This window comes from Mustela nivalis (genome assembly GCF_964662115.1).
Source record: "Mustela nivalis genome assembly, chromosome: 7".
Lineage (NCBI taxonomy): Eukaryota > Metazoa > Chordata > Mammalia > Carnivora > Mustelidae > Mustela > Mustela nivalis.
This window is the reverse complement of record NC_139026.1, coordinates 634,771-702,241: the sequence shown is the minus strand read 5'-3', so window position 1 is coordinate 702,241 and position 67,471 is coordinate 634,771. Positions and strand designations below refer to the sequence as shown.

Below are 67,471 nucleotides of genomic sequence, written 5' to 3'. Positions count from 1 at the left end.
CGGCTGGCTTCCGCCCACCTTCTTCAGGTTGGTGGGTTCTCCTGCCCCATCCCAAACCCTCTAGTGAGCGTGTCCCTTGTCCTTCCGCGGTGCACGTCATTATTCTGCTGTAATTGTTCTATGTTGAGATTTGTTTGGTGAGATGTTATTTATTGTTTTATATGTTGTCTTTGTACACTGTTTTCTTTAATTCAGTCAACACTTTTTTTTTTTGAAGATTTTATTTATCTGACAGTCAGGGATCACAAGCAGGCAGAGAGGCAGGCAGAGAGAGAGGAGGCAGCAGGCTCACCGCTGAGCAGAGCCCGATGCGGGGCTCGATCCCAGGACCCTGAGATCACGACCCGAGCCAAAGGCAGAGGCCCAGCCCACTGAGCCACCCAGGCGGGCCCCAGTCAACACATTTTTAATGCCTGATTTGAAGTCTTTGTATATTAAGTGCAACATCTGGGCCCTCTCGGACGGTTTCTTTGGCCTGTTCCCCGTGTACGGGTCATGCTTCCTGCTCTGCGCGCTGTAATGCGCTGGTTTTGTGGGAAGCGGACGTCACTCCTCACTCATGCTCATTGTTGCTGCTGGAGTTTGTTTTGTTTTTAGTCCGTCTTTTTCGGGGCTTCCTGAGCGAACTCTAGAAAACCTGTGTTCCTCGTTGTGTTTGGCCCCTGAGGTCTCTGCTTGGGTCGCTCAGTGGTCAGTTAGGACGGGTCAGAGGTTCCCTGAAGTGCCTCGACGAGTGCCTGCGGGCTCCGCGGGGCTCCGTGTGCACGGGGGGCTCCGGCCTGCAGCGCCCGCCCGCCTTCACCCCAGGGGGCCGCCAGAGGGGGGCGGTCGGGGCGTCGGTCCGAGTCTTGCCCGGGCGTGTGCACGGTTCTGCACACGCAGGCCGCTGCCTCCCAGGAATCTGACTGAGCTTTCCAGAGCTCCCTGGAGACCGCGTGTTCCCAGGTCGTCCTCGTGAGCCTCCGGCCCGGCCCTCTGCGGCCCGACGGGAGCCGCGTCCCAGCAGCCGCGGCAGCAGCCGCGATGTTCCAGCCACGTCCCCAGGGTGAGGTTTTCCTCACCAGGAATCTCCCTGGCAGGTTCCATCCCCGCCAGCCCTGCGGATGGAGCTTTTCCCGGGACCTGCGGCAAAGGTGCGGTCGAGGCAGGCCGGCGTGTGGGACTTTGTGCGGGGCTGCCGGCCTCGCGGCTCCCGTGGCGAGACAGCGGCCGCTGCAGTGTCACACGCTGCTGCTCCTGCGGCCGAGGTTTCTGAGTCGGGGCCGCTCGGGGTGCCGGGAGCCCTTCCGTCACCCCTGCGCCCCGACCAGCCTGACACCGATGACTCAGCAGCGCCTCCGGCTCGCTCGGGGCTCGGGATCTGGACGCCCCGGTCCTGGCGTCCCGGGGTCCCCGCTCAACCCGGCCCTCTCCTGGCTGCTTTGGGTCCCTGAGCGGCTCAGTTCCGTTCCCACAGTCCCTCTCATGCAGGTCTGTGTCCTGGAAGCTGTTCGGGGCTGGCGGTCCCGCTGCAGCTGCCTCGGACCCCGACTCGCGTCTGCTCCCACCCGCGGGAAACCCCCAGCCTGAGCGGCGCCGCAGCACTCGGCCGCTGTGGGCTTTCCGTGGATCGCGTGCCCAGGGCTGCCTTTTCTCCCTACAGGTTGCTTTGCTTTCTTGCTTTCTTGCTTTCTTTCTTTCTGTTTTTTAGATTTTATTTATTTGAGATAGAGCAGGGGTAAGGGTAGAGGGAGAAGCAGGCTCGCGGCTGAGCAGGGAGCCCACTTGGGGGCCTGAGTTGAAGGCAGACGCCCAGCCGACGGAGCCGGCCCCAGCCCCCCGCCCAGACCGAATACCGCACGGGCCTTGTATGTACTTTTGGTTTGTTCTCTGTGCGTATGTTTTGGAGTTAAGGAAATTCCTTGTTGGTTTTGCCTTCATGTTGGTGTCCTCCTTGAGACTGTGGTTTGGCCATTCTGGGTCTGTGGTGTGTTACATCAGAAGCAAGTGACCCTTGATTGTATTGGGGTCATGAAAAAATAGCTACATTTAAGAGGGAAGATTGACCCCAGAAACTCTTGGACACAGTGCTAAACCCAAAAGCCCAAAGACTAGCTTTTATAAACTATTGTCTCTACCCTGAAAGCTTGTTTTCCCTTCTGATGTGGGTTAGTATTCTGAAACTACTTTCTGGAAACTAGGGTTGAGCAGATGGCTTTACCTGTTAAGGATAAGGGGAGCCCGATTTCTCGCTGTGGGAGAGAGAAGTTACAGGTACCCACAGAGGGAGGCTGGAGCGACGCTGGGGTGTTGGGTCGAGGGTGGACGGGTCCGTGTACTCTGTGGTTCTTCCGCACCTGCACGTGGGTGTGCCGGTCGGTGAGGCTTTCATGACCCTGCTGACGGGGCCGGGGAGCCCAGGCCCCGGGTGCGATGGGCAGACCCAGCACCTCGGGCCGCCCCCAGCCATTGCTGTTCTGCTGTGCTCATCCTCTGCGTGACCGAACTGCCCCGGGGGGCTCGTGCGGGTGCTGTCGGCTGGACCCCTCGTTAATGCCCGCCCGGTGACACGTTCTGTGTTTGATTGATTGGTCCAACGGGGTTTTTGTTTTCCTTAGTTTCTGCGGGAGTATTTCCACTGAGTACTGAATTCTGATTTGGCTCTTTCTCCCCCAGAACTTGGAAGGTATTGTTCTTTTGTCTCTGGTTCACATCGCTCCTCTTGAAAAGTCGGCCGTCCGTCTGATCTTTCTTCGAAGAGTAACTCTCCGGAAGTGTTCTCACAGAGATTAGGGAGTGCGCCCCTCACACAGCCTCGGTGGCCACCAGTCCTGGCCATTCGCTCGTCAGGATCCCCCACTCGGTGACCTTGAAGCAGACACCCAAAATCACACTCCACCTGGATGTATTTCGATAAGTATCTTGCAAAGATGAGATTCTTTTAAAAATTGTATCCACGATACCTTTGTCACAGCTTTGAACTGACAGTAACTGTTGGTGTGGAGCAGTCTGCATCCAGGTTTCCCACACCTGGAGTCTGCTAGCTAAGGTCAGGATTCAAGTATAAATGTTTGTTAAGGGAACTGGGTTGGTTTGACCTGAGAATTTCCCATAATCTGGATTTTGCTGATTTCATCATTCTGGTAGTATTTAAACATGTTTCTCTGTTCCTTGTAATTTTTATGTTCTTTTTTTTTTTTTTTTTAAAGATTTTATTTATTTATTTGACAGACAGAGATCACAAGTAGGCAGAGAGGCAGGCAGAGAGAGAGGAAGAAGCAGGCTCCTGCCGAGCAGAGAGCTTGATGCGGGACTCGATCCCAGGACCCTGGGATCATGACCTGAGTCGAAGGCAGCGGCCCAACCCACTGACCCACCCAGGCGCCCTAATTTTTATGTTCTGTGCCTTGTTTTCAGCACTTCCGAAACAGAAGTCTTGGGCCTGGTAGGGTTCTGGAGCCTGTGGTCTGCAGGCATCTGCGCTGGGAACCGCTGGGCCTTCAGGTTGCCTCTTCCCCACGTCTTGTTGTGGCCCCCCCTCCCCAATGCCTGTGTGCTCGGGGTGGCTTTCTCCTTCCCCACGGGGAAAAGAAATCGTAAACTGTCCTCAAAAGATTGTCACGTGGTTTATTGATTTAAAAGACTTGTATGTTTATTTGACAGAAAGAGAGCCAGCGTGGGAGGGGCAGAGGGAACCGAGCAGACTCCCTGCCGAGCACAGAGCCTGCCGTGGGGCCTGAGACCACGGCCAGAAACCAGGACTCCGCTCAGTCAGCTGAGCCACCCCAGGCCCTGTCTTGTGCTTTCAGTGATACGATGCCGGTCTGCTCTACAAGGGTGGCCCAGGGCAAACAGTCGGTTTTCGCTCTTACCATCTCCATCGTCCCTCGGCGTTGCCCCACATGAGTCTTGAGAGAGGGTCAGGGTCCACCTAGAACCAGGTGTTGGCCTGGAAGGGAGAGGAGGGGGTTCCTCCATCCGTGCAGGGGCAGGGCCCACCTTGCCACCTGCAGAGGATGGAGGACAGCAGGGTCCAGGAGCGGGGAAGTGAGCTCTGTGGGGTGAGGCGGCCAGCACGGGAGGACTGCGGGCAGGTCGGTGTCTTTCTGTAGCGGCCTCAAGGCCTTTCTCACACAGATGACGGTGACCACGGCTGTGTCCCCTCCTCTCTGTCTGCCTGTCACCTGGGCTCTAGCACCGTGTTGGCGGGAGTGTGGCTGAGGTCTGCGGGGCGCACACTCTGTCTGTCCCTGTGCCCTGTGCTGGCGGCCGTCACTCTTCCCAGGCACGCTCGGAAGGGTGGGGAGTGGTCTTCTCTGCTTCGTCGAGCACTTCTGTCTCAAGTGGGGGCAGAAGTGGCGCTCCGTGCCTTCGTGGGATGGGACCGTGGATGGCTCCGCTGTCCTCTTCATGTTTTACTCTTGGGGATCACCCCACTTCCTCGTGGTATGTTATCAGTGATTTGTTTTTTTTAATAGTTTGGGGGTGCCGGGGTGGCTCAGTGGGTTAAAGCCTCTGCCTTCGGCTCAGGTCATGATCCCAGAGTCCTGAGATTGAGCCCCACATTGGGGGACTGCAGGGAGCCTGCTTCCTCCTCTCTCTCTGCCTGCCTCTCTGCCTACTTGTGATCTCTGTCTGCCAAATAAATAAAATCTTAAAAAAAAAAAAGTTTGATTTATTTGAGAGCGAGGGAGATGTGGGGGTGGGGAGGAAGGGGCAGAAGGTGAGGGAGACAGGGTCGCGGGCAGATTCCCTGCGGAGTGCGGAGCCCGCCTGAGCCCACATCTGACTCAGGTGCTCAAGACTGAGCCACCCAGGGGCCTCTTGATTTGCTAAATTTTTAAGAACTTGCCAAGTTTGTTGAAGCTTTTTTGTGATCATAGGGTAGGACTCTTCTCGTAGTGTCTTTCTAGTTCTGGTATCAAGATAACACTACCGGGAAAGAGCTGGAAAGTGTTTCTTTGTTTTACGGAACAGTTTGTGTTTCACTGGCTCTTTTTCTCCAACATTGGGTAGAATTCGCTGGTGCAGCCAGGTGGACCCGGAAGCTTCTTTTTGGGGAAGGTTTTTTTTAATTGCAAGTTCAGTTTTTTAAATAGATATTTGACTTGTCTCTTTGAGTTTCTATAATGTGTGTCTTTCCAGGAACTTGTATCTAACTAAGTTGCTGAATTTACTGTCGGGAAGCGCTTCATGTACTTCCTTATTAGCCTCCTTTGCCGTGAGGTCCGGGTCGCTCCCGTCTTGCGGTGCTGGTGGTGATTTCTTTCATCCTGTTGCTCCTTCCAAGAAGCAGGGTTCGAGTTCACAGACTTCACATCTTTTTTCTCTTGTCTTCTCTGTTTACTTGGGGATTAAGTTGGCTTTACTGTTCCTGGCGACTTTTTTCCTTTGACCTTTAGCGTAGTACAGAAGGCTTTATTTGAATACATTTTGGGTTTTTCCAGAGTTTCTGTTGTTGGTTGCTTGTTCACCTCCCATGTCAGAGACCTTTGATTGATTTCGGTTCTTTCACACCCACGGAAGTTTGCTTCATTGTCCTGCGAACGCGGGACATGACGCGTGTTTTCTGTGCACCTGGAAACAACACGCATTCTGTTTCTGTTGGCTGGACCGTAGGACAGATGTCGGTCGGGCCGCTGGACGGTGTTCCACGTTTCTGTCGGCTGCGCTGCTGTGCTGTCCGCCTGCTGGGCGACGCGTGCTGACTGGCCTGCGACCGTGGCCCCATCTCGTCTCCCTTCCGTCGGTGTGTGCGCGTCCGGTGACTTGGCCCCTTGGTCCTTTACGCAGTGTGCCTGTCGCCCCTGGTATGCCGTCCTCAGTCCGTTCAGTGTGGCTGTGGCCGCCGCACCTTTCTGTGGTGAGTTACCAGCATGGCTCACCGTTTCTGTCCTTTGGCTTCTGACCTGTTTGTGTCTTTATGTTTTCAGTTTGTTTCTTGTCGGGGATAGAGTTAGTTTCACTCTTTTATCCAATCTGACAATCCTGCCTTTTATTTTTTTTAAGATTTTATTTTTATTTACTTGAGAGAGAGAGCATGAGGGGGGAAGGTCAGAGGGAGAAGCAGACTCCCCACTGAGCCGGGAGCCCAGTGCAGGGCTCGATCCCAGGACTCCGGGACCATGACCTGGGCTGAAGACGGGAAGATGGTCATTGAACTAACTGAGCCACCCAGGCGCCCCAATCCCAGCCTCTTAACAAAGCAGGTTTCAGCGTGTCTAGGGGAAGTCGTGCGCTTCTCCTTAACTCTTACTCTCCCGTTGCAGAACACTTCACTTCTGGTTACCAAACGTGTGGGTGCTTTTCCCCACTGTGACCAGTTCTCCAGGCCCCGTGGGGTGTCTGTCCTCAGCTGAACACACTTCTCACCCCACCTGCCCGGAGCGTCCCAGCCCACAGGGAGGGGCTCCGTCCCACAGACTGCCCCCCACTCGAGAGGCAGCCCCCTAGTGGGGCCCGTCGCCGGGTTATCCACAGGCTCTGTCCGACATGGGTCCAGGTTTGATTCCCAGGAGCCCCTTCTGGAACCTTCTCACCTGCTAGAACAGCTCGCAGAACTCGGGGGAGCGCTGACTCCCGTTCCTCCGCTTATCGCTTAGCGGAGGATGTGATGAAGGCCACGGATGCAGCTGGGCCCACAGCTTCTCTCCTGTCTCTGTCCACGGCTGGGTGGGTGCAGGGTGGGTGCTGGGGGGGCCCCGAGCACAAGAGCTTCTGTCCCCCGGAGCCGTGGTGCGTCACCTCCTGGCCCCTGGATGTGCTCCCCAACCTACAGGTTCTCGGAACCCCACGCATTTGGGGTTTTTATGGAGGCTTAATCACGAGGGCGTGACCAGGTGTCCACTGACTCCCCAGCCCCCCCCCCGGAGAATGGGGAGCAGGGTGAGAACCCCAGCTTGGGATCACAGCTCCGTCTCTCTGGTGACCCGTGCCCACCCAGGAGCCCACCCAGAGTCGCCTCATCAGAACAGTAGACACTCCAGGCTCCCAGAAGGTTAGTGGGGTTTCAGGAGCCCGTGCCAGGACCCTGGGCGGTGGGGGGGGCAGAGACCCAACACATGTGTTTCTCATATTATCCACACTGGGATTAATTGACATTCAGTAAATCACACATGTTTAAAGTACACAGTTTGGTAGATAAATATCTACACCCACATGTTCCATCCCATTGAGGTAGGTGAACAGCTGCTGTCTGTGGGTATTACCCAGATGTGTGGGTCTGCACACAGCTGGCGTCCGACTGAGTTACAGAGGCATTTCTCCCAAATGCTGTTAGAGCAGTTAGCTGTTCATATACAAAACAATTTAAGTATCTCAAAGATCTAAATTTAAAACAAGGTGGTAAAACTAGAGGAGAAAACACGGGAGAAGATCTCTGTGACTTGGGTAGACAAAGATTTCTGAACGTAACCACAAAAGTACAATCCATAAAAAACCAAATTGGTACATTGGGCTTTGCTTTTCAAAATACACTGCTGGGAGAAAGACAAGCTTGAGACTGGGGGAAAATACTTAAAAATCACACACGTGATAAAGGGCTCGCTCCCAGATGCGGGAAAAGCTCTCAGAACTCAGTTCAGGAGCTCTGTTCTCAGGATCCGCCCGGGCTGGTGAGAGCCCAGGCGGATGGCTCACAGGGAGCCTGGACCCGCACATAAGATGCTCGGCCTCGTCGGGCTGTCAGGGACACTCCGGCCATGTTTGCACATCTTCACACGCTTTCCCGGTCTTGCTGTTACTTTTGGAGCGTCACATCCCAGGATTTGGACACGAGCCGTCCTGGTGGGTATGAAGTGATCTCTCTTCGTGCTTCCGATTGTCTTTGCGTGTCCCTGTGGGTCTAGCCCAGGCCTTTGTCCATTTGTAAGCCGGCTTGTTGGTCAGTTGCCACAGCTCTTTGTTTATCCTGGATGTCAGCCCCTCATCAGATGTGAGATTTGCAGACGTCTTCTCTCTTTCTGCGTCTCGTCTTTTTACCCCGTGCACGAGTTTTAGATTTTTCAGTTTTTCCTTGCTATTTGCTCTTTTTCTTTTCCTCTGTTCTATTTCTGTTGCTGTGTCTTCGCAATTACTGATCTTCTCTTTTGTCACGTCTAAACTGCTGTTGGCCCCGTCCAGGATATTTCAAGTACTACATTTTCATTGCTAGAGATTTCATCCAGGGCTTTTTTTTTTTTTAAGATTTTATTTTTTTATTTCACAGAGAAAGAGCAAGAGTGCAAGCAGGGGCAATGGCAGAGGCAGAGGGAGAAGCAGACTTCCCACCGAGCAGGGAGCCCGACTCGGGGCTCGATCCCAGCACCCTGAGATCATGACCTGAGCCAAAGGCAGAGGATTAACCACGGAGCCACCCCGGCGCCCCCATCTTCAGCTTCTTTTAATCACGGTTCCCTTATTTTGATTTTAATTCTAAAATTATATAATTTTTTTTTTTAAGATGTCATTCACACACCATAAAATAAGCCTTTTTGAAGTATCTTCGTAAGGTTGCAGCTACCTGATAGCAGAGTTTTAATCACTCTGAAGGAAGCCTCCGGCTGGCCAGCAGTCATTCCCATGGTGCTCCCCCAGCCCCCAGTTCCTGCACCTCCTCTGTCTCTGGGGATCCGCCTTGCCGGGAATGGACGGTCACACTGTGCGGGTCACACTGTGCGATCTTCTGGGTCTGGCTTCTGTCTCAGCCTGGTGGTGTCAAGGTCCGTGTCATGGCAAGCACGGTCTTGCTGTAGTGGAGATGTGTCCCAGTTTTTATTTTATTTTTTTATTTTTTATTTTTTTAGATTTTTAAAAATTTATTTATTTGACAGAGATCACAAGCAGGCAGAGAAGCAAGCAGAGAGAGGGGGAGGCAGGCTCCCCGCTGAGCAGAGAGCCCTACACGGGGCTTGATCCCAGGACCCTGAGATCATGACCTGAGCCAAAGGCAGAGGCTTTAACCCGCTGAGCCACCCACGCGGCCCTGTGTCCCAGTTTTTAATCCATTTGTGGATCACATTTCGGTTGTTTCCACTTTTTGTCTGATGCCGTTCACATGCAGGCTCTGGGTGTGCACACGGTTTCGTTTCTCCTCAATGTCTACACAGAAGTGGGATTGCTGGGTCGTGGGGTGACTTGGCATATGTTTGGGACGCTGCCAGCGTGGTTTTCAAGAGGCCCCGCCGTCCCGCCCCCGCCAGCGAGCACAAGGCGCCGTTCTTCCACGTTCTTGTCCCCACTTGCTGTTGTCTGTCTGTCTGAGTCTAGCCATCCTGGTGGGTGTCGCATTGTGGTTCAGCTTTATATACGCTTAAAGTTCTGCTTTTTAAGAAGTCTTTTCCAAATGTGGCTACTCATTTTTATAGTGTTTTTTTTTCTTGTTTCTCTTTGTTTTCTGGATTTTATTTAAAAAAAAAAAGACCTTATACATGTAATTGTACGTAGGAACTCTGTAATTACACCTTCTGTTTTAGAAACACAGTCTCATGGGACTGCTCTGTGCCTGCGGCACTGCCGGCGAGCCTCGCTGCTCTGGGTCTGGAGCCCGCGCCACACTTACGCCTGCCGCCCCGCTCCCTTGGTGCCTGCTGATATTTCATTTAGAAGCTCTTTTTTTATTCTGAGTATTAGGCTGAACTTTGTGGAGTTCAGGATTTGGGACGCTTTCTGGGAACCCTGCGTGTGTCCGTGGCAGAGCTAGCTGCCGAGCGCACCCGGTTTCTCAGGCTGAGCGCTCGCCCTGCTGTGCCCCGGAGGCTCCAGGCCAGCCTGCCGTCTCCGCATCCCAGGCGTCCCGCCGCCCCGGGCTCGCAGAGGCCTGTGGCTTTGGGACACAGAGGGGCCGGCCTTGCCGCTCTGGCTGCTGGCGCTGGCCGCCCGCACCTGGCTGGGGCGCCACCGGCTCCGCCCCGGCTCCTCCCCACCACGCTGTGTGACACACCCCTCACCTCCCCCGGAGTCTTTGCTTCTCGCTTCCTTCTCTCCACCTTGTGGGTTTCTGCTGGGGGCTGGCTGAACCCCAGGGTCAGGAACCCGCCTGGTGTCCTCCCACTGGCATTCCGGTTTTCGTTGATGAGGAGTTTTAAGGTTTTCTGTGCTGATTGTATGTATAGGAAACCCTGGTTGCTGTGGGGAAAACCTTGTGAGCCTGCTGCGGGTTTTCTAGAATCTGCTGTCACACAGAAGCGCCTCTTCTCCCGTCTCTGCTGCCGGCCACGGGGACAGCCTCCTGTTGCTGCCGTACTGGCTTTTTCGTGGGCGGCTTCCTCCCCCCGGCAGGCTCCTGTCGCCCGCCCCGTGTTGCACTCTGTCCCCGTGTGCCCCGCGCCTCCTGCTTGCGCACCTGGCTTCGCGGCGCTGTGGGCCAGCTCTGTGCATTTGCTGCCGGGCCCCGGGCTGGAGCGCCCACCCCGCGCCGCAGACAGACTCGCGCCCCCTTAGCACTGGGTGTTGCTCTTTTCTTTGTGATGTTCAGTGTCCCGTCCGAAATGAAAAACCCAGGCCGGCTGGGTTTTGTCTCCACTTGGTGTGTTTGTTCTTAGGGCAAAGCACGAGGAGCGCTGCTCCCGGGGGCTCTGAGCCCCCAGCCCTTAATGACTGGGCCCTTGAAATTTAAACTCCTGCCCTTATTTTTTTGCTTATTTTGTTGTTTTAGGGTATTTTTCTTATATAAGTGGATTGTGAAACGTCAAGGAACCCATGTTTTCGATTTTAGCTTACCGTGACGGGACTTTTCCTGTGCCTGTCAAGGCTGAGGGACCCGTGACGGAACAGATTTGAAATGGACGATTCGGGTCCGTGCTGACCTTGACTCTGTCTTCTCTTACAGGCGATGCAAGAGGGTCGTCGTGCTGCCGAGATGACAGCCGTCCGGTCTCCAGGAGAAGATGCAGGTCTGCGCTGCGTCGGTGCGTGTCTGCGTCGAGAAGGGGGTCGCGGCGGGGCTCCCGGCAGATGGTGGCCCGCGCCCTGAGTCGAGCTGGTGTGCTCCCCGCGTGCCTGCCCCTTCGGTGGGGTTCATGGTCTGCTGCGCTCCTTCGCATTCAAAAGATGGAGCTCATATTCCACGGCTGAAGATGGTGGACGTTTGGCGGCACAGATGAGCCTTCGGATCAGGTTTTTACTCATCTCCGATGACGCGGCCCGAGTAGTTATGGTCGATTATGGAGAATAACCAGGAAACTCATCCCAAAAGGGATGGAGAATTGGTTTCTGATAAAATAAATTTTAAAATAGAAGAGGAAGATGATGTTCGCATCCCGAATCACAGTCTGGAAGGAGTGGCGATTAAGAGGGAGCAGGACAGGCCCGGGGCGGAGCGAGGTGGGGAGCAGACAGAGGCGAGGGAGGCGGGCGGGGGCCGCGAGCCCCCCGGGCAGTGCCTCCCCGCCGACCAGGAGGAGGAGTACGGGGCTCTGTTCTCCCAGTACAGCAGCACACTGTACGACGTGGCCATGGAGGCCGTGACGCAGAGCCTCCTCTCGGGCCGGGGCGCCGGCTCCAGGAAGAAGTCGCCGGCCTGGAAGCATTTCTTCATCTCCCCGCGGGACAGCACGAAAGCCATCTGCACGTACTGCATGAAGGAGTTCAGCCGAGGGAAGAACGAGAAGGACCTGAGCACCAGCTGCCTCATGCGGCACGTGAGGAGGGCGCACCCCACCGTGCTGGGCCAGGAGACCGGCGGTGGCGGGCCGGCCCTGCCCTCCCTGTCGCCCCCGCCCCTGCGGCTGCCGCCCCTGCCCGCCGACGCCGGAGACCTGGGCGCCGCGCGCTCACACCTCAAGCTCGCCCCAAAGCTGGCGTCCAAGGTGCCGTCCCCCGACGACGTGACGGAGGAGCCTGTGGTCCCCTCCGAAGACGTCCCCCCAGACACGTCTGCCCCTGACAGGTACGGGCGGGAGGAGGCCCTGGGGGGGCCGCCGCACCTGCCCCCGCTGCCGGGCGAGGAGAGCGCGGAGAACGGGCTGGAGAGAAACCCGCCGCTCCCCAAGGGCACGTCCGGGTCCCGCAGGCGGTCGGCTGTGTGGAAGCACTTCTACCTGTCGCCGCTAGACAACTCCAAGGCCGTGTGCGTCCACTGCATGAACGAGTTCAGCCGGGGCAAGAACGGGAAGGACCTGGGCACCAGCTGCCTCATCAGGCACATGTGGCGGGCGCACCGCTCCATCGTGCTGCAGGAGAACGGCGGGGGCTCGGGCATCCCGCCGCCCTACGCCGCGCCCCCCACGCTGCTGCCCGCCCTGCCGCCTCCCGACGGAGACCCGAGCTCCGTGGCGTCCTCGCCCGGGCAGCCGGCCCGGGCGTCCCCCTCGGCGTCCTCCTCCCCGGACCGGCTGCCCGAGGAGCTGCAGGTGCGTCTGAGCGTCGGCGACGCGCTGGCGGAGGACACTGCGCCGGCCTCGGACGACGTGGGCGCGGCCTCGCTGGAGTCCTCCCCCGAGAAGCTGCAGGCTGGCGGCCTGAGCCCCGGCCCGCTGGACTGTGGCGCTGGGTCCCAGCAGAGCAAGAAGGTGATAAAGAGGCTGAAGTCGGAGGTGTGGCAGCACTTCTCGCTGGCGCCCACCGACAGCCTCAAGGCCGTGTGCCGACACTGCGCCTGCGTCATCAGCCGGGGCCGCAGGGGCGACGTGGGCACCAGCTGTCTGATGCGGCACCTGTACCGCCGGCACGCGGACGTCGTGGGCGCCCCGAAGGGTGCGCTGGGCGCCAGCCTGGCCAACTCCCCCTACGCCACGCTGGCCTCCGCGGAAGGCGCCGCTTCCAGATCGACTGACCTGCCCTCCCTGGTCCCGAGAAACAGTCAGGTCCTCTTTCCTGTGAGCAGCAAGAAGACCTCCAAGCTGTGGAACCACTTCTCCATCTGCTCCGCCGACCCCACGAAGGTCGTGTGCCTGCACTGCGGCCGCACCATCAGCCGGGGCAAGAAGCCCACCAACCTGGGCACCAGCTGCCTCCTGCGCCACCTGCAGCGGTTCCACAGCGGCGTGCTCAAGGCCGATGCACCCCGGGCTGCGCGGTCTTCCTCGCCAGGCCCGCGGGGGCCCCTGAGCGCCCAGCTGCCCGGAGCCGCCTCCTTCGAAGACCCCAACGAGAAGTTCTACGATTCTCATCCCGTTGCCAAAAAAATCACGAGTCTCATAGCTGAGATGATTGCACTTGACCTCCAGCCATACTCCTTCGTAGACAACGTTGGCTTTAACAGGCTGCTCGAATACTTGAAACCTCAGTACTCTGTGCCCTCCCCGTCCTACTTCTCGAGGACGGCCATCCCAGGGATGTACAATAATGTGAAGCAGGTAGTCCTGTCGCACCTGAAGGAGGCGGAGAGCGGCGTGGTCCACTTCACGTCCGGGATCTGGATGAGCACGCAGACCCGCGAGTACCTGACGCTCACCGCCCACTGGGTCACCTTCGCGTCGTCGGCCCGGCCGTACCGCGAGGACCACCACGGCTCAGCCCTGCTGGACGTGTCGCAGGTGGACTGCGACTACAGCGGCAGCAGCATCCGGAAGCAGCTGGAGGGCTGGTGGGAGGCCTGGGTGACGTCCAGCGGCCTGCAAGTGGGCATCACGGTCACCGACAACCCGAGCATCGGGAAGACGCTGAGCGAGGGCGAGCGGGCCGGCGTGCAGTGCTTCAGCCACACGGTCAACCTGGTGGTCAGCGAGGCCCTCAAGAGCCAGCGCATGGTCCAGAGCCTGCTGAGCACCGCGCGGAAGCTGTGCGAGCGGGTGCAGCGCTCGCCCCGGGCCAAGGAGAAGCTGGCGGAGCTGCAGAGGGCCTACGGGCTGCCGCTGCACCACCTCCTGCAGGACGTCCCGTCCAGGTGGAGCACGTCCTTGCACATGCTGGAGCGGCTCGTCGAGCAGAAGCGGGCTGTCAACGAGGTGTCGGTCGAGTGCGGCTTCCGGGAGCTCATCAGTTGCGACCAGTGGGAGGTAATGCGGTCCGTGTGCCTCGCGCTGAAGCCCTTCGACGCGGCGGGCCGGGAGATGAGCGCGCACGCGTCCACGCTCAGCCAGGTCATCCCCATGATTCACATCCTGAACCGCAAGATCGAGATGCTCTTCGAGGAGACCATGGGCATCGACACCATGCTCAAGTCCCTGAAGGAGGCCATGGTGAGCCGGCTGGCCGCCACCCTGCGCGACCCGAGGTACATCTTGGCCACGCTGCTGGACCCGCGCTACAAGGCCTCCCTGTTCTCGGAGGAGGAGGCGGAGCAGTACACGCGGGACCTGATCCGGGAGCTGGAGGCGCTGAACCCTACCTCAGACAACACGCCCATCCCCAACGGCTGCGACGCGGGCGCCCCCTCGCAGGGCACGGTCGGGGAGGAGAACCTGTGGTCCCTCATGGCCAAGATGACGAAGAAGGGCCCCCGGGAGAAGACGAAGGTGCCCGAGGACATGGTGCTGGCCTACCTGGAGGAGGAGGTGCTGGAGCATGGCTGCGACCCCCTCACCTACTGGAACCTGAAGAAGGCGGCCTGGCCGGGCCTGGCCGCGCTGGCCGTGCGGTTCCTGGGCTGCCCGCCCAGCATCGTCCCTTCTGAAAGGCTCTTCAACACACCCACAGAGAACGGCAGCTTCGGCCAGTCCAGGCTCATGACGGAACATTTTGAAAAACTCATCTTTTTGAAAGTGAATCTTCCCTTGATATACTTCCAGTATTGAAGCGCGCAGCGGAGCCGCCGTCGCCGGCCACCGTCGCTGCCCGGGCGCCCACGGTCTGTCCCGGGGAGGCGGCGTGCCCCGGCGGGCCCCCCGCCCCGTCCAGCGTCACTGTAATGCCTACGTGTGCCTTACTGCCGGTGTCGCAGCCGGGCGTCGCCGCGGGCCTCCCACGGCCTGCGAGGGAGAGCCTGTCTTGCCGCCGCCGATGAAATACGATGATTCGGGTTTCACTCCCAACTGTAACGTGTTTTTTAAAAGTGGGGGCTTAGTAATGTGTTTTACTAGAACGGCAGAGGAGATGTGAACAGTTTTATTCTGTAGGCTTTTTATTCAATTATGTAAAAACCACAAATCAGGTACTGTATTTTAGTTTAAGAATTGCTTTAATTCAACACAGCAGCTTTTGTGGCTGTTTAATGAAATCTGTAAATAAGAGGTGGAGTTCAAGCCATCCTGGCTGAGCAGGTTCTAACTGCAGGCTCTAAAGCGTGTCGAGTACAGAACATTCTGGAACATAGTGTTGGCTGCCACGGAGGTGCGGCGTCAGAAGAGGAAAGTAAACTCAGACGCGTCCCGCCGTGCCAGTTCTGTAGTGACTTGGCAGAGAGAGCGTCCCGGTCTGTGCTTGTGCTGCATTCAGGTTTTACATGGTCGACCTCGGCCAGAGCCCCGGACACCTGCTGTCGAGCCCACGCGCCAGGGGCCCGCGCGCAGCAGTCCTGCCGAGGGCGCCCGACCCTCGGACCTGCTGTCTCGACACCAGGGAGCTATCTTTTGAAATTTGTGCACTGACCCCACTGACCCCAATTTGATCAAATTATGTATAAAACTGTTTCTAGAAGAGACGGCTCATTAACAGGGAGGAGGTTGTTCCATTGCAGTTGTAAGAGTAGCCTTAGGCGTCTAGATTTTTTATATAATAGGGAAGATTCAGCCATCGCTGGCGTGTTTCAGAATCCCAAGGACAGCAGAATGAAGCGTCAGTTGTCATTCTTTGAACGATGATCTGTCTTCAGAATTTTTGCTTCAACATCTAGAAAAAAGGGTTCATTTTCTTATTTCAAACCAATTAAATACTCCGGATGAAACAAGTCACTCATTTGCCTGTGACCTTTTAGAAAAGTTGTTTTGTTAAAAAAGGACCTATTATTAATCTGGATTTGCATTGACTATGTTTTAGTGTATTTATAAATGGTGAACACAGTTTCTGAAATTAAACTTTTTATTTGCAATTTTCTACTGCTGGAGGACACTGGCTTTTTATTCTGAGGATGACAGGAGGGTCGTCCCCACCCCCACCCTGGGAGCCACTCACGCAGCCTGAGTTGGGAGTTTCGGCCCGGCCTCCACCGGGGGTGGGGTGGGGGTAGGGGAGGAGGTGGGATTCTCGCAGCAGTGACCGTGTTTCTGCTAACGGGAGCGACGCGGCGAGACCCCCTGGGTCTCGGGTTCACAGTGAGTGCTGATGCGCGTTGGGAGCCAGAGGGGAAGAGTCCACAGGCAGTGCCCGGCGCCTCCGCCGTGGGCCCCACGCACGCCCTGCCCGGGCCCCCACAAGCACGGCCTCTGTCCAGACGCCCACAGAGCCCCGGGCAGGGACAGGCTAGGGAGCCGCGCGGCCGTGGTGCTTCCCCCGGGGGTCGCCGTGAGTGCGCGCTGTGATGCTCCGGGCTGGGGCTCAGCCCGCCGTCGGGCTTCCCCGGCCAGGATCTCCCAAGCCGCAGGAGGTGCGTGCCCGAGTCCACAGCGGATGGTGCGAAGTTCGGGTGCTGGAGCCCACGACTTTCCCAGAAGGAGCTCGTGTCTGTTTTGCACATGGAGCCGTGGGGTCCTCCCGTGGGCCGAGGTCAGGACCAGGGCTGCAGCACCAGGCGCTCACGTGTGTGTGTGTTTGCGGGAGGCGGGTCTCCCGGCTCCCAGGGGTGTGGCTGGGACTCTGGGGGGAGCCTGGGTGCACTCGTTCAGGCCTCCAGGGTCGACGCAGGTCTCCACCTGGGGGAGGGTCTGACCACACAAGGACCGCAGGCTGCGGGCGGGCAGGACTCCCAGCCTGGTGGTGTTGGGGAGGTGCCCCCGCCAGAGCAGGGCTCCGGCCCTGGACCCGCTTGGGCAACCCTGGCTGCCGGCTGTGGGGTGAGGACAGAGCTGGACTCCGCGTCCCAGCCGTCATGGCCGCGGGGCTGCATGTGGGCAGCAGGGGCGACCTGCTGGGCGTCCTGGGTTGTGCCCTGAGAGGAGGGAGCACAGGGTGACTGCAGCACGCAAGCTGTTGTTCGCTCGGTGTCCGAGGGACCATCCGCCCTCCAGGCCCAGGCCAGCTCCTGGCACAGAGCCGTGGGGAATGTGGACGTGGTCCCTGCTCCTGAGAGCCCATGGTCTAGACTCTGTCTCTGTGAAGCTTTCCTGGGGTGCGGCCCTGGCCGTCCACGCTTGTCCCACCCCCACCCCGCCTGCCTGCTGCCGCGGAGCCGTGTGGGCAGACGTCCGGGCCCTCGGAGCACAAGCCTGTGCAGCTCGCTGCTTCTTCGCTCCCGAGCTGGTCTACTCCTCTGCCCAGCTTTAAAAACCTGTGGCCTTGGGCTGCCGCTGTCCGGTGAGGCGTGCGGCCGACAGGTTGTGTGGGAGGCCCCTGAGCCCCACGCATCTGTCCCTGTGTGGCCGGTGGGTGGTTCTGGAACCGTGGCCCCGTCCGACACCGTGGGAATGGCAAACCGTCCCGCGGGAAGGAGTGGCCGACGTCGGCAGCGGTGTGTGAGGGGGACGGTGGCCGGCCTGTTGAGGACAGCGGGTCCGCTGTGCGATGTCCGCCTGCGCTCCGCTCAAACCTGACTCGGAGCGGCCTGGTTCACGTGCGGGGCAACACTGCGGGTCAGCGGGCCAACTTCCGTGTTCACTCGTAGGAGAGAGCCTTTTGTATAAGCTCGGGTCTCACCCCGGTGAGTAAATGGATGTGAAACACTGGACTTTAACATTAAAATTCCCTTCCCTTCCCCTTCTGACTCTGTGGCGGCAGCCGGTAGTAGACTGGGCCTCCTTGAGAGCCATCAAGGCCAGAGAAAACAGGAGCAGGCACCCCCGGATCCAAGGAAGGAGCCCCAGCGAGCGGAGACACCTGAGGGACATTGGCTGGCGTGCTGAAGGTGGTGACCTGAGCTGGACGCGGTGGCCCCGGGCAGGGAGACACAGCAGTGACACAGCCAGGAGCCCAGGTGCTGGACAATGGGGGAGCCTCAGGAAGGGCCTCGTGCCAGGCCGCTGCCCCGAGGCAGGTCCCCGCTCCCCGAGGTGCGTGTGCCCGGGATGGCAGCTCCGAGGGGGAGACGCGACTGCGGGGCCTGCCGCTGTGGGGGCCCCGGGCTCCAGAGCCAGCGGGAGACCAGCTTCCACACAGCGAGCTCAGTGGCGTCCGGGCAAGTAAATGTCTTCCAGTGAAAAGATCCAGAGCGTCTGTAGCTTCAAGTAGTTCAGTCTGACGCTCAGCGAAAACACGAGACACACCAAAAAACCAGCTATGACCAAGGACTGCGGGACAGACGGGAGCAGACCGGAGACGACTCGGGGGCATCCGAGGCAGAGCCGAGACGTGGGCTGTGACGGATCCGCTCAGGAAGGCTGGTGGGGATTGTGGCCGGAGAGTGAAATCCTGTGAACAGAGAACATTCGGCCCGTCGGGGACTCAGTGGGCAGGTCTCGTGTCCGAGGGTGGGTCGCCCGTGGCTCTGCCCGGCCAACCCCGCCGTCCACGGCCACATGCGCCAGCCCCAAGCGGGCCCCGTCCACCAGCTGTGCTGCCAGCCAAGGACACGGAATTGGAGACAGAGACACCTTCACGTCCGGAGGGACTCCCGCCGGCGCTGGCATCCGAACAGGAGCGCGGGGGCGTCAGTAGGGCTCTAAGTGCCGGGGCCCCGTCATGTTCCTGGAAAAGCCATGTGCTCAACGAAACATGACTGAAAGTCACCACCAGGCCTTCCCTGTGACCCCCAGAGGGAGCTCTCCGGGCAGAAGGAAGGACAGCATTTCTGGTAAAAGTGGGGAAATCAAAATGAGGACTTTCGAACAGTCCCGTCCAGGGCATGAAATACAGCGTCTCAAAGTGCTGGTCCCGCAGGTTTGCCCGCGGTGAGCCTTGCCTGTCCCGTTTCCACGGCGCTGCGACTTGCGTCCCGGAGGGAGGCGTGTGCTTCGTGGGGACTTCCGGGTCAGGAAGCGTTCTGCGTGTTGATGTCGCGAACTCCACTGCGTTTTCCTTAAACATCGAAGGGGTTTCCCGTGTTTATCAAGCTCCTGACCGTCAGCGACGCCGCGGCCGAGAGGAGGCCAGCAGTGTGAGGGGTGCGCCCGGTGGCCTGTGCCCGCCGCGGCCTCGTCCACAATCCGGGCGCTGCTGGTCCCGCTGCCCGGCTCCGGCGGCGCCCGTCTGGGGTCCGGGCTTCCGGGGCTGGAGCGGGCCTGTGCTCCCTCGTCCCCGCCCGGCCACTGCAGACGCAGGCGTCCTGTCCCCAGTCGCGGCGCCCCTGCAGGGCTAATGGGCCCCTTGGCCGCTCGCCACCTGCGCGGCACCCTGATTCCCAGGGTGGCTGAGGAGTTCGAACATGCCCGTCCCTTCGTTTTCCTACTTCCCTTGGTACTTGGTCCTCCGTCGCCAAGTGCCATGGGAGATCCAGACAGTATTTTGATGGACACGGGATTGAATTTATATGTCATTTTGGGGCATATGATGTATTACATGTATATTCCAACAACGTATTGTTTATTTTTTTATTTTTAATTTGAGATTTTATGTATTTGACAGAGATCACAAGCAGGCAGAGAGGCAGAGAGAGAGGAGGAAGCAGGCTCCCCGCCGAGCAGAGAGCCCGATGCGGGACTCGATCCCAGGACCCTGGGATCATGACCTGAGCCGAAGGCAGAGGCTTTAACCCACTGAGCCATCCAGGCCCTCATATTGTTTGTTTTAACACTGACCTGGGGCTTCTGCTCCCAGGCAGCCAGCGGGTCCCCAGCACCAACCCCAGAGTGACCCGCCCAGCCCCCAGTGCTGGGCCCCCTGTGGCCTCCAGGCCACCTCCCCTCAGCCTCAGAGGTTTGCATAAAGCACCTTGCTCAAGCTATTTTTTTTTTTTTTTAAGGATTTTATTTATTTGACAGAGAAAGCGAAAGAGGGAACACAGTAGAGGAGCGAGACGGAGAAGCAGGCTCCCCACAGAGCAGGGAACCCAATGCGGGGCTTGATCCCAGGACCCTAGGATCATGACCTGAGCTGAAGGCAGACGCTTAGGCCTGAGCCCACCGGCCACCCCGTATGCAGTTGTTTGGAAGCTCCGATGTATAAGCTGTTTCATAAAACGCAAACTGGTTTTAAAAATTATTTTATCTTGGGGCGCCTGGGTGGCTCAGTGGGTTAAAGCCTCTGCCTTCAGCTCAGGTCATGATCTCAGGGTCCTGGGATCGAGCCCCACATCGGGCTCTCTGCTCAGCGGGGAGCCTGATACCTCCTCTCTCTCTGTCTGCCTCTCTGCCTGCTTGTGATCTCTGTCTGCCAAATAAATAAATAAAATATTAAAAAAAAATTATTGCATCTTCAAATGATCCCTGTCTTGCAGGGTCACTGCAAGTCCAACACAATGACCCTCCTCCCTGCGCCCCTGAGCGGGTCGTGCCGGCCGCGGGAGGCTCACCTCGAGAGGGTCAGCCTCCCAGGAAGGTCCCGCGGACAGAGTGGGGTCTGCGGAGAGCCTTGGACCACGGTGCTGACCCAAGGTCCCAGCCACTTCCACGGAGGGCCGACCATGCTGACCACGACCCAGCCCTGCGGCGCATGTCCTGTGGAGCTGATCTGTTACCCGCCTCCCCGAGTCTGGAACATGACTCCGTGTCTCTAGCCTCCACATTCCTGCCGGCTGGGGTCATTTTGTGGCGCCAGCACGAGCTGGCTTGGGTGGTGGCTTCACAAGACCGCGCACCTGGTTGGGTGCAGGAGTCGACCAGGCCCCTCGCTGCGAGCCGTCTTCCCTTGTAATTAAAAAGTGTGTCGTGTGGAGGCCTTTGAGACAATGTAAACACCCCAGTCCCCATACCAAGTGGGATCTGCTCATGTTTAAGGCACATTTAAGATCTCACTTATGAGCTGTTACTCTCGCTCGTGTGCACAAATTCTGCCCCATCTGGCCAGCGGGAGCCCTGGTCCGGCCTGTGTGTCCTCGCAGCCCCACTGCTCTGCGAGCGTCCTGCTGCCGCGGCTATGGCTATGCCTTTAGGCTCATCTTCCTTGCCTGCCCCCTGGCGGAGCTGGGTGCTTCCCCCAGGCGTCCTGGCCCCTTTTTGGGGGCTGCATGGAGAGCCCAGGACCAGGCGCGGGCCGTGCTTGTCCCTGCTGGGGTACGGCTCCTCGTGGGGACTCGCGGGGCGCAGGTACATTTGCATTTCTATTTCTGTGCCGAGTACGCTGTCACCAGGCCTCTCTGTCACACGTTTGGAACCAACACGCAGGGCTCACTCCACTTTTCTTTCTGTATTCACGGCCCCTTCTCAGGCCATCTCTGAGCGCCCTCAGCAGTCCCTTCCTGACAGGTGCCTCTGTCCCCGCTCCCTGACGCCTCCTACCCGGCTCGGGCTCTGACACCGCACATCGGGCTGCTGTGCCCTGCTCCCCGACCCTACGGAAACCCTCCTTACTCCGTGTGGCTGCCACGCCAGGCCACACCCCCCGGAGCGTCCCCTTCTCAGGCACCTTGCCTCGCACGCCCGCTGGACTGGCAGCTCCCTCACCCCTCGGGGGCAGATGCTCTTGCTGGGCTGTCCCTAATGGCCTCTGGATCTTTCCGGAAGGGAAGTGGAAGAGGTACAGGTTACCGTCCCCATGGTGACATTGGCCAAGAATCACTGTAATCGTGGGGTCGGTGATGGGCTTGGCCCGGGCAGCACGACCCTCAGGCAGGCCGGACGCAGCTCCTGGGGAAGGGGCTCTGCCGCAAAGACCGAGCCCAGACCCAGTCGTGCCCTTCGGATTCGCGTCCAGCCCGCGAGAAGACGGCGTGGAGGCCCACGTCAGACAGCCGCAGGGCGCCGTCAGAGGGCTACCGTGCAGGGCCCTGCACAAGATGCCGGATGCTTGTTTCCTAAGCTAGGGTCCGTGCAGGAGGGGCCTGTGGACACGGCCGTGCGGGCGGCACCGGGATGCCATCCCCGGCCCGAGTGCAGCCCGGCCAGAGCTCCAGTTGGCAGCGGCCAAGGTGTGCAGATTCCAGGCCCGTTCATCTCGGTCACTGTGGGCTCTGAGCTCAGGAGCAGCTCCCAGCCCCTCCCCGCCGCCGGCGGGCAGCTGTGCACCTGCTCCTGGAGCAGCTCGCACAGCTGGAAAGCGCCCTGTCCTCCCCGGAGCCCGGCGCCAGCGGCCCGCACGCCAGCGGCTCACAGCTCCTCCCGACCAGGGAGGTGCAGACGGAGAGGCAGGCGGCCGAGGTGTGCGCCCCGCTCTTCCGAAGCCGCTTGCGGGGCAGGCGGAGGAGGCAGACATTAAAGACGGGCAGGTAGGGGCAAGCGCCCACGCGGGAGAGTCAGGTGTGACCAGCCGTGCCGGGGGACGCTCAGACCCACACGAGAGGCGCCGCATTTCCACCTCTGGCTGGTCCTCGGCGCGCTCCACCGGCAACAAAGACTAGGGAGCAGCCGCCGCAGCGGACAGGGAGGCTGCGTTCTGCGGGCTTCCTGGACGGGACGTGGTGAAATAAAGCATCTCTGAGCTCGAGGGTATGTCACAAGAGTCTTTGAAAACTGAAAATAAGGAGAAAGACTGGAAAACACCAGCACAGAACAGGCGAAGACTATGGGACAACGGCAAGAGGAGTAACATCCGTGCGGTGGGAAGAGGAAAAGCAAGGCAGGGAGCAGGAGGGCGTCCGCAGCGACGGCCGAGGACGTCCCCGGCTGAACGCCGGACGCACGCCGCCGGCCCAGGAAGCAAACGGAGGGAAGCACAACAACTGACACCTGTAACTGTAAACTGCCTTCAGTTCGCAGAAAATCACACACACACTGCGTCCTAAAGCCGCTGGGTGGAAGGTGACCTTACCTGTGAAGAAACGAAGATTAGAGCCACATCTGACGCTTCAGGAATCGTGCAAGTGCAAAGAACACAGACCAGATACTTAAAAGTGTGGCGAGAAAAATCCCACGCAGGACTCCACATGCTGGGAAAACATTCTTTTTTTTTTTTTTTTTTAAAGATTATTTATTTATTTATTTATTTGACAGAGAGAGAGAGAGAGAGATCACAAGCAGGCAGAGGCAGGCAGGAGTGGGAGAGGAGGAAGCAGGCTCCCCGCTGAGCAGAGAGCCCGATGCGGGGCTCGATCCCAGGACCCCAAGACCACGACCCGAGCCGAAGGCAGCGGCCTAACCCACTGAGCCACCCAGGCGCCCTGGGAAAACATTCTTGAAGATGAAGGAGAAATAGACTTTCTCAGGAAGACACTGAGGGCGGGGCGCCTGCTCAGTCTAAGTCTCTGCCTTCGGCTCTGGTCATGATCGCAGGGTCCTGGGATTGAGCCCTGCATCGGGCTCCCTGTTTGGCAGGGAGCCTGCTTCTCCTTTCCCCACTCCCCCTGCCGATGTGTCTCTCTCTGTCAAATACATAAATAAAATCTTTAAAAAAACAAAAAAGACACTGAGGGAATTCATGGCCAGCAGACACGTTTGGAAGAAGGTTATGGGGAGTTCATTAGAGAAAAGAAAAATAATATAGCTCAGAAACTCAGATCTACAGAAAATGAGGAATAAGTTAACATTTTATTCTCCGTCTAACCACTAAGTTTGTTCAAAATAATGAGATCAACAACGTAGAATTAGGTCTGCTTACACACATACGAAATACCTATCTTAATGCTTATGGAGCACATATAAGAGAGAAGTGAGTGCCAGCAGTGGCACAAGGTATACGAGAGAAGAATTAGGGTTATTTAATTATAAGGTGCTCATGTTACCCATGAAGTGGTGTAGTGTCATTTGAAAATACACATGGATTAGCTGCAAATATGTATTGTAAATTCTAGGGCAATCAGTTACCAAAAAAAAGTAAAAATGAAGTAGAACAAATATGCCAAAGGAGAGAAAATGGAATCATAGAAAATGCTCAGTTAAAGCATTTAGTTAAAGCATAAAGATCAAAAAACAAGACCCAACAACATGTCGCCTACAAGAAACCCACTTTGTTGCTTGTTTTTTTGGTTTTTAAGTTTTATTTATGTCAATAATCCCTTCACCCAACACGGGGCTTGAACTCACCACTCCAAGATCAAGAGTTGCATGCTGTAGTGACTGAGCCAGCCAGGTGTCCCAAGAAACCCACTTTATCTTTTTTTTTTTTTTTAAGATTTTCTTTATTTATTTAGGAGAGAGATATAGACAGAGAGAGACCACAAGGAGACAAAGCAGCAAGCAGAGGGGAGAGAGAGGGAGGCTCTCCGCCGAGCGGGGAGCCCGATCCCGGGATCATGACCCGAGCCAAAGGCAGCCGCCCAACCGACTGAGCCACCCAGGTGCCCCGAAACCCACTTTAAATATAAAGACACGTACACGTACGGATTAGAAGTAAACGAATGGAGGAAAGTCACAGGTACCATGCTAACAAGAGATCAAAAGAAAGACTTCAAAAAATCTTTCAAAAGATAGCCGACCTCAGAGGCAGGAAAGTAATGCGATAAACAAGGAAGGGTATTATAAAATGATGAAGGAGTCAGTTCTCTAAGAAGACACAACAATCCTTAACGCACCTAACAACAGGGCATCAAAACAGTGGAGGCAAAAGATAAGAGAATTACAAAGAGGAATAGCTGAGTCACTGTCATCTCCAGAGGCTCAACAGCCACCTCAGAAACGAACGGACCCAGCAGGCAGAAAATCAGTAAGGACATTGCTGAACTCAACACCATCAATCGGCTGGATAAAAGTGACATCTGCAGGGGCGCCTGGGGGGCTCAGTGGGTTAAAGCCTCTGCCTTCGGCTCAGGTCATGATCCCAGGGACCTGGGATCGAGCCCCATGTCGGGCTTCCTGCTCAGTGGGGAGCCTGCTTTCTCTTCTCCTCCTCTCTCTGCCTGCCTCGGCCTGCTTGTGATCTGTCAAATAAATAAATAAATAAATCTTAAAAAAAAAAAAAGTGTCATCTGTAGACGACTTCACCCAACAACAGAACACACATTGTTCTCAAGTTTACATGAACATTCACGAAGATGGACCACATTCTGGGCCATAAAACACCTTAACAAATATAAACTAGTAGAAATCCCACATCTGCTCTCAGAGCATGATGGAGTTAAACTAGAAATCAGTAGCAGAAAGACTGGAATATCCCAAAATACAGGGATATCAAACCGCACACTTTTTGATTCTTCTTGAGAGACAGAGCGTGCACACACAACACAGGTGAGCAGGGTAGGGGTGGGGGGCAGAGGCAGAGGGGAAGAGAGAATCCCAAGCAGACTCCACACCCATTTCAGATCCCAATGCAGGCTCGATCCTGTGCCCCTGAGATCATGACCTGAGCTGAAATCAAGAGTCAGATATACAACCAAATGAGCCACTCGGGCGCCCCTAAACAACACACTTCTAAACAATGCATGGGTAAAAGATGAAATCAAGAGAAATTTTACAATAATTGGAAGTAAATGAAAATAAAAACGTTATCAAAATTTGTGGGATGCTGTGAAAGTGCTGCTTAGAGGGAAGTTTAGTATTGGATGCATATATCAGGAAGAGGAAAGATCCAAAATGAATACTCCTAAGTTTCTACCTAGGAAAATAGAAGAAGTAGAACAAATTCTGTCCAAAGTAAGCAGAAGAAATAATAACATCAGTGCCGTCGTTCACGAAATCAGAAACAGGAAATCCATGGAGAAAGTCAATGAAACCAAAAGCTGGTTCTTTTGAAAGGATTAACGAAATCGATAAATCTGCAGCCAGGCTAAGAAAACAAAGAGAAAGGACACTGATTACTAATAACAGAAATGAAAGAGAAGACATCACTACAGATCCATGGATGTTAAATGGATGATAAAGCATAGCAAACAACTATGCACACAGACTCGATACCCTAGATAACAACGGACCAATCTCTTGAAAGACCATCTGCCAAAAGTCACACAGGAAGAAATAGACAATGTGAATAGGCCCGTATCTATTGAAGAAATTGAATCAACAATTAATAATTTTCTAAAACAGAAAGCACCAGGTCCAGATCAGTTTACTGGTGAATTCTACCAAATATTTAAGGAGAAATTAAACAAGTCTCTGCGATCTCTTCCCGCGGATCGAAATGGATGGGACCCTCCCACCTCCTTCTGCAAAGCCGGCATTTCCCTGACACCAAAACCGGACAAAGACACTGCGGGCCAAAATCACTCATGAACAGAGATGGAGAAATCCTCAAAAAAAAAAAAAAAAGCAGATCAAACCCAACAATTTTATGTAAAGAATTATATACCATGACCAAATGGGATTTATCCCAGGTATACAAAGCTGGTTCAACATTTGAAAATCTTTAATCCATCAGATCAACAGACTAAACAAGAAAAATCATATGATCATGATAGAGAAAATGCATTTGACAAAATCCAACACTGATTCATGATAAAAGCTCTCAGTAAACTGAGGGGATGTCCTCTCTTACCACTCCTTTTCAACACTGAACTGGAAATGCTAGCTAATGCAATAAGACAAGAAAAGGAAATAAAATGTACACAGATTGGCAAAGAAAAAATAAAACTCTTTATTCAAGGTCACATGATCATCTAAGTAGAAAGGACAAAGTGACTGATAAGAAGAATTGATAAGGAACTAAGCAATTATAGGAAAATTGCAGGAGACACGGTTAATATACAAAAGTCAATTTCTTTCCTACATACCACCAATGAACAAATGGAATTTGAAATTAAAAGCATATCATTACATTATCACTCAAAGAATTTAAATATTTAGGCATAAATATATTTTTAAAGATTTTATTTATTTATTAGAGAGAGAGAGAGAACAAGCAGGGGAGCGGCAGAGGGAGAAGCAGGCCCCCCTGCTGAGCAGGGAGCCCGATGCGGGGCTCGATCCTGGGACCCTGAGATCATGACCTGAGCTGAAGGCAGAGGCTTAACCAACTGAATCACGCGGGTATCCTTAGGGCATAAGTCTTAATAAAATATATACAAGACTTCTATAAGGAAAAGAACAAAATTCTTCTGTGTTTTTAAGATTTTATTTATTTATTTGACAGACAGAGATCACAAGTAGGCAGAGAGGCAGGCAGAGAGAGAAGAGAAAGCAGGCTCCCAACTGAGCAGAGAGCCCGATGCGGGGCTTGATCCCAGGACCCTGAGACCATGACCCAAGCCGAAGGCAGAAGCTTTAACCCACTGAGCCACCCAGGCACCCCAGGAAGAGAACAGAATTCTGATGTGCAAAATCAAAGAATTAAATAAATGGGGGAAGAATTCTATATTCATGGAAGACTCAATACTGTCAAGATGTCAGGTCTTTCCAACTTGATCTGTGGATTCAATGCAATCTTGATCAAATCTCAGCAAATTATTTTGTGGATATTGATAAAACAATTTTGAAGTTTATACAGATAAGCAAAATAGCCAACAGAATACCGAAGCAGAACAGAGTTGCAAGACTGTCATTACCTGACTTCAAGAATTACTATAAAGCTAGTTAAACAGGACAATGTGGTATTGGCAAAAGAAAATTTAAATAGATCAATGGAACAAAATAGCCTAGAAATAGACCTCCATAAATCCAGTTAACTGATCTTTGAAAAAGGACTAAAAGCAACACAATAAAGCAAAGACGGTCTCTTCAACTAATGGGCTGGAAAAACCGGGCATTCACTCGCAAAAAAAAAAAACAAAAAAACAAGAACCTAGGCGCAGACCTACACCTTCATAAACGTTAACACGAAACAGATCACATGCCTAAATGTAAATCCAAATTATAAAATCCCTAGAAAGTAACATAAGAGAAAACCTAGATGACTTGAGGGTGGAAATGACTTTTTTTTTTTTAAGATTTTATTTATTTATTTGACAGACAGAGATCACAAGTAGGCAGAGAGGCAGGCAGAGAGAGAGGAAGCAGCACATTCCCCGCTGAGCAGAGAGTCCAATGCGGGGCTCGATCCCAGGACCCTGAGACCATGACCCGAGCCGAAGGCAGAGGCTTTAACCCCTGAGCCACCCAGGAGCCCCTGAAGATGACTTTTCAGATACAACACCAAAAGCACAAAAAGAGGGAACTGATAGCTAGACTTTGTTAAAACTAAAATTCTCTGCTCTGTGAAAGATCCATGTCACAAGAATAAGACACACCACAGGATGACAAAATATGCAAAAGATGCCTCTGACAAAGGGCTACTATCCCCGATGTACCAAGAACCCTTGAAACTCAACAGTAAGCAGACTGAAACTTCAATCCCATTGAAAAAGAGTCTTAAAGATATCGGCACACACAGAGACGTACAGACAGCAGGTAAGCATCGCGTCAGGTGCACCCAGCAAGTGCGCCAGGAAACGAGACGCCCTGCACGTCTGTCAGAACGGCCCAGGGGCAGGCCACCGACACCGAGCGCTGGCTGGACGCGGAGCAGCAGCAGCTCTCAGCACGGCTGGCGGGACACAGTGCTGCAGCCACCGTGGAAGGCAGCTTGGCGGTTTCTTAGAAAACTAAATGTACTCGTATTTACACAAAGGAGCTGGAATCTTAGATCCTCACAAAAGTCTGCACAGAGTTATAACGGCTTTTCTCAAGATCGACCAAACTTGAAACGTGGATATTCTGTTTGTGACCTCAGATCTCTGAGGCAATGGTGGCCCGTCAGTAGGCGGACAGCCACGTGGAGAAAGATAAAATACGGTCCGCCCCTCACACAAACGGAAGCGACCTCAAACGGACCCGAAGTCTACAGGCAGAAGCGACGGACAGAAAACAGGGTGGAGCCCGAGCGTGGGAAAATCTTCCCAAATAGGAAGCGGGTCAAGAAAAGAGCAGTAAACACGTGTGCAAATGTGAAACTGAGCAAACTCGTGCCCAGGAAAGTGCTTCATAATCAGTCAGAAGACAAGTGGCAAACAGAGAAATTATCTGCAGCATATACTGGATGGAAGGACCAAGCACCCCAAAAAGTGAAGAGTTTTGATAAAGTGAGGGGAAATGACCCAAGTCCAATGGAAAACAGATACGTGAACAAAAAAAACATGTGAGCAGACAACGTACAAAACCAGATGACTGTTCATCCTACGAAGAGGTCCACCTTCACTCCTGAAGGAATGAAGAGAAGTCCACGGAGACCCCACGGCTCCCCCGTTAGGGCACAAGGGGTGAGTTGGCGCTGGGCCAGCCCGGGGAAGGGAGACGCGGCGATACCCAGCCCGACTGATGCGCGTTTCCCCGAGAGCTCGCATCCCCGCTCGCTGGGACTCGCTGTCAAGACACACCTCACACAGCAGGAAAGTACGCGTCACACGTGGGTCACACGTGCAGCATGGTGTGAAGTTGCCAAGTTCTAGCAGCGGCCCAGCGCCACACGCAGGAGCCTGGCTGAGTGAGCCGCGGACACTCCCACGGCAGAGTACTGGGCGCGACGTCTCCGGGCACCAGGAGGCATGTCTGGGGGAAGTAAAAGGTGCCAAAGAGAACAGAGCACACCGAAAGGAAGGGAATGAAGTCTGCGTGTGTTCGCTCATCTTCACGAAAAGGATGAACCAGAAAGCAGTGACACCAGTTATGAAAACGTGGAGGAGCTCAGGAGGGGGTGCCGTCCCCCCTCAAAGAGTGTGTCTTTGCGAGCAGCTGTTTCTGGAAGCGAGGGGGAGGGCGGGCAGGCAGGTCCCGAGACCGAATGCTAACAGAAAGATGGGAACCCGGCTACCTTTCAAATGGAAAAGCAGCACACGGAAGCAGGAGGGCTCCTCCAAGGACTTTGAAGACCCCGATCTGCCGACAAACCCGCGGTTGTGTAGCCAAGCCAGGGAGCAAACACCGGGAAACTGCTGGAGTTGGGGCTCTCACGTGGAGGGCGGGCGCGGACACAGAACAAGCAAGCGTGTGGCACCAGCGCATGCGTGGCAGGAGGACACGTGGCGTGTGGCGTGGGGAGGGCTGTGGCCCACGCCCGTATGTGCAATGACGCTCATTTCTGCACACTGTGCTCAGCGCCTCGTGGTGCTGGATCCGTTCCAGGTACGTCGTAAATACTTATCCAGTAAAGTGTAAAGATATGGGAGTTATCCCTTAAGACAACCTACACAAAGGGGTCTCTGGCAACGTTACTTCTCCCGAGATGTCTAATAAAGAAACATCTAAATTTTTATTCTTGTTCCTCCTTGAATTCCCCAGTTTCGTGTGGGATGGGAATGTCGTGCCTGTGCCCGCAAAGGCCTCGTCCTGCAGCGCAGGCAGGGGAGGGGCAGCAGGCACTGCGGTTCCCACTGTCCACCTTCACAAAGACTCACAGGATACCCCTCCATGGGGGCACTTTCTCGGGTGCTCCAAGAGGCCCAGGGGCAGCAGCCGAAGTGCAGGGCAAGGCCTGCGGTCCCTGCTGCTGTGAGCACGTGTGGTCTTGCGCAGCCGTGGAGGAGCTGGGCTCTTCCCTCAGGCCTCCGTCCAGGGCACGTCCATGGTTCTGTTGTTTCTTGTGTGGTCTCCTCTGCAGGGACGCTGACGGAGCTCCGGTGTCCTCAGAAGAACGCGGCCCTGCTCAGGAAGGCCCACGGAGCCGCTCCAGAAGGACCAGCTTTGTCTGCAGGTTCACGTGCAGCGGGGGCAGCGTGGTCAGGTTCAGACTCACGCCAGTGGTGCCTGCGATGCCGGCCAGGACCCGGTGCGTGTCCCTGTAGAGGGCCAGGTGCGCGGGGGCGGCCTCCATGAGGAGGTGCGTGTAGGCCAGCGCGTGCCCGGACCCGGGCCGCACGTCCTCCCTCTTGTCATACCTGCAAGACCAGAGCGTGGCTGTACGCCTGAGGCCCAGGCCGGCTCCCGGCATCCCAGTGCCCCCAGGGAGCCCCGGCACCGCCTCTGGGAGGATCGTCTCGTCGGCAGGCATGTCACAGCGGGGACATACCTCCAGCCACTGTTGACCTCCAAAAACCGGGACACGCCTGTCTGTGCCGCAGCCACGTCGATGTGCAGGACGACATCTGTGGAAAACCGCGCGTGCTCCGTGAGGACCGAGAGCTGCGTCCCTGGCCGGAGCTGCAGCCGGCCCCAAGCATGGCCCCGAGTGCCCACCGGTCCCGGGGAAACCCCAGCACAGAGCCGAGCGCCCACCTGTCCTGGGAGACACCAACTCATGCAGTTTCCACATGGCCACGCCACCGGGATAGTTGAAGTGGGACACGTACAGGGCTACGGCCGAGTACGTGGCATTCACCAAGAGGTGTCCTATCACAAGGACGGAGCCCACCTTGTACAGCCAGGACTTCCTGTAGCTGTTCAGCCTGGCAGGAGAACAGTACGTTTCACAGAGACCAGCCCCGCCGCCCCGCAGCCCCGCCGCCCCGCCGCCCCGCCGCCCCGTTCCGGAGAGCAGCAGCCCCGTGGGACCACCCTGCCTACGGCCCCCTCCCCCGTCTCCTAGCCCCAGCCCACTCCCCTGCCTTTCCCCTTTCTTCTGGCCTATCCCCTGCCTGGACAAACACTCTCCCCACGGGGACAGCGCCCCCTGAGCGCCCCCCCTGCCGAGAAGTAGGCCCCGGGGACCACCCGCCCGCCCCCAGCCTGCCCAGCTGCCCTGCAGCCACACCGTGAGTGTCCCTGCCGGACGGCCGAGCCCTGGACGGTTCGCACCGCCGAGGGGACGCAGGCCCGACGGACCTCAGACGGAGCAGAGGCCGGCCCCTCCCGTCCACTGCCCTCCCCGCTCGGACACATCTGTCCGGCTGCACACCGTCCCCGTGGTCAGTGAGCACGTGGCCAGGGGAGGGAGGACTCACAGGCAGGCACAGCCCCTGGCGGCCACCACGTTGAGCAGCGGGAAGGCGTAGATGACGAACCGCAGCTCCTTGTGCGGGAGCAGTGAGTACAGCGCCACGAAGCCCAGCGAGGGCAGCAGCAGCGCCAGCGCCCGCCTGTCCACGGCGCCCAGGGGCACAAAGAGCAGGCTGCAGCCCAGGCCGCGGGGCAGGGCCGAGTAGAAATACCACAGCAGCGGGGAGGTCTCGGGCGGGACAGTTAAGGAGGCCACATGCCAGCCAGTCCCCTGTCCGCGCGGAGGGGAGCGGCACGGCCGACAGGGGCTCCTGCCTGCAGCTCCCAGACACCCCGGCCTCGCACCGCGCTGCCCCCCGGCCTCCCCGTCGCCCACAGGATGGCCTGTCCCGAGGCGGGTGCACTAGGGACTCGTCACACTCTCCCCTGAGCTCGCGCGGATGCTGGACTATTCCACAACCAACCCTGATGTGGTCCCAAGACAACCCCGAACGCTAAGGCAAAACTCCGCATCGAAAAGCGAAGCGGTGCTTCCACAGGGAGGAAAGCAGCTCCCGCCGCCTCGCCTGTGTGGCCGGACCTACGGACACCCCTGAAGGATACTCCCCAGTTGGAACTTTTGTTCAGGACCGTGTTGTACCAGAGCACCTTTCCCTCCGGCCACACGAGACAGCGCCAAAAATAGGAGTCCACGGCGACCGTCAGTCCTGCTGAGACAGAGGATCCCGTGGGAGCGCGCCGACCGCCCGAGCGGCTCCGGCTTCCCGGTTACGGGTCAGCATCCCGCGAGGCAGCCACACTGGCACGGATGCCACGCACCAGGCCTCCCGGGGAGCGACGCGCTCCTTGGGACCACTGCGCCCCCGGCCGGCCAGGCGCAGGGCCCAGCCGCCCCTCCCGGCCCAGACACCGGGGAGAGCCTGGGGACAGAACCCCGAGCAGGGGTGAGGGCCTCCTGGGGGCAGCTCGGGCAGAACCGCTGGGGAGCCGCGTTCAGACTCCATCGCACGGCTCAAAGTTAAGGCGATTTGACTCAGTACAAACCCGCTCTCCCGAGTCTGTCTTCACCTTCCTACAAGCAGAGCAGCGCGCCCCGTGAGAATGGCTCCGGCGAGTCCCACTCACCCAAGGAGAGGAGTCCGGCCGGCACGGCACAGCGCAGGGCCTTCGCCACGGAGAGCCTCCGGGTGCCGAGAAGCAGCAGCAGCGCGAGGCCCAGCAGCAGGCTCAGCTCGGCTCTGAAGACGAGGATGGCGAAGGCCGAGAGCCGGATGAAGCGGGCCCACTTCAGCTGCAGCCAGGCCGTGAGGGCCAGCAGGACTGCAAGACACGGGGGCCAGGGCAGGCCGGTCAACTTCCTCACTGTGAAAGCCCCCTGGAACCCTCCGGAAGACAGCATGTCGCTCAGACCCAGATGTGCTGACACAGGGCTGCGGGTTCCAGCCACGGCCCTGCGCCATCACGCAGTCTGAGGCCACTTCCGCAGGCCCGACGGCACCCACACCCCAGATGCCTGCGTCCCCGCAACCGGCCCCCTAGCTGCTCCAGGCCCCGGCAGCACGCGTCCAGCACCAGTCTCGCCCAGCCTCCCTCCCGGGCACGCACCATGTCCTGCTGGCGCCCCGCCTGCCACCCTTCCACCGCATCCCACAGGCCCCGCTGCTCAGATCGGCGCAGACCCCCAGGCCCGCGCCACCCACAGCCTCTCGTCCACCGACTCTCCGTCTCCTCGTGGCTCCCAGAGTGCGGCCGTCCCACGTCCCCGCAGGCAGCTCCTCTCAGCCAAGCACTCACTGTCCATGCACCAGGGACCCTCCCAGGCAGCCTCCCGGGGCTCTTGCTGGAAACCGCACCCCCACCCAGCACGAGACCCTGCTCCTCGTCACAGGCCTGCCTGCTCCAGGGCATTTCTGAGATGCCCAGTGGGGTCCAGCTGTCCGCAGGCAGACGCGGCCCTGACAGACGCCCTTGCCCCTGGCCGGCATGCCCAGGAGCTACCTACCCACAGGCAGGGCCAGCACGTTGGGGAGCGTCCGTGTGCAGTAGAACATCAGATGGAACTGTGTGGCTGTCACCCAGCAGAACATGGTGGCCACCGTGGCTCCAAACTGCCGCCTCACTTCCTTTTGTAAAGTCCAGAGTCCGAAGATGACCCCGAGTCCAAGCACAGCCCTGACTGAACAAACGTGGCAAGGCATATGGTCAGCAGTGACAGGCACGGGCCCAGGGGACCCGACAGGTTACCGTGGATGGCAAGTTAATGACCAGATGACAGTAAAGCCACCTTGAAAGAGGCGTGTTGACCCACTACTGAAAATGGACAGGGCACGGGGAACGGACAGCCTGGACCCTGGCACCCCAACCCCACAGCTCCGCTGTGACCGCGTGGCCCAGGGCAGGCGAGCCCTGGGGGACACAGCCATTGGGCAAGGTAGGTGTGTCCGTAGGTCAGTGTGACTGGCTCGGCACCCTGGAGATGTCACGTCACCCCGTCTGGGGCTCCTGGGACCCCACAAAGCCAGCTGAGCCTGTCTAGCTGCCCCACGTGACGGCACGATTTCCAGGGGTCTACGGACAGCCCCACAGTGTGTGCGCGTTTGTGGGGGAACCTAGAGGGCGTCTGCGTATGGACAGGGCAAAAAGGCACCGGAACGGAACCGTGGTGGCGGCTGGCTCAACGAGGAGGGGGTGGGGCGGCGGCACAGATGCTCTGCGCCTCCCTGAACAGCCGTCCACCCAGGCGCACAGAAGACCCAGAACCCTCTGCACACGGTGTCCACGGCGACCCCCGGGGCCAGGAAGGAGGCCGCTGCTGCAGACGGGAAAGCTCCGTGCGGTGAAGGGCTGCCTCGCCGGGGTACAGCCCTGAGGGAGATGTCCCGCGCCCGCCGCACCCCTGCCGCTCCCGCCTGCAGCGTGGGAGCCAGTGCCCTCACGTCGCGGTCTCAAGAGCAGGAGCAAGAGGCGCTCCGTGAGCTGTCCCCGCTGACGCCCCAGAAGGGCCCGCGCTGCAGCTGCCCTCGAGCTCCGGACTGCCGTGGCGCGTGGCCGAGGACGGCCACGCTTCTGACAGAAGGACACTCCTGAGGGAGGGAGCCTCTGCCAGGCTCCTGGAAAGCCCCCGACCACACCAAGGCCCTCCCTTCTGTCATCCAGAGACCCCTTACCCACTAGCTGAGAGTAAAACTTAGACGCTTCCAGCAGGGACAGCACGTAGACCACAGGACTGGAGAGCACCGCCACGGCCAGCGGCCCGAGGAACGTCCTGGGGACCACTCCGGGGAACTCAAGATGGTCGTACTGCAGGGGGATGGGGAGGTCAGCGGGTGCCCGCGGCTGGGAGGCCGCGCGCCTCGGACGCAGGGCTCACCTTGTCCACATCCAGCCGGTGGTAAAGCAGGTCGTGCGTGGCCTGCAGGTTGAAGCTCTCCTCCACTTTGGCGTAGGGGCAGGCGAGGAGGTGGGTGGCGGCCACAGCCAGCAGCAGCCCCAGCAGCCGGCGCTGCCTGCCCGCACCCCACGCCCTCCTCCCAGCCATGGCGCTCTCCCTCCTCCCGGGCCGTCCTCAGCCGCGCCGCTCCGGGAGCCCTGGGAGAAGACGGAAACACAGGTTCCAGGTCTGCAAAGTCCCCCGAGTTAACACCTGGGGGAGCTGAGCGGAGGGCGTGTGCCAAGTCTCTAAACCACTGTTGTAAGCTTGGTGAATCGAAACACATCAAAAGAGAAAGTTCAAAGAAAAATCACGCTTGAGTGCCTTTCCTGGCTTAACCGGCTCCCTCACGCTGAGGTGTGGGAGGATCTTTCCAGGACCCAAGGCTTCCTTTGCAGAACTGAGCGGGTCCTCGGTGCAGCCGGGCCCCCGGCTGGCCCAGCCTCTGGAGGGCCCAGCCCCCGCCCTTGAGAGGCTCCAATCTGGCAGGAGAGTAGGACCCCGTGGCCGGGGCAGAGAGACCAGGGACAGGAGGCTGTGGGGTGGGAGGGATGGGTCTGGAGGATGGCGCAGGGGCAGCCGCAGGAGGGCAGGAGGCGCGACCGAGTTCAGGGCAGCCAGTGGAGCCAGCCTGGAGGGGAGCTTTGGCCGCCTGCCAGGCTGCACCTGCCCTCACCCTGGGAGCCTCGGGGCACCTGGGCGTGGCCCCAGACTGGTCCTGAACGCCAACACGTAGGTGGCAAAAACAGGAACGCATCCTTGTGGGGTTCAGACAGATGTGTGTGCAGTGGTGACGCCGGGGGCGGGGGTGAGACAGTTTTCAACTTTCAGGAGGGAAGGTGGCAAGCTCTTCTTCAAGTTCCTGGCCCCCTGCCCTCTCTGTCTCTTTGTTTTCTAAGATTTTATTTATCTGACAGAGATCACAGGCAGGCAGAGCTGCAGGCAGAGAGAGGAGGAAGCAGGCTCCCCGCCGAGCAGAGAGCCCGATGCGGGGCTCGATCCCAGGACCCGGAGATCATGACCCGAGCCGCAGGCAGAGGCTTCACCCGCTGAGCCCCGCAGGCGCCCCTTCATGATAAAGTTTCTGGCTTCTCTTAAAACAGGCTTGATTTTATTCGGTCCACACCGGAAGGGCCGGGAGCTCGCTGCCTTCTGACCCGGGGGAGATGTACGGAGTCTGCGGCCCCGAGAGGCCACTGGGGATCCGAGAGGGAAGGAAAGTCTGCGCCGGCGGAGCAGGGGTCCGGCCTCAGGTGGCGGTGAGGGGCGCGGGGCCGAAAGAGGCTTCACTGGCCAGAATCCCCGAAACAGCTGCGACCCCCGAGAGGGCACAGGTGGCCCGGGCGTCCCCCTCCTCCGGGAGCGCAAGCAGCTGGAGGAGGCATTTCTCCCGTCTCCCGCTCCGGCGAGGAGCCGCTGGTCAGCGCGGCGGCCGCTGCCCGCGGGGCCGGCGCACGGGACACGCCCCACGACCCCGGCGGAATCCGCCGGCTCTTCCCCGGCCGTCCCAGCCGCCCGCTGTCACCGCGAACACCCCGAGGCCCCGGGACGCGGGCCCCGCACGCTCGGCTCCCCGCACCCCCCGCGCCGCCGGCCGCAGGGACGCGCACGGCCGTGGCCAGCGCGGTGTCGCTCCGCCGCGGGGACCGAGGGCGAGCGCAGCGCCCGGGACGGCAGGTGAGGCGCCCCGGACGCCGCAGGCGCGCTCGGCCCGGCATCGGCGGAGGAGGGACCGGCGGGCGCCCTCCTGTCCGGCCGGCTCGCGGGCGAAGGGCCGTAGCGCAGGGGGACAGCCCCGGGCCGGGCACACGGGCGGCGGCTCCGGACCAGCGACGTCTCCGAGCCCGGCTCCCGCGCCTCCCGCCGCCCTCCCCGACAGCCCGGGTCGCGCCGTCGCCCGCCACCAGCCCCGACAGCCCCGGCCGCGGGAGCCCGCGCTGACCTGGCCTGCCCGCCGCGTCGGCCCTCGAAGCGCGGCCCCAGGGCGGCTCGCGGCCGGAAGCCGGCTGGCGGAAGCTGCGGCCGGACGCGAGGCCCTCGCCCAAACCTGACATGGCCCCCAACGCCGGGTCGTCGCCGCGGCGGACGCTCGCCCTGCCCGGAGTAAAGATGGCCGCCGTGGGCGGAGCGCGCGAGCGGCGGGCTCGGACCTCCACGCCCCCGTCCGCGCCCCCTCCCGGCGGACGCTGACCCGGGGCCTTCCTATTGGTCGCTGCTCGTGGCGAGCCCGGATTGGGCCACATGGGGACGGCCTGGGTCCCAGGGGCCAATAGCGGCGCGAGGGCTGTCGGTGGGCGGGACGCCGCCCGGCGCCGTCAAGTAGCCCCGGGAACCGCCGGCACCGCGGAGCTGGGGGCGGCCGCGGAGGCCGAGCGCTCGGCCGGTGCCCGCTGGACCTGGGGTCTGCCCGCGCGGCCGCGTCCTGCGCGACGCTGCCCGCCTCGGCCCGCCATGCGCTCGCCGGCCCCGGCCGCGCTGGGGCTGCTGCTGCTGCTGCTGCCGCCGCCGCCTGCCGAGGCCGCCAGGAAGGCGACGCCCTGCAAGCGCTGCCGGGAGCTGGTGGACAAGTTCAACCAGGTGGGCGCTCGCCCCTGGGGCCGCGGGCGCGGGGGCCGGCCTGGGGGGCGGCGGGGCTGGGGCCGCTCCGCGACGGGCCGGGCTCACCGACCCAGGGTAAGCCTGCCGGGGACGGGGGTCAGGAACCCGGGGTCACCCCAGCAGACACCGGGGTCACGGAGCCAGGGTCGCCCCGCGATGGACAGGGTCACACCACCGGGGACCGGGGTCACATAGCCAGGGTCGCTCCATGATGGACGGAGTCACACCACCAGTGACTGGGGTCACGGAGCCAGGGTCGCCCCGCGATGGACGGGGTCACCCCACTAGGGACTGGGGTCATGGAGCCAGGGTCGCCTCCGATGGACGGGGTCACCCCACCAGGACCGAAGTCACGGAGCCAGGGTCACCCTGCGATGGACAGGGTCACGCCACCAGGGACCGGGGTCACATAGCCAGGGTCGCTCCATGATGGACGAAGTCACCCCACCAGTGACCAGGGTCATAGAGCCAGGGTCACCCCGCGATGGACGGGGTCACCCCACCAGACACCAGGGTCACGGAGCCAGGGTTGCCCCGCGATGGATGGGGTCACCCTACTAGGGACCGGGGTTACATAGCCAGGGTCGCCCCGTGATGGACGGGGTCACCCCACCAAGGACTGGGGTCACATAGCCAGGGTCGCTCCATGATGGATGCAGTCACCCCACCAGTGACCGGGGTCATGGAGCCAGGGTTGCCTCGCGATGAACGGGGTCACCCCACCAGGGACCAGGGTCATGGAGCCAGGGTTGCCTCGCGATGAACGGGGTCACCCCACCAGGGACCAGGGTCATGGAGCCAGGGTCGCCCCGCGATGAACGGGGTCACCCCACCAGGGACCAGGGTCACGGAGCCAGGGTCATCCCGCGATGGATGGGGCCACTCCACCATGGCCTGGAGTCACGAACCCAGGCTTGCCCTGTGAAGAACCAGTGTCACTCCAGGAATGGACTCCATGTCACCCTAGTGATGGACCTGGGGTTACTTGTCAATGAATGGGGTCACCCCCATGGGGGACTAGGGTTGCTCCCTCGTCAGATGTGGGTCGGAGCAGCAGCACTGAGCGCTGTGCCCACGCGCTCTCCTCAGGGAATGGTGGACACCGCGAAGAAGAACTTCGGAGGTGGGAACACGGCTTGGGAGGAGAAGTCGCTGTCCAAGTACGAATCCAGGTGGGTGCCCTGCTCTGGCCGCCTGGCCATGGCGCTGGGCATGTCCCCGCGAATGCCGTCACCCGCTTCGATGACGGACAACGGGAGGTCCCTGTGCGGTCACCTGTGCGCTGGCCCCTAACTGGCCTTTTGCTCCCACACTTGTCCCAGTGTCCACTTTCCAGGGGGCAGACAGGGTGGTCTTTCCATGGTGCACGCGGGAGCGGGAGCAGAGTCCCACCACAGAACGTGTCACCGGCTTCCCCTGCCGGTCCAGTCCGTCCTGGCCCCCTTGCAGCCCGCATCAGGGTCTCCCCTGCCACCCTGACCACTGCCCTCTGAGTTTAGTTCTCCCAGTGGTACCGACCGCACTTGTCCCCGGTGGACGTGTTCCCCACCAAAGTGCCACCAGCATTCCTGCCTGGCACAAGCGGGGCCTTAGGGCGTCCCCGTGGGTCAGCCGCTGACTGCCCGGGCGTCCCTGGTCCCCTTGCTGTGCGGCGGGCTCGCTGCAGTGAGGTCCGCCTGCTGGAGATCACCGAGGGCCTGTGCGGCAGCAGCGACTTCGAGTGCCACAGTCTGCTGGAGGAGCACGAGGGGCACCTGGAGGCCTGGTGGCTGCGGCTGTGAGTGCCCCGCGCCCCACCCCGTCCCCCCATCCCCACGCTGTCCCCCCACCCCAGCCCCGCGTCCCCCACCCTCTCTCCTCCCCAGCACCGGCTCTGTGCCCCCCACCCCTCCCCCTCCCCCACAACCCTGTCTCCCTGCGCCCCCCACCCTGTTGTCCCCTCCCGTCCCCACACCCCTGTGCCCACCATCCCCCACCCAGCCCTGCACCCCACACCCCAGACACACACCCCTGTCCCCGCCTCCTCCCATGCCACAGCTCCAGCCCCAGTGGCTTCCCCCGCGTGTTCACTGAAGCCTCTGTGGCCTCGTACTTCTCAGTTTGTAAGTCTGACCTTCGGACTTACGAGCGTAGGCACGGGCTTGTCTTCCTTCTTGCCTGGGGGTCGCCGCCTCTTCATACCATAACGTGGTGCGGGCAGCGAGGTGGTGACGGGGACGTCTGGTCACCCCCAGACCGCTGTGTCCCTAACGCCGCGACGCTCCAGAGCCAATGTCGAGAATCGTGTTTTGTTTTGGAGAAACCCGTCACGTGAGCTTTGATGAACGCGTTTTTAATTCCTCAGGAAGAAGGACTTTCCTGACTTATTCGAGTGGTTTTGTGTGAAAACGCTGAAGGTTTGCTGTTCGCCAGGAACGTACGGGCCAGACTGCCTCGGTAGGTTGTTGTCGGGAATCGCGAGTGTCCTGCGTTGCTCCCAGTGTCCGTGTCGCGATTCCCAGGGGGGGCAGAGCCGTGGCTGGGACCTGGGGCCGTCCGCTCCCACCGAGCCCTAGGACGCCCGGTCACTGCCCCGCTCACGCCGTGGGGACCTCCTCCCCGGGGCCAGACAGACCTGAGTGCCTGATGCCGCGCGGGCGCCTCACTCCGGGGCCTGCGGGCCTTCGCTGGGGCCGCTGGGGGTCGGTGTCCACCTGCCTGTGTGGGGCCCTCCAAGGGCACGGAGGCAGCTCTGGTTTCGTGTCCCCCGTCTGGCTCTGCCCACGGAGCAGCCGAGACCCGGCTGTGGGAGCCCTGGGGCGCGGCTTGGGCGTCTGTCACGTGGGATGCGTCGCGTCACCTCTCCCTGCGGAGCCAGGCCCTTCCACGAAGAGACGCGCTTTGAACCGAAGTCGCGGGCCGCCGTCCGGCGTCACTCGTCACTCTGGGTGCCCCGCGGGACAGAGCAGACGCGTCTCGAGTCCGACCCTGTCCCGGGCCGTGGCCACCTCCTGCTGCCGGCCGGCGTGTGCTGCCGCGGGCCGTCCTCGCCGACACCCTCTGCGCGTCCGTGTCCCTATTGTCCCCGTTGTCCCGTGTCCCAGGGGAGGCTCCCAAGCAGCTGCAGACCCCAGCACGTCCGCTCCCCTAGCGGCCGGCTGGCTCGTGTGGCCAGAGGGAGTGAGGACAGTTTACGGGGGGACGGAGCAGGCGTGGTCGTGAGGTCGGGCGAGCGAGGCGCCACGTTCTCCCGGGGCACACTCGGACTGGTGGGCTCATGTCTCCCCGCAGCGTGCCAGGGCGGCTCCCAGAGGCCCTGCAGCGGGAACGGACACTGCAGCGGGGACGGCAGCAGGCAGGGGGACGGGTCGTGCCAGTGCCACCTCGGCTACCAGGGCGCCACGTGCTCCGACTGCACGGACGGCTACTTCAGCTCCCTGAGGAACGAGACCCACAGCGTCTGCACAGGTACGGGGGCTGCGCCGGCCTTCAGCCCACGGGCCTCGGGGCACACCGTGGCGGCTGTCTCCTGGAGCTACGGGCACGGACGGGGGCCCGTTGGCTCTCGCCTGCACCCCCAGAGCTAGGAGGCCCCTGGGCACCCCGCGGGAGGCTGCAGCAGCGCGAGCAGGCCCTGGACGGTCTCGCTTGCTGTCTCTGAACATGCCCAGGAGGGGAGAGCCAGGCCCCCGGCCCCACATTCTCTGGAGGACTGAGCAGGTGGACGGTGTGGGGCCAGCGGTCACGTCCCACCCATGCGAGCCTTGCTTCTGGGCGACCCGGTGCCCGCGGTATCCTAGCAGAGGCCGACTCTTCCCCTGCAGCCACCTGGACAGGGTGACCCGCCTGCCCGGTGTGGGCTGCCGAGGCTCAGGCCCCGCGTAAGAGGGCAGAGCGGTGGCATGAATGAGAACCAGCACCCCTGAGGCCACCGGTGGGACCTCCTGGCCTCCAGGCTCCCCTCGGTCGGGCTCCCCAGAGGCCCGTGGGCTCGGATGGGTCTGTTGTGACCGACCACACGGATTCCGCCACCATCCACCAGGCGGACACAGGCCGTGCCTCCCGATGTCGGTCTGCGGCCCCCTTGGGTGGTCTGTGTGGCACGCGAGTGGAGCGCCAGGACGGCCGTGTCCTCTCTGGTCCCAGCGCCCAGGCCCTCGGCTGGCCCGGGACGCGGGTGCTGTGCGGGGGCCCCGGGGCTGGGGGCCGCCTGGCAGGTGCGGGCTCCGGGGTTTGGGCCGCTGCCTTTCTCGGGTCCTACGCCGTTTCCCTGGGGTCCACCAGAACGTGACCGTGAAGGGCCCTGAAGGCCCGTGGGGTGTTTCGCTTGTCCCGCTCGGGGATGCTGTGGGTCACGAGTGTAGATTTCATGGCGGTCCGACGAGTCTCGCTTTACTGGGGTATTTTCTCGTTTGTGTTTGGTTTTTGTTTTCATCCTAGTGAAGGTAAATCCTTACTTGCTGAAGGGACCTTTGTGTTCTGTTTTTACTGAAAACGGCATGACATGACCGACATGTCCCCTCTGCTTCCCAGCTTGCGACGAGTCGTGTAAGACGTGCACCGGCCCGAGCAACAGAGACTGCGGCCAGTGCGCCGTGGGCTGGGCGCAGGAGGACGGCGCCTGCGTGGGTGAGCTGGGCGGGACCCCAGGGCGGCCCGGCCCCCTCTCCGCTCCCCTTCCTGGCGTCCTCTCCTCCCGGCCTCTCCCTTCCCCAGGCACAGGCAGGGAAACGGAGGCGCAGACCTGCTTTCGGCCTGGAGAGCCGTACGGGGGCTCAACAGAGCCAGCGTCTGCGTGTCTGGCCGCTGCGCCGCGGCGGGGAGACGCGCCTTCCTGACTCGCGCACACACACAGCATGCGCGGTTCCAGCCCTGAGCCTCGTCCCCCGTCCCCGCCATCCCCACGTGCCCCGCCTGGTGGGCGTGTGTGTTTCTGCCGCACCCTTGCCTCTGAGCCCCAGCCTGCCCGTGAGCTCTGGTTTCCCCCCAGCGCTGCAGCAGCCCTGGGGAGGCCCTGGCCGCAGCCACGGTGCCCTTCCTGAGGCCCAGGTGCCAGCGAGTGGGCTGCCCTTAGGCCGGTCAGGGGTGGCAGACCTGTCCCTAGTGTCCCATCTGGAGTGGGGAGGCGGGTGGTCCGACACCGACCCGGAGCTTCTGCGTGTCCACGCGGAGCCGAGGTGCTCACGTTCGCTGCTGGCCCCTTGTGGAGGCCCTGCCCCCGGGGGCACAAAGTGTCCCTCATCACCCCTGCCCCCGGGAAGGGGGGCCTCGGGGAGAAACACGGACACGCGTCCTCCACACAGCGGCCCCTCCCTGTCCCGCCGGCCGTGGCTGTGGGTTGTGTCTGGTCACCAGCCGTGTGACCTCCACGGGGGCCCCGGGAGCCTCACGGCTCTGCCCCTGTGTTCCAGACGTGGATGAGTGTGCGGCGGACACGCCTCCCTGCGGCGACCAGCAGTACTGCGTGAACGCCAACGGCTCGTTCGTGTGCGAAGGTGCCTGGGCTCGGGCCCTGCGGGCGGCGACTGCGCGGTTCTGCCTGCTGAGGCCAGTGGAAGGCGGCACCACGACGTCGGTCCTTGCTGCCGAAAAACCGAGAATTCAGAGAATTGGAAGAGTTGTTTTGCTCTGAGAAGATGGTCAACAGTGTGCGGCCACAGCTCTGGGGGGCACATCGTTGCCTTGCTGGGAGAAAGGGCTGCGGTGTTGAGGACACGCCCTGGGGCCCCCGCCCCTCGAGGAGGGACACGCAGATGCTGCGCGGCGCGGCTTCCGGTCCCAGCGGGCTCACAGGAGGCTGATGTCGACGGCTTTCTGCTTTCTCCTAGAATGTGATCCCACCTGTGTGGGCTGCACGGGGAAGGGTCCAGGACACTGTAAAGAGTGCGTCCCCGGCTACACCAAAGAAAGCGGCCAGTGTGCAGGTCAGCGCCCTTGCGTCTGTGCCGGACCGAGAGGAACCGTGGCAGGGGGGCCATGGTGTGGACGGGCCGTGAGGGGCTGGCGGGGGTGGGACACCGGCTCGGGCTCTAACTGCGACTCCGTTCCCCCAGCATGTGATGCAGAGGCAGCAGGTGGGGGACCGACCGTCTGTCCCCGCAGCCCCCAGGTGTGCCTGGTGCAGGTGCGCCCGCCAGCGGGGGCCCGGGCCTCCCCCCACCTCCCACTGCCACGGTCCCTGTGGCTGCACGTCAGGCCTCCACGGTCGGGGCCCGGCTGGAACCCGCCTGGAGAAAGGCGGTGAATCCACAGCTGCCCCCGCGGCGTGAGCTCGCGCCGGGCTTCCCCCTGAACGGCCGCCTGCACTGCCCCTTCGCTCCTCTCCGTCCGCGGCGCCGACCCTGACCCTCGTGCTCTGCTCTCCGCGTCCCCTCCTGACGGCCGCGCTACGGGGCAGCAGAGAGTCCCGAGCGCGCGCGCCTGGTGACGGTGGCCTGTGTGCGGGGCGTCTCTTGCAGACGTAGACGAGTGTGCGGGGCCCGAGAAGGCGTGCACGCGCCAGAACGAGAACTGCTACAACACGCCCGGGAGCTTCGTGTGCGTGTGTCCCGAGGGCTTTGAAGACACGGAAGACGCGTGTGTGCAGACGCAGGCCCCGGGCGGCGGTGAGTGGCGGGCGCTGCGCGGGGGACGTGCGGAAACCCCCAGCACGCGCGGCCCCCGAGGGGGGTGATGGCCGGGGCTCCGGGCAGTCGGGAGGGGGAGCGGGCCTGTGGGAGCCCTGGCCGTGACCGCCCCAAGGGAGGTGCGGCCGGCAGGAGGGTCCGTGACCCCGGAGTCAGCAGGCAGGCTCTGCGTGGGCTTCCTGAGAGCCCAAGGGCCGTGGCCGCTCCGAGCCCGGAGGGCAGGACTGTCCCGTCCTGCGACCCTCCAGTATCTGCTGGAGGCCTCTGTCCACATGGCCTTTTCGTGGCCTGTGTGTACGTGTCCGAATCTCCCTCTTCCTACATGGACGCAGCCCAGTGACTCCCTCTCACCTTGACCATCCGTGAAGCGCCCCCAGTTCACAGCTTCCAGGGGTGAGGATGGCCCCAGGTTCTGGGGGACATGGCTCTGCCCACGAACGTCCCATAGACGTCGTGGAAGAACATGGAGCGGAAGAGCCAGTGTCAAAACGACGCTGACAGAGTTTTCCTGAACGAATAAGACCAGACACAGACCCCAGAAGCTCCCTGACCCCGAGCCGGGCAGCGAGGGCGAGCGCACAGCCAGGTGCCTCGGAGCCAGCTCTGGGCCCACCAGATGTCAGCGGGGAGCAGGGCCCCATGCCGCCTCTGCCCCAGCATGGCCTGGGGGGCCCTCCCTGCCGGCGCCCTGCAGCAGGGGCCTCGGTCCTGTGGGCCCCGGCGGATGGGGTTGGGGGGGTCTCGCCACTCCCCGTCTTCGTCTCCCACACCTGAGAGGCCTCCTGCCGCGAAGCCACTGCCCCGGCCCCGTGGAAAGCTTTCATGCGGGTCCCCCAACAGCTGTGTTTGTCTCCCGGCAGAAGTCGCGGAAGGAGACCCCACGCGGCAGCCCTCGCGGGAAGACTTGTGATGCGCGTCCAGAGCCGGAGGCTGGACCCGCCCTCTAAGTTATTGAGACTGGCGTCCTCACAGGTCCCCGTTTCTCCAGGGGACGCGGAGGGAAGCTGCGCCCGGGAAGCGGCTCACGCACGCTCGGCCCTTCCGATAGCGGCAGTCCCTGGCGGCCCTGACCCAGAGTTGTATATTTTGATACCGTTGTTTCTAATAAAATTGACCACTGGAGGTCGTCAGGCCCAGGGCGCGCGCGAGTCTCTCACTGAGAAAGCAGGAAGGCTCCAGGGCAGCTGTGGCCCCGGCGGCGGCCCCGCGCTCTGAGGTCGCGCCACCTGCCTCCCTGGGGCGGCCCCCCGTGGGCACGGGAGTCTTGAGGGGAGAGCAGCTGTCGTGGAAGGACCCCCCAGGGCTGGACCCGGCCGTCCCGCCTTCGCGGATTCCGCCGGAGAGGAGAGCCCCGGGGCGTTTCTCGGGTCAGATGGAGGCTCGGGTGTCATAGGGAGCCCCCCCCCGGCCCCCTCCCCCAGAGCGTCCTCAGCCGTCAGAGCGTCCAAACCCCCAGGGCTCGGTCAACCCCCAGGGGGTGCCTGCGCTCGTGAGCTCCCACACCTGCACCCGTCCACACGGCTGTCCCTCTGGGGGCGGCCGCCTGTCCCTCGCTGTCCTGGCCCCGAGGGCCGCCGTGTCCACGCGCCCCCTTGCTGCATCTGTGCAAGGGGACTCCCGCAGGCAGGACTCCATGTGGGTCTCTGCTGGGCAGCGGTGGCCACGGGCTGGCAGGTGGAGCCCGGCCCGGCCCTGTCCTGTGTCCGGTTCTCCCTGGACCTCCGTGTGCCTCAGCGGGCCTCCTCCCTCCGCCCCCATCTCTGTGGTGGGGAACAAGGCCAGGCGCCCCAGAACTCCTAGAGGAAACCGAGTCACGTGAGATGGCCGAGGGCTGCCGCAGCCCAGTAGGGAGGCTGCCCTTGTCCAGGCCAGACCTGTCAGGGAGTCCACGCACATGGTCTGCTTCTGGACGTGTGCTGTGGGTCTAGGCCACGGGACACTGAGCGCCTTGTGGGAGAGGCTGCCACTGCAGCTGCGGGGGCTTCCAGGGAACCCCGTGGGCTGGGGGGGTTCTCGGAGGGAGCGCAAGCGTGAGAGCAGGGGTGGGCAGAGGCATAACAGGTTGGTGGGACGGAGCCCCTCGGGTGGAGGTGCTGGGGCGCAGGGCAAGGACAGTGAGGCCCAGAAGGGAGGCCTCTGGGGGGGTGCATTACCCATGGCCCCAAGGAGAAACCCCCCCCGGGGACCCAGGCTGCTGCAGATGGGGGGGAAGGGCCCAGCTCAAGCTCCGTAGAGGGCCGGGCCAGAGCCAGTGTTCCCTGCCCTCCTGGTCTGGCACATGGGACCCAAGCCTGAGTAGCTAAAGCCACAAGCTATGTGGCTGGGGCATGGAACGGACCCCCTGCTTTCCAGTTAGAACCGAGAAGGTCCTGAGTCCTCATGGTGGGGTCGCCTGGGTGGCACCCCACCCCTAACAGGGCTCTGGGCACCAGCACACCCCTCCCACCACAGGTGACATTGGTAGGGTCTTGGGGGCCCTGCCACCTGGCAGTGGGGAGGGGTCAGGCCCTGCTGTCTGGACACGAGGAGACAGAGCCATGGCCGGCTCTCCTGTGGTCCTCACACTGGCCTGCCGAGGTTTGGGGGGCCCTCTTGGTCTGTACCTTGCCCTTCTGCTATGCCGAGTACCCACCCCAGACCACCATGGTACCAAACGGGCCCAGGCGGAGACGAGGCCACGGCGGGCATCTCCGTGCTGACAGCAGCTGTGGCCACGGGCCAAGGGTGCCCCATGAACCCCCACTCAGGGCCCCCCAGCAGGGCAGTGCACGGCTCAGGATGACCTGGATCTTGGAACGGACCAAGCGTGGTCCCAGCTCAGGGCCTCTGTCCTGCTGTCCTGCTGGGGGGCATCAGGGGCTGTCTCCTCTTGCTCCAGCAGGGCCCCGCTCACCTGTCACCTCTCAGAGCATGCCCTGGCCCCTTCCCCAAGGCGCGCAGGTCTGGAGCCAATGCTGCAGCACCCCCAGGCTCCGCGTCCTCTCCTGTAAAGAGCACCTTCCCAGTCAGGGGACGTACGGAGGAGGCGGAGGGTCCCAGCTGGCCTGTGCTGTGTCGGGCTTGTCCTGGGACACGATGTGGGCAGGAACGGTGCACCTGGCCCCAGCGTCACTTTGCCAGGCCTGGCATGGGGCTCCGGGTGCAGGCAGCGTCCTGGGGACCATGGTGGTGTGCACCGGGGCGCAGGGACCAGGGACCGAGCACTTAGATGTCGGAGCCCCTACCGGACCTCGGGCTCTGCCCGGCTTGGAGGTGATCCTCTGGAATCCCCTGCCTCTGGCGGCGACCCCTGCCCTGCGCCCGCCCCGGTTCAGGCCCGGTGGAGGGCCAGCCCAGACGCCCCCGCGGGTCCCGCCCCCAGATGCGGGGCCGCGGCCGGCAGGTGGCGCTGCAGGACCGGCCCCGGCGGCCGCACTGCCTGGGCCCCGCGGAGGGGCGGAGGGGCGGAGGGGCGGAGGGGCGGGTGGGCGCCGCGGTGACTGCCCAGGAGGGCGGGGCCCCCAGGGCAGGACGCGCTGTGGCGGGGACCCCCAGCCCCCAGCACTGACAGGATTGTCGTGCTCCCGGGATCAAAACTCTGCAGGAAGGGGTCACCAGGAAGCAGGCAGGACACAGCCTCAGCGGCCCCACAGGGAGCCCCAGACCTTACAACCCTGGAGTGACCTGGTCGCAGTGCGAAACTGCTTTCTGCTCCCTCTTCCCAGCCGGGATGCTGCCCAGGGCGGGGCTCAGGGGCCAGCATGTCAGCACCCCACCCCACCTTACCCCCTGTTACCACGGAGACGTGGCCTCGCCCCTCAGGACCCCGGGTGCACCCTTGGGAGCCCCCCCAAGTCGGGCACCCTGCCTCTCCCTGGGTCCTCTCCCGCTGGCTGGGCTTCTGCTCCCCACCGACACTGGAACTCCGCGGGGCCAGGAGGCTCACATTTCCGGGGCTCTCAGCTCCTGGACCCCAGGGTCCTCTGGGGACACAGCACTGCGCGCAGGTCCTGGCGGCCTCCCTCCCGCAGGACGGCCTTCCATACACGCCCTGCCAGGCCAGAAGCTTCAGGAAGTGTGGTGCTGGAGAGCCCCGTGGCCACGGCCCACCCCACCCTGACCTTGCAGGATAGCGGGTCCCTCGTCTGTGGTGTGATTACACCAGGTCCCGCGCCGCAGGTGCACACAGGTTAGAAGCCAGTGGCTCTCCAGGGGTGGCCCAGGACACTTGTCACAGCTGGGTGAGGGGCACCTCTGGTTCTGTTCAACCCCCCTCTCCCCAGCGCACAGGACACCCCCACAGAGAACAACCCTGTGCCCCTGCCAGCAGCAGTAGGGGGATGCTGACCTCAGGCCCCAGCCTCTGTCCCTTGGGCAGCATGTGCCGTGAGCCGCGGGCCGTCCCTGTGAGAGTTGCTGCCCAGGGCTGGGCTGTCCTGGACTCACCCGTGGGACCAATGAGCGAGCAGCCTTGATCTCTGCTGTCTTGGCCATTCTGTCTGTGCATGGCTGTGCCACCTGGAGCCGATGGCCAGCCAGCCGCTGTCAGGCTGCCGAGTGCTTCTGTCTACTTGTCACACGGTGGGTACGTTCTGGTGGGTGTCGATGTGGGGTGACGATGTGCCCACGTGCCTCTCCCCAGACTCCTTGTCCCTGAAACGGCTGTTTCCCTCTCCCACCCCCGACCAGCCCGCTGGGCCCAACTGCCCAAACCCGAAATCCCTGAGCGGGCCACCCTCCGCCGCTGTCCTTGTCCACCTGGGCCTACGCACTGTGCCGGCCAGCCCTGAACTGTGGCAGAGCTCGTCCCCGTCCTCACACCATCATAGGAACCCCTGTGAGGCCACAGGTGCGAAGGGGTCGCAGAGGTGACACTCACGCAGGTCTAGGCCACCTGCACGAGCTGCTGACCTCCGCCCTTGCCCGGGTCTCATCCCGACCTCACAGCAGGGCATGTCTGAGGAAGCCAGTGCCAGGCAGCGGGCCATGGTCCCACGGCCAGACCAGAGCCACACCTGTTCTCCTGCCCTGGACCCGGGGACCCCCGTGCTGCTTCTCCCACCCACACTTGCTGCAAAGCCTACTTTGCTCCCAGGCCCCTGGAGTCAGCTGAAATGTAGCAGCAAGGATCTCGGGCCGTCCCTGCTGGTCCCGCGCCGCCACGTCCTACAGCAGGACTCCCAGGAGGCCGCTCCAGCACTCAGAAGCCCCCGGCTGCCATGCTCTGTCGTCGCGGCGAATTGCCAGCACAGCCCCCTGTCCTCGGTGGGGGGGTGGGGGCTACTGTGTGCCCGGGACCCCTGTATTCTTCCCTGTAGTGCGCATGGCCTACGAAGGCCCCAGGGTACTCACCACTTCTCCATCATCTGGTCTGATCCACACAGGGTTGTTAATACGGGGCACAGCTGTGCTGTTCTGGGGATGGGGGAGTCGTCCAGGTGACCCTGGGCAGAAGAGTTCCTGTCACCTGGGGAGGGACCACATGTTCTCTGCAAGCATTTGTACTTGGTCTTTGGTTCTCCTTCCTGATCAGGATGGGGGAGAACACAGCCTCGCTTGCTTTCTAGCTGTCCATGGTCCTCCTGGACCCACACCCTGCCTTCTGCAGTGGTCAGACTTGCGGGTGTCCCAGTGCCCTCCCTGGCATCCTCTGGTTTTTCAACGTGTCACCACTCAGCCAGGAGGGCACCTCAGCTGGGGGCAGTTACAGACACTTCCCCTAGGCTTGTCCATGCTGGTGGCCAAGGGCACGATATCAGCCACCAAATATGTCCACTACACTTGTCCACTCTGGGTCTGGGAAATGACTGTCGGCTAGATGAGCAGACCCAAAGCCAGGGCTGGGACCCGGGCTGGAATCGCATCGGTGGGACCCCTCACTCTAACCGGGGACCTGCGGTCACACTTTGGGCCTCAGGTTACCAGCGTCAGCGGGAACCCTATGGCCAGCAGTCCTTAAGTGCCCTGATATGTCCCCTCCCCTGGGCTCAATTTTGGGGTCATGGGGAGGGGCTGGTATCCGCACGGTGCGGACTTGTCTGCTGTTGCAGTGCGCTTCCTGAGCACCCGTCTCGTTTCACCCCAGGGCTCTGGGTCTGGAATCTACTGATGTCTGAAAACTGGGTAAAGGACCACGACCTTTTATTGGGATGGCCTGGTCACGCATCCTTGATGTCTTCTCTTTGGACACTCGTCCGGTCTCCAAGAACTCAGTGTTCGGTTCACCACCTCCTTGGCACCTCAGGCCCTTGGCTCGGCTCCAGTCTGGCTGTGTCCACACGGCCCCGTGTGGCCAGATGCCGTCCACCCCATCACTGTCAGCAGACCCGGCCAGGAGCCTCCACTGACCTCCACACGACGCAGGTGCCTCTCCCAGTGGGCTCCTGGTGGCCTGGCTCCATGGTGTGACCTCCAGGCCCCCTGTGGAGCCCACCCAGCCTTGCGCTGCGGCGTGGCCCTTGTGACAGCCTGCCCTTTTCAAGAGCGCCTCCCCAGCCCTGTGACCGCAGCACGTCCTGGGACAGAGCCTCAGACCGGGAAAGGCTCCTGATCATCGAGCTCCCCTCGGCTGCCCGGGACGAGGTGCTGGGGCCTGAGTCCCCTCTGCCCTGCCCTGGGCCACTGGGTCCCCAACACGCGACACCACTAGCTAGTTCCAAGAGGGAGGCGAGCAGGTCCTGAGAGGGGAGGCTCCGTTTTCTGGGAGCAAGCCTTCCCGAGAAGGGGTGGGTGGCTTGTGTGGTCGTCCCCGCGTGCCCATCATCCAGCCGGCACCCTGGCTGGCACCCAGTGGACCCGGCTTTCACCCCGCGGGAGCCACCTCCCCTGACCACCGAGCCCTCCCAGCCTCCCTGCAACCTGCGGCCGTTCCCAGAGTGACGGGGATGCCATCACCCCACACCGTCCACGACTGGATCTGCTCACCAGCGCAGCCCCCTCCCAGTTCCCCAGGGCAACAGCTGGGACCCCTGGAACACCCACCGTGCAGAGGGGGCCCAGTGTCCTGTCTCTGCAGCGGCCGGCCCGGACCACCCTGGTTCTGTCTGCCAGCGCTTGTTCCAGAAGGGCAGTGGATCCAGACTGACCCCCTGGGCAGTGTCCACAGGGTAGTGAGAGCTGGCTTTTGATCCCCCTCGGAGAGACTGTTCACTGGGCAAAGCCATGGCTGCGGCCACCCCTGCAAGGACCTAGGGCGAGGACCCGCAGCTGACAATGGGCCCTTCCTTCCTATCCCCTGGCCCTGGCCTGATGCTGCACCCTGGTCCGCATGCCAGGAGGCTGTGTGGAGCCCCTGCTGCACGGCCAGGGCCTGCCCGATCTCCCGCACGCCCCACTACACAGCCTCCCCAAAGCCTCTCAGCCGAGGGCCACCCTCTTGGGGCCGTCTCCTCCCTGGCTCCCCACTCCCTACCTGCCAGGTCCCAGACTAGGTTGGACTCCTGGGGACCCCACCTTGGGCACTGCTCTCAGCTTACACATGCCCGCCCCTTCCCACCCCACCCCCCGGGTCTGCTCTCTTGCTCTCCTGCACCGCTGGGCTCACTCAGGCAAGCCTGGGGGTGGGGGGCTCCCATCCACTACTTGGTGCGGGACGGTGTAAAACACACGACTGAGGGGTCACCTGGGCATGCAGGTGCGGTTCCCCGCAGCCACACTGATCTTCCCCAGGGTGGGGGCAGGTCAGGGACTCCAGGGAGGGGCACTGGAAGCTACGGGGCACAGAGGAGGCTTCAGCCCTGCCTGCGGTTGTGTGGGACCTGCCTCCCGCCTCTGCCCAGACAAGCGGCCATTCAGGCCACAAGCCCCCTCCCAGGCCAGGGGTCCCTCAAAGCCATTGTTGCTGGGAACATCCCAGACCCCACGCTGGCGCCACACCCGTGAGGGGCAAGGAGCCCAACCTGTCCTGACAAGACTGTGTGGGGTGGGGGACACCCACCTCTCCAGGGACCCCTCCTCCCAGACCCAAGTCTCCAGGGACGTAGTCGGCCGGCATCCCCCCACCCCAGCCACCCCACAGCTGTCGGGGCGCAGGGTCTCCCCAGCACCTGCCATGGGTCAGGGCGGGCTGTCTTGCGCTGCACCGACGTAAATGCAGGGAGGCTGTCCAACCGCGTCTGCGGCTGACCCTGAGCACCCGGGACGCTCCCAGCGGGGTCCAGGGCAGCGTCCCCCAGGCCTGCCTCCAGGGGTCACCCGCGGACCTCAGGGTCCTTGCTGGCTCGAGGGCGCACGGCCCCCGGCCCCGCCGTGGTGGGGGGTGGGAACGAGCCCTCCGGACGGCGCCCGGCCTCTGGGGTCCCCCCACCTCAGCCCCCCGGGACACCCATGCACGGAGAAAGCACCCGGGACCTCCACGGCCCCGCTCCGGGCTCCCCCAGGCCCCCCGCAGCCCGGGACCGGCGGCCTCGCGGGGGGACCGCGGCGCGGCCCTGCCGGGAAGGGGGCGGCGCCGGAAGCGGCCGCGCGGGGACCCCCCAGCTGGCGGGCGTGGTGGGGGAGGGGCGGGGTCGGCCGGGCCCGCCCCCCTTCCCGGAGCCCGGGGGACGCGGAGCTGACGCTGCCGGGAAAGCCCGAGGCTTCCGGGACGGGGGCGCGGCGCGTGCGCGGGCGGCCGCGACCTTCTGGGAAGCGCCTGGCGACAGGTGGCCGCGGGCGGGACGCGCGCTCCTCGTGACGTCATTGCGGGGGGGCTCCCGGAGGAGGCGGGGGGGGGGTGAGGGCGACGCCAGCTGGGGGGGCGCGGGCGGGCGACCCCGCGGGGGAGGATGTGGCCGCGGGGGCTCCCTGCCGAGAGGCCACCTGCCTCCGGCCGTGCTGTGGGCCCCCAGGCCCCCCCCCGGACCCCCTGTTCCACGGGGCCTCCCCCAGCCCGGGCGCCCCGCCCTGCCCGCCTGGACCCCTGAGTCCCTGCGTCGCCAGCCCCGCCCGGGCAGAGCCTACTCCAGGCCTGAGGCCCCGGAAGGACCCGTCCCGCCCCGCTGCCCTCCGCGGCTGGACCCCGAGGTCTGACCAGTCATCCCCAGTGCCCTGCGGGGCCTCAGGCTCTCCTCGGCCACGGTCTGGGGAGGCCTCCTGGGGCCCAGCGCCTCCGTGCTCCCCTGGGAGGCAGGACCCTCTGACCCAGGGAGACCCAGGGATGCTGGGGCGCGGGAAGGCTGCTCGGTGGGGGGGTCCGCTCTGGTGCTTCCGGCTGGGTGTGCCTTTTGAGGCTCCAGACCTCGGTTGGGACAGAGCGAACCTCATCCGTCCCTCAGTCGCGTGGCTGCGTGTGGCCCAGAGGCCCAAACCGGCCCCCATCTACCGCTCAGCGTCCTAGGGGTCGCGGCTGAGCAGGGGCCCGCCCGCATGTCCCGGCTAAAAGCCAGCGACGCCCTGAGGAGCACACAGGTTGGGGTGACCTCACCATCAGCACATCCCTCCTTAGGGTGAAGAGTGGCTGGGACACGGCCCCCTGCGGGGCTGCCTGGGGAGGGGGACCCGACCTGGGACTCCCCCAGCCTGCTCTCCCAGGTGAGCCGCACCCCCTGGAGCAGCCGCTCGCGGGACAACACTGGCCCTTGTCTGGCTGCCTGGGTGGCGGCTGGGGTGCCAGTCCCTGGTGTCGCTGGCAAGGAACGGCTTCTGCCCCCACCCCCAGTATATTGTCCATTCAGCTTCCGCCCTGCTATTAATAGCCCCTCCCCAAGCCAGCAGCTATAAATAGCCCCCCAGCCCCTCACACAGGCCCCTCCGACGCCTGCTGCCCAGCCCACACAATCACCCACACACGCTAGGACACTGGTTCACTCAGAGCCATGCACGCCCGGGCACGGAGCCCACTCCTGCTCCGCTCCACGGCCGGGCGCACAGAAGGGGCACACACCGCCGCAGCCACTGGCAGCCGACACAGTCCCCACACTCTCGTGGGCCCTCGTGGAGCCAGGGCCAGCGGCAGGCTCGGGCCAGGGGGGCTCCCCCCCGCCCCCCGCTATCCGTCCCGAGGCCCTGCGGCCTTCTGGCCCTTCCTCCCCCTTCCAGGCATGCAGGCTCAGTCTGCTCTTGTGGGGCCTCAGAGGTCTTCTCAGACCCTTGAGCTTCTCCTGTGGAGCAGGTACCATAGCACCCACCTGCTGGACATCTTGGGGCAGCACGCCAGCCAGCACTGGGACCCCCCCCAGTCTGGAGGGAGATCCACTTGGAGGGAGGCCCTGGGCCCTACTTCTCTGTCCTAGGAAACCAGCCCCTCTGTGGACCAGGCCCTGGCCCTCGCTCCAAGCACTGCTGGGTCAGGCCCCCGGGGTCACAAGCCCAGTACAGGCCCCCTGACCCTGACTCTGGCTCTGGCTCTGGCTCTGGAGGACCACAGGGCTGGTCCCGCCTCCTACCTATCCCATGGCACTGGCCCCACCGAACTCCTGTCTCCTGGTTGCTCCGGGGGGCCTGGTCTCAGCCAGCGGTGACCTCTCCCTTGCCGGCCCCTGTGGCTGGTGGTACCCAGGGCCGGGATGGGGGGTGTGGAGCCCGCTGTTATTGTGACAAGTGGAGAAAAGGAAAACAACCCTGTTTACGGAAAAGGCGCGTCCGCCGCCACTGGCCAGCGGCCTTCCTGTGGGGACAGAGGCCCTTTGTTGGAAAAACAGGAAGAGAGGATTTCCAGGACCCATCGGGCCGCCCGCCGGCCGGCCGCCCCAGCTTCCGCCGCTTCTCAGCAGCTTCCGCCGGCCACCAGCTGTCTGTCCGTCTATCCCCTTGTCTCTGTCCCTCTGACCACAAGACCCAGACTTCCAGCTGTGGGGGTAGAGCTGCCCTTGGTGTTCAGTCCCGCAGTTGGGCGGGGGTTCGTTTGGAGGCTGCTCTCTCCTGCCCCCCGGCCACACAGGGACCAACCCCTGAGATGTGCCCACTGGGCGCCCAGCTTCAGGCAGAGGCGGGGAGCACAGCAGGCCTGGCCACTGTGGAGTCCCAGGCCCGTGTGGAAGCCCACTAGGGGGTCAGCCCCACACCGCAAACCTGCGGGGGCAGGGATCCCAGGGGTGGGCAGGGGTCTCCCTCAGGACAGCAACCAGGGCTGCCCTGAGTGTGGCCTTGGACTGAAGACCCAAGGAGCCCAGACAATGGTGTCATTAGGCATGGGGCGGAGGGATGAGGCTCAGGCTAAGTGCGGGGGTGGGGGACGTGGTGGTCAACACAGCCCGCCCCGAGGCCCTCTCCTTCCCCCCTTCTTGCCCCCCCCCGGGCGGCCGGCGTCTTGGGGTCTGGTCATCGCGTCCCTGCCGCCCAGGACCGTATCCAGCCCATGGCTCATGCGTGGCTCCGCAGCGGGACCCACCGGCAGCGGGGCACGGGTGCGCGGGAGGGTGCTCACACGCACACACCCGTCTGCACTCACGTGCACACACGTGTGCACACATTTTCGGACACACGTGTCCCAGCACATACACACAGCCCACAGGCCCCACCATCACTGACCACCTGCACCCCCTTGCCCCCGCTCCCAGCCAGGAGCCTCCACGGCTCTGGGGACAGTCCCCAGGCTGGCCTGCGTGGGTCGCCCTGCCCCGTGCAGCTGTGAAGTGCCACAGGGTGCCTGGCCCTGGGGTGGGGGGACAGCCCCGTGGCAGGGTGACAGTTCCCCGCCCTGACGTTGTATGTCCCCACTGCCCCGGGCTTCTGTGACTCGGAGTCCTCCCCCGGCCCCCTGCTCCCCGCTGCACGTCCTGTTGGGCTCTCGTGGGCCAGAGTGGAGTCTGTGGTTCTCCAGTGACCTCCGTCGGCCCTTGGGTGCATGTGGATCTCGCAGTGGAGGCCGAGGTAGGGGTGTCCAGAAAGGCGGGGGGTGCACACGCCAACCCCTCAGCTTGCCTGGTCTAGCCTCTGTCCGCACAGTGTCCAGCTGTCCGGAGGGGGAGCGCCTCCCTCACAGCTTCTTCAGGCTGGCGCTGGGCCCGTGCTGGGACCCCCACCCCAGCTGTGCTAAGGTTTTATGTTCTTTTTCTTTTATGCAGCCGATGAAAGAAGTGCTCTGAGCCTGCCCGTGCCAGGCCTCAGGCCTAGAGACCGACCCTCCAGCGCTCATGCCAGGGACTCCCATGCCCCGGCACCTGGGTCTGCACCATCGGGTGCGGCCCTGTGAGGCTCAGAGGGGCTGCTCAAGAGCTTGTGGGGTGGACAGGGAGACCAGAGCTCTCCCACACCCTTGCCCAGGTAGCTCAGGTCAGCTCTGGCCCTGGTGCATGGAGGGCTCAACAGAAGACCCCTGGGCCTGGCCCCAGACCTGCCCACCTGGATTTCTGGGGAGCACTGGGTGCCAGAGAGGCCTGGCGGAGGTGAGCGAGGGGCCACGCAGACACCGGACACTGGGTGGGGGCGGGGGAGTGGGAGCACGGCGCCCTCACTGGTGTGAGGGGCTTTAGGGGGCAGATCTGGGGAGGATTCGGCTTCTACCCCGCGGGGTGGGAGCCCGGTGGGTTCTGCGCAGAAGGGCCGTGAAGCGCCAGAGGCTGGCTGGTCCCCCTGCTGCACAGTGCTGGGGGTGCTGCTTAGAAACTCCTGGCTGCTGTGAGGGCCCTGCTGATAGCCTGATGGGGAGGGGGCGAGCCAAGGGCCACTCCAGGGTTCAGGGCGGGGCTGGGGCGGGGCTCGGGGCTGGGCGCTCTGTTGGGACGCGTTACCTCTGGCCCAGGTCCACCACCTGCTCTCGGTTCCCGCGTGCAGGCTCGCTGACGGGGCCGTGTCCTCCGTGGGCCGACACCTGCAGCCTGCTGAGGCCCCCTTGGAAGTGCCACCCCGGCCGCCCAGATGGTTGCCTCTGTCAGAGAACACAAGAGGGCAAGGGCCTCGGTTCAGGTGACTATTTCAGGGACGCCTCCCCCAGAACCCACAGACAGGGAATCTGTCCCCCCATCCATCTGTCCAGGCATCTGCAGTGCTACAGACCCATCACCACTCTGGAAAGTTTTGTTTAATGGTGAGTAAACGAATGACCCCTCCTCTCTGTGCGGCCACTGCTCTGCTGCCCAAGACCCGATGTGGGCCTGGTTGGGGGTTGGCTCTCCGGAAAGAACTCCGTAATGAGCAAATGAATGAACGAACCAGTGAGTGAGAGAACCAGGGAGTGAGTGGGGGCCTGAGTGGGCACCGGAGGGTGAAGGAATGAGGTGGCGGCGGAGTGCTGGGCCGGCGGACGGGCTGCCCGGCCCCCGTGGGCTCACTGCTGACCGTGCACTCAGCCCCAGCCCTACCGGCACTGCCCAGCCAACGGGAGGATGGCCTCAAAGGCTGCTCACCGGGCTTCTTGAAGCCGGAGCAGCGCCGAGGCGTCAGGGTGGCTGAGGCCGCCTCCTGCCCGGGGAGGACACAAAGCCACAGCTGTTCCCGGCTTTGGCAGGCCGCAAGCTGGGTGGCCACGCGGCTGAGGTGGGGCCCAGGCTGGGATCTGAGGTGTGCAGAGTAGTCCTCAAGGACCCCCGGCCCCCGCCCGTGGGATGAGCCCCCTCGTCGCCCATGGGGCCCCCAGACGGGGAGTCGGCCTCACCCAGGTCTGAGCTGGCGGTCAGCAAGGGGTGAGGTGGCTGGAGGGGCCCCTGCAGGGGGGCCGCAGAAGCCCGGGCGGGGGGTGGTCCCGGGGAGCAAACTTGGGAGTTCTGGACGTTTTGCTTGAAAATCACTTTCCCCAAAACCAGCCTCCAGTATTTGTGCCACAGCCCCAGGCGCCCAGATCAGAACCCCTGAAGCGGCAGCTCCCCACGGGGGCTGGTAAGCGGGTGGGGACCATCTGGCTGGGGGGTGCACGGCCCACAGCCCACGAGCTCCCAGGCCCCGAGGGCCCCAGAGTTTTCTCCACGAACGAGGGTCCTGCCCCAGTGTAGCCCTCTGGCAACTCCTCCCTGATGCCTTCATCCCTGGGGGGCCGACCTTGGCCATCTGTCCACCTGTGGCCATGCTGGGGCATGGCTGGGAACGGCCCAGCTCCCCCCGGTCAGGGCCAGCCATCCCGGTGAGACGGCTGCCTGCTCACCTGCTGCTCTGGGGCAGCTCAGCTTGGCTCCTGTGTCCCCGGGAGAGACTGGGGCTCATGGGGCAGCAGGACCTCTGACCCGTAGAGCCCAGAGCTCTGGGGACAGGATCTCCACGCAGTTGCGTGAGTGACCATTGCGGCTCCTGTCCCTTGGTCCCCGGGCACCATGACACCCCGGTCCCTGTGCGAGTGGCTGGGTTGACCCTCCCACGGGAAAGACAGCGTGATTGAGGGTTCCGGGTCCCCGGCCCCGCTGTATGAAGGCAGGAGACCTCGCACGCGTGGCTCCATGGCCGGACTGAAAAGCACCTGTGGGGCGCCGTTTCCAATTCCCTTGGCCGGGTAGGAGCGTGCATTCTCGGAGCCAGCGGCCACGGCCCCTCCCCGGAGCTGCTCTGGCCCCCCCACTACCGTGGCCTTCGGGCAGCCCTGCGGGGGGCCTGCGGCCGTCCCGCCTCTCGGGGGCCAACCTGGTGAGTTAACAGGTGCGGGGGGGCGGCCGTGGCCTGCTCCCTCGGGGCGGCTGGGGTGGGCTCGCTCGGGCCACGCCAGCGCGCGGGGAGGGGTACTCTGCTTATTTGTGATCTTGGCTGGGTGGGGAGCTCCTGAAGCTTCCCCGTGACTGTACGTGGCGGTTCAGCTCCGGCTCGTGGACTGCGCTCTCCAGCCCCAGCCGTTCACCTGGGGACCGTAGCGTGTGGACTTTGGACGTGGCCTCACGTGCCCCGGCTCTCTTGGGGCCACGGTACTGCTCCGGATTGGCAGGTGTCCAGGCGGACACAGGCCACAGCTCCTGTCCCCAGGGCATCCCCACGAGACAGCGGGGACAGGTTGTGCTCCCTGGGATTTCCTCAGTGGGCGGGTCAGGCTCTCTCCCTGACGGACCTGCCGCTCAGTCACGGGCGCGGAGCTGCCGGAAGGCCGCTGGGAGGACGGAATGGCGGTGCCGCGGGACCTCGGGGATCCCTGGCCCTCTGGCTGCTCTGCCGGGGGCGGGGCTGGTCAGTGAGGAGGGGCCCCGTGGTCACCCAGGTGAGGCAGGACAGAAACAGGGACCAGGCTGGGTGTGAGCCCCGGGAGGGTGCTGGATCCCACGAGTGCCGGGCAGCTGACCTGTAGGGCTCCACGGGAAGGTGCAGCCCGTGTCGCAGAGCAGCCCCGGCGGGGACAATGGAATCCGCCGCCCGCAGAGTCGGTGATCACGAGCCAGGGCCCCCGCGGCTCAGGATTCATTGCTGCGTGGCCAGAGCCCACCCACGTGGCGCTGGGGGAGGAAGCCCGGGGCGTCCGGGAGGGCAGGGGCGGCAGCCGGGCCCCCCCAGGAGCTGGCTGGTAAAGTCTGTGGCTGGGGGTGAGGGGATCCCCCGGGGCTTGTAGAGTCGAGAAACGGTGTTCCCACCGTGTGTGCCGGACATGCCGGTGCGGACGACTGATGACGGGTGCTCCCTGAGCAGGTGGGGCCAGCAGGGGAGTGTGTGGCGGCAGAGCAAGTGAGCAGGGACACCGTCAGGAGGGAGCGGCCACACGGGGGCTGAGGAGGGACCGGGGCCCGTGCTGGCTGGGGTCTTAGGTGCAGAGGCCCGTGAGGACAGGGAGAAAGTGTTAGGCAGGAAAACCCCAGGACACTGCAAATCAAAACCACCCTGAGGCCCCCTCCCCCCCAAGGACAGCTAGCCCCCCAACAACGGAGCGGACACACGTGCACCGGTATTGGAGCAAGGGGCGGACCGCGGGGGTCACCAGGGGACTCGGGGGGCCACTCGTGGGCGTATGGCTCTGAGAACTGAAAGCAGAGACGCAGACGCATTCTCGGTGGCATTATTCCAGTAGAAGAACAGAGGATGCAACCCGAGTGTCCCCTGCCGGAGGAAGGGACAGACAAAATGCGGCCCGTGGGCGTCGTGGACTAGTCCTCGGCCTTGAAAAGGAAGGAGCAGCGGACACCTGCCAGGACCTGGGGGACCCCCGAGGACACGGTGCTGAGTGAGACCAGCCAGACACAGAAGGACAAGTCCTGGCCCCACTTCTAGGAGGCACCGCAGGGGTCAGACCCGGGGACAGTCGACGGTGGGGCTGGGGAGGGGGCTGCGGGGGGAGAGCGTGTGATGGGGACAGTTTCAGTTTGGGGAGACGGAAGAGTTCCGTGACAGGTGCACAGAGGGGCCGAGCTGCTTAACGCCCTGCCCTGCACGCCGCGTGGTTGGAGGCTGGGCTGGGCGTTGTGGGCGTCTCACCTCAGTGGAAACGCCCGCTGCCTTGGCTGCTGCGGTGCTCCGCGCTCGGTCCGAACCCAGCGCGCCCATGGGGAGCCACGGATCAAAAGCACGTGGTTTCCACGTGTGCACTGAGCCCTGTGCTGGTTAAGTCTTGCCGCACAACGTAAAGATGGGAACATCCGTGATAGCGACGGTGCGACTTAGTGTTTCTTTACTCAGAACAACATTAAATGACAAAACCACCATGATCAGTTGAGAAAAAGGCCACGGGAAAATAAAAAAGTTTGTATTTCAGCTCCTTCAGTGCTCCTTCTTCCCGCTTTCAGAGCAGGGGGAGAGCAGGGGCCATGGGGAGGGCAGCGGTCCAGCTCCTGCAGGTGCCCCCGGGCCCCGCGGGCCGGAGCCTCCGGAGAGCTGGGTCTGGGAACGGGCCTGCAGGACAGTGTGGACGCGGACGGCCACGTGAGCACAGAGGGTAAATATGAGGATAGCCAGGGGAGGAGCAACGTTTTCTGCAGGAGGGGCTGGAGGGCAGGCTGAGGTCCTGGCAAGGCCCCGCTGGGTGACCTGGGGCGACGCGCAGTGTCGTTAGGACTCTGCAGACTTCAGATGGTCCCGTTGGGTGCCCTTCTCTGCAGGCAAGTTGCATGTAGTAATTTGGATATTAAAATGCGCATTTTTTTTTTCAAAAGACAGTCCCCTGGCACATCTCTGGACCCTGTCCGGAGGCCCCCCGCCCCAGGCTTGGGAACTCGGAGGTGCCCTGACTCGGAGGTCACCGGGGAGTGACCAATGTGTCCTGGTGGGTGATCTGTTGGTCACAGACTCAGGCCCGGCTGGCCAGGCCCAGAGCCGCAGCACGGGAAAGGCAGGAAGGTGCCTTGCGGGGCCCCGGCCCGAGAGCCTGTGATGCGGGAGGTGCGGGGGGACAGGACGGTGTGTTTAGTGCTGGTCTACGCGGACGCCGGGTCAGACACCAGTTGTTATGGTTAATCTCGGCTGTTCGTGCCGCGTGCTGTAACTCGAGGGGCCCACACTCACTTCTCACCTAGGGCGCCGGTCCAGGCTCTCCCCACCACCCACGAACCAGTCAGATGCTTTCTTCTTTGCTGTCTCCAAGGGGGCCGAGGGAGAGCAGGCGGAGCCCGCAGCCCCCAGCCCCACCCTTCCCACCTGCCCTTCTGACTTGGCCAGGGCTTCCCCTTGAGCGGGTCCCTGACGGCGGGGACCAGGAGTCTGGGAAGGAGCCCTCGCCCCTGCAGCACGGCTCCTAGGTCCTCAGGAGTGGGGCAGTGGCCTTGGGAGGCCAGGGCAGGAAGAGGAGGCCTGGCTCAGAAGGCAGACCCTTCTGTCCCCACCGGCTTCAGAACGACCAGCAGGGCACGGGGACCCCAGGGGCATCGAGCAGCTCTTGGCCTGGATGAGGTCTTCCTGACAGACAGGCGAGGACGTGTTCTGAGGCCAACTGGGGCTAGCACCCTGGCTGTGTGGCCCAGAGCTGGGCTCTCCCTGGGGCAGCAAGCTGGGGGCCCCTTCGGCCTGGTGCACGCAGGAGCGGGAGGGCCCGGCCTGTGAGGATGGCTCAGGTGGCTGGGGCTTAGGATTCGGGGCTGGCTAGGCGGTTGCAGCAGGTGCTGGCTGTGTGCCCTCGGCGGTGGCCGATGTTCCGGGCTGTGCGTCCTGGGAGCCACAGGCTTCCAGAGAACTCATCTGTCATGCAAATGCCCCCTTCTGGGCCCCTGAGGGCCTCTGCTCTGGTTGGAGAGCTGTCACCAACCAGGGTGTGTCCCCTGCTGGGCCCTTCAGGTCCTAAGCACCCCACCTCCCCCCGCAATGGGTGGCAGCCGAGGGACGGCCCTCGACCATGAGGTCCCCTGCGGCAGACCCAGGCCGGCCTGCGACTGGACCCTGAGGCCTCCGTGCCCATGCCGGCCTCTGTGCAGCCCCAGGACAGCCACGGTCCCCCAGGCAGTCCGGGACGGCCAGCACTCCGTCCTTGGCCGCCTCCAGGACTATGAAGGAAGGGGGAAGAGAGGGAGCTCAAGCCGGGGCTCACCCCCTCCACGGAGCCGAGCGTGCTTCTGCATCCAGGCACCCGGGGAGCCCGGGCCGGTGGCGGCCAGGCCCGGGGCCTGTGGTGGTGGGCCCTGGGAGACGGGCTGAGGGACAGAACCCACACCCACCTGCCCACCGAGGCTCCAGTAGGGGCGTGGGGGGGTGGCTACCAGCCCAGGGGTTGAGGCTGAGCTTTAGGGACCCTGCTTGGGTGCTTGCGGTAGACTTGGGGCCCCTGGCAGGGGCGGCTCCAGCCGGTGGTGTGGGCCTGGCTGCTGCCACCCTCTCTGCTGGCCCGGCGCCATGGCCACCCGTCCCAGGACACTGTGTGCGGCCGGAACAGGGCGTGTGTTTGCTCAAGGCGCCCCATGGGTCCCTGCACAGCACCTGGGAGCCTCGACAGGCTGGACAAGGGCTCACTGTGTCCCCAGGCACCCCTGCCCCGCGGCCGTGGGCCACAGAGCTCCCCCGGGTCCCGCACTCCCCACTGCTCTGCCCCAGCCTCCAGATCTGCAGCCTCGCACTGCCCAGCAACCCCCACCCCACCCCGTTCCGCCTCCTGTTGTCCCTGCCCTGCCTCCTTCCACCTGCGCCCCCCACGGCCTCTGCGCTGCATTCCGCGGCCTGCACCCCCTAGCCTGCCCCACGTCCTGCTCCCAGCGCCCACGCCCCTGACAGCTCACACCCTGGCTGGCCCCTGGGCCTGGGCATCCGGATCTCAGGTACTCCTCCCAGCCTAGATGCCCACCCCACGTGTGCACCGCGCTCAGTGGGCCCGCCCGCTGCTCCTCCCCTCTGCCCCACCCAGACAGGTGTCCCTGGGGCAGGAGACCCTCCCGGCCAACTGCCTGGGGCCCGGCCTAAGGGTCGGAAAGCGAGGCCCTCAGTGGCAGGGCTTCCTGCTTGAGGGGGCCTGGGAGGTGGCCATCCCTTGGGTGGGGCCAAAGGTCCTGGGGTGTGTGTGGTGGGGGTCAGGGCCTGGATGCCCTCCGTCAGGCTCAGGGCTGGGGCCCGCAGATCAGAGAGCCACAGTGCTGCCCAGCAAGGGTGGCAGCCCGGCTGCACTGACCCAAGACGGAGCCTGCGGGGGAGGCCTGGTCACAGGCATCGGGGTGTCTGGACTTGTCAGTGGACGCTCGGGCTTGGGGAGAGCCCCTGCACGCTCGTGGGGGGCCTGGCGCTCAGGCCTGCCGCTCAGGGGCCACACCGGCCCAGCCGTGACCCAGCACCCAGGCAAGCCCGCCCAGGTCCTGGCACGTGGGTGCGCGCTCGCTGCCCCCTGCCCACGCAGATGCTCACTCCGCTCCAGTCCCACAGCTGGCTCAGGGCACTTTCCCAGATGTGCCTCGGGCACCCCCAAACCTTGGGGCAGGGCCAGAAGAGGGTGAGGGGGTGCCCACAAGCCAGGAGTGCCTGAAAGGTCGCAGGGACGGAAAGGCTGTCACCACAGGGCCCGGGGGAGAGCCGGGGACAGGGTGAGGCGCTGGGCTGGTGTGTCCTTGATGCTTGAGGCATGGGAGCAGGACCCGAGACCGAGGTCAGAGAAAGGGGCTGGTGCAGGCCCCCTGCCGGCAGCTGCTAGGATCCGGGTGTGCCCTGCCAGCCCCCCCCCACCGGGCTCTCAGGATCCACCGGCCGTGGCCGTCCCTTCCACGGGGACGTGTACGGGTGATGTGGAGCTCGGGGCCACGGTGGCAGCGCCTCTCACCCAGCTGGAGGCGCCTGCGGAGGAACACCGGGTGCCGGCCGCTCCTCTGTGACCTCCCCAGCCCCTCGGCCACCCAGGGGGTCACCAGGGTCCCCACTGACCGGGCTCTGTCCTCTGCCCGCGCCCCACCCCCTCAGGCCGAGAGCCTCCTCCAGGTCCCAGCCTAGGGCGGGCTCGGCTTCCTGCCCAGCCGGCAGGTGGGAGGCCTAGGCCAGACGCAAGGAGAGGACAGCCGCCGGGCAGGCTTGTGCTCTGCCCTGAGAGGGGTAGAACCGGTCTGACCATGTGCGCGCGCGTGCGTGTGCATGGCCATGCTCGCATGTGCGCGCGGGCTGGGATCGGGCCAGGAGGCCCGCGGAGCAGACGCCACAGCCTGCGTCATGGGCAGCGCCCGGGGGCGCCCGCCCAGCGGCAGATGGCAGAGCCCTGACGGCAGCAGAGCCACGAAGGCTGGGCCCCGGGGGGGGGGGGGGATGGGCCGAGAGCGGCTGTCTCGCCCCTCCTCTCAGGGCAGAGACGCAGAGATGGGTGCGTGGGGTGGGGGGCGGGTCTGCACGCGGCCAGGGCCTGGCCTCTGGGGGGGTCAAGACCTGCTCCGTGGGCCCAGAGACCCACCTCCGTGCACCGGGCGGATGGACCCATCTCCAGTGCCCGGGGCCACCGGGGCCAGGCTGTCCAGACACAGGTCCCCCCGCCCCGCCTCCCTGAGAGGCTCCACACCCAGGCACCAACGCTTCTGCTGGGGGTGCTGGGGTCCCGGCAAGGGAGCCGTCAGGAGAGCCCCCTTGTCCAGGCTCAGCCCAGCCCACTCCTCCAGCCTGGCCGGGCTCCACCCCCACCCACCACACACACCCCATGTTCACTCCTCGTGGCCTGGCTGGAGTCCCTCTGCCCCAAGCTACCCCCCTCCTCTGTGACCCTAGATCCTCCCGATGGGAGAAACCTCCGTCCTGGCGTTACCTGACCCAGGGACCCGCAGGGACACCCAGCCCCTCCTGCCCAGTCTCCAGGCCTGGCCTTGGGTTCTGGGCCGCCCACCCCAGCTCCCCTGCCTCCCCTCCCCTAGCCCCCTCCCCCCGACTCAGGGACCCCGGCCTCAGCTGGCTCTCTAGCCTCTGAGCTGGGCAGCACAGCCTGACCTGAGCTGGCAACTGGGGACCAGCTGGCCATTTGCATTTCTGAGCCTCAGTTTCCCAATATGCAAATGAGACCAGGAGGAGGATGGGGCAGGTCTTGAGCCTGGGTGGGGGTGTGGCTGTCTGTCTCCCCTCTCTTCCTAGCCCTGCTCTCCAGCAGACAAGATGAGGCATCAGGAGCTATGCCAGGAACTGGGATCCAGGACCGGGAATGACACCCCCCGGGCCTGAGCTCATTCCTGCAGCCACCTCCAAGCCCACCTCAGTCTGGCCCAGGCCCATCGCTTGCCCAGCCGGCCCTGACCGGGTCTGCTCTGGGCCTTTGCACGAGTCCAAGCCCACGCGAAGCCCGAGAGGCGGCCTGGGAGTGTGGTGCTTCTAGCATCTAGAGGTCAGGAGTGGAGGTGCTGGGAGAGGGTGGGAGAGAAGCAGGTCCCATTGGTTTCAGGGCCCTGTTGGGTGCCCCCACCTGCCCAGCACATCATGCCCCTCCCCACTCACACCTTCCCCTGGCAGCCCTGTGGGGACCGGCAGTGCTCCCTGAAGACCCATTTTGCAGTTCAGAGAACTGAGGCCCAATGGCTCTGCCTTTCCTCCACAAGCAAGAGGGAGCCACTAAAGGGTTTGGAGCCAGAGAACGTGTGTTTAGAAGCAGGCTCCAAAGGCTTCATCAGGAGCGTGCGGAGGGCCCCTGGGAGTGGGGAGAAGTGGCAGAGCCTGGGGGCTAGAGCTGGGGGAGGGCCGGCAAGGGTACGATGGGTCCCAGGATCACTGCGGCCCGGTAAGCGGGGCTCTCCTGCGGCCCGTGGGGCGGCCTCAGCCCCAGGTCCCAGAGCAGTTGACTCACTCGCCTGGGAAGCCGAAACCCCACACGGGCACGTCCCAGAAACTACAAGCGGCCAGGGAAGCCGCTCCGGGAACACCCAGACGGGGTGTGGCGGGAGGTGGAGGCCGAGAGGGCAGAGGGTCGGTGTGGGGACGTGGCCAGGCGGCACAGGAGGGGCACAGCTGGCCTGAGCTGGACAGAGAGGGAGACGCCCCGGCCTGGCCACGAGCTGTGCCCCTGCCGCCCGGGAGCAGGGGAGTCCCTGAAGGACCCATTTCACAGAGAGGAAGGCAGGTTCAGCGTGGAACCCCTGGGGGCCCAGACCCCAGAGGGGCCGGTGTTCCTGCACTGTTCATCCCAGAGAGGCAAGGCCCCTGTCCTGAGTCCAGCCAGGCCTGGGGAGGCCCCCAAAAGGAGGTAGAGGGGGCTTGCTTAGGGTCCACTTAGGGTCCACTCTGGGCCAGGATGGCACCTCCTGGTGCCTGCGCCACGGTGCACCCCAACTCGGGCCAGTGGGGCCCTCTCTGGGCCCCAAAGAAGCTGAGCATGCAGCTGAGCCTGGGGGACCAGTGCTGAGCTGACACAGGGTGACCTGTGGGCTGCGTCCTCCCCAGGACAGGGGGTGCCCCAGCCCCCACAGCCGGCGCTCCACCCGGGTCAGGGGTGAGCTGGGCCCACAGGAAGCAGGAGGGACGGAGCAGGGAGGCCCTGGTGGCCGGCATGGGGGAATCTCGGGCGGGGAGAGCTCAGCCGGAGGGTAAAAGCCCAGGTCTTTCCATTTCTCTGCGGGACTTGGTGGCTGTGCCTCCCCTCCCCGACAGGGCCTGCGCCAGCCCAGGAATGTGCCTGACCTGGAGGGCGGGGTCAGCAGAACCCCCCCCCCCAAACCCGTGCCCCAGCCCCACTTCTCTTTCCTGTCAGGTGTGTCCAGCCACAGCTGCCCCCGCTCTCCCCTGTCCTGGTCGCCCCCCCCAGAGGACCTGGCCATGACATCTCCAAACCCAGCCCGGCCTCCTGCCTCCAGGGCTTCACAGGGCGCTTGGCCCCCACCGCCCTCAGCGGACCTGGCTCTCGATCTCGGCAGAGGGTCCACACAGCGCTGTGTGAGGCTCTGCCGCCACCCCCGTGGTGACTCAGTTGCCCTGCTGTGGGGTAGGGCTGCAAGCCTTGGTGCCTGACCAGCCGGGCCGGAGCCTGGGAGGAGGCGGAAGGATGTAGCAGCCGGCCTGAGGCCCACCACGCACGCTTGGACGTGAGCGGTTTCGTCCACGGGGGCCGCAGGCTGCACACACACCTGCTCCCCCGTTCCCAGTGT

General features: G+C 62.5%; 3 protein-coding genes and 1 long non-coding RNA gene across 8 annotated transcripts; 3 read left to right on the top strand and 1 right to left on the bottom strand.

The window, feature by feature from the left end:
* Positions 1-10,785: 10,785 nt before the first annotated feature.
* Positions 10,786-54,946, bottom strand: ALG12 (ALG12 alpha-1,6-mannosyltransferase). 3 transcript variants are annotated; one of them, XM_082739470.1, is made up of 10 exons: positions 54,584-54,946; positions 34,978-35,195; positions 34,775-34,907; positions 33,610-33,783; positions 32,733-32,927; positions 32,211-32,314; positions 31,613-31,836; positions 30,948-31,117; positions 30,611-30,817; positions 10,786-18,276 (listed from the first exon to the last, which is right to left on the bottom strand). In XM_082739470.1, exons 2-10 carry the CDS (start codon positions 35,143-35,145, stop codon positions 18,143-18,145), a joined length of 1,509 nt encoding a protein of 502 aa, XP_082595596.1. In that variant the 5' UTR covers positions 35,146-35,195; positions 54,584-54,946; the 3' UTR covers positions 10,786-18,142. The 3 variants fall into 3 exon arrangements, with proteins under 3 accessions (XP_082595596.1, XP_082595595.1, XP_082595597.1); XM_082739469.1 differs by lacking the exon at positions 54,584-54,946 and adding an exon at positions 36,980-37,174; XM_082739471.1 differs by lacking the exons at positions 10,786-18,276; positions 54,584-54,946 and adding exons at positions 29,962-30,610; positions 36,980-37,137 and having other exon boundaries at positions 30,742-30,817.
* ZBED4 (zinc finger BED-type containing 4) lies at positions 11,121-14,633 on the top strand (the record flags this gene model as incomplete). The annotated part of the gene is made up of 1 exon (XM_082739020.1): positions 11,121-14,633. The coding sequence occupies one exon, from the start codon at positions 11,121-11,123 to the stop codon at positions 14,631-14,633; it is 3,513 nt and encodes a 1,170-aa protein (XP_082595146.1).
* Positions 37,322-45,379, top strand: CRELD2 (cysteine rich with EGF like domains 2). Its single transcript, XM_082739472.1, has 10 exons — positions 37,322-37,614; positions 38,725-38,807; positions 39,302-39,412; positions 39,980-40,071; positions 40,906-41,082; positions 42,148-42,243; positions 43,026-43,109; positions 43,443-43,538; positions 44,073-44,219; positions 45,101-45,379. The coding sequence occupies exons 1-10, from the start codon at positions 37,489-37,491 to the stop codon at positions 45,148-45,150; spliced, it is 1,062 nt and encodes a 353-aa protein (XP_082595598.1). The 5' UTR covers positions 37,322-37,488; the 3' UTR covers positions 45,151-45,379.
* LOC309869027 lies at positions 49,693-60,725 on the top strand. 3 transcript variants are annotated; one of them, XR_014313952.1, is made up of 5 exons: positions 52,921-53,047; positions 53,165-53,606; positions 56,204-56,524; positions 56,913-57,165; positions 60,043-60,725. It is a non-coding gene; the product is annotated as an uncharacterized lncRNA (long non-coding RNA). The 3 variants fall into 3 exon arrangements; XR_014313951.1 differs by lacking the exons at positions 52,921-53,047; positions 53,165-53,606 and adding an exon at positions 49,693-52,861; XR_014313953.1 differs by having other exon boundaries at positions 52,921-53,606.
* Positions 60,726-67,471: the final 6,746 nt, after the last annotated feature.

Excerpts from the sequence above, each read along its gene's own strand:
- ALG12 (XM_082739470.1), bottom strand. The coding sequence starts at position 35,145 with ATGGCTGGGAGGAGGGCGTGGGGTGCGGGCAGGCAGCGCCGGCTGCTG. Across the intron at positions 32,315-32,732 it reads GGCCGGACTCCTCTCCTTGG|GACTGACGGTCGCCGTGGAC; the intron begins GTGAGTGGGACT and ends CTGTCTCAGCAG. Across the intron at positions 18,277-30,610 it reads GCCACGCTCTGGTCTTGCAG|GATTTCACTCTCCGGCCACA; the intron begins GTATGACAAGAG and ends CTCTGTTCACAG.
- CRELD2 (XM_082739472.1), top strand. The coding sequence starts at position 37,489 with ATGCGCTCGCCGGCCCCGGCCGCGCTGGGGCTGCTGCTGCTGCTGCTG. Across the intron at positions 37,615-38,724 it reads TGGTGGACAAGTTCAACCAG|GGAATGGTGGACACCGCGAA; the intron begins GTGGGCGCTCGC and ends CGCTCTCCTCAG. Across the intron at positions 43,539-44,072 it reads AGAAAGCGGCCAGTGTGCAG|ACGTAGACGAGTGTGCGGGG; the intron begins GTCAGCGCCCTT and ends CGTCTCTTGCAG.